Here is a 72,089-nt window from a genome sequence, read left to right as displayed (position 1 = left end):
CCCCAATTTCATGCATCAGAGAATGGCTGCAGAAGAGATCTTTCCAGGACAAGTGCCAAAAAAGGTCCTTCAAGTGACCTTTTCATAATTTAACCAGTCGGGGTCACACTTTCCGTACATAACGCTATTAGATCATCCGTTAGATGACAAGCCGGATATGTATTTTTTATTCCCAGACCAATTTTTTTTCCAAATTAAGTACAACACCAGACTTTTTCATCGTGGGATTTTTTTTTATATTAATTAAATTTAAACCGTGATGTTAACTCGATTTAATTTCAAATGGCTGCCTGAACTCACACCCAGGACTTCGTTGATGCCAACTCAGTCCTCTGAGCTCTGAGCCACTGGGCCACCTCAACAACCTGCATCTGAAACGGGGTTCCCCACCAATCACGTTGCATGACAGCGAATTTTATCCACACCATTCGGGATACTACTACAGCATCCCGCAATATTTTCTGTGGAGCCTACAGCATAAAAGAACATTCTTAACAACCAATCGGTTTTGACCGATGTCTTTCTTTCTCGCGGGGCTTCAAATAAAAGGACAACAACCATTGGAACCTCATTTGCCAGTAGCAAAATATGATTAAAAAAAATGTGACTTTTATCTGGCAACAAAACTGACACCTTTTTTTTTTTTACAAGGAGTCATGTTTGCATTGACCACAATACTTGCAGTCGGAATGCAAAAAAAACCACAACTCTGATAATGTATGCACTGTCCTTGAAGTTGATTGGTCCACACCCGAGACAGCGCCTTTTGGCGTCATCTGGTCCAACACCATGTGAGACTAGGCTCTAAGAAAAGCTGTCTCGGGTGTGGACCAATCCATTTCAAGGACAGTGCATACATTATCAGAGTTGTGTTTTTTGTTTGCATTCCGACTGCACGTATTGTGGTCAATGCAAACATGACTCCTTGTAAAAAAATGTGTCAGTTTTGTTGCCAGAAAAAAGGGTAAAAAAACAATTATCAAAAGGACAACAAGTTTGTTAAATGTCCCCGCCGCCACTGTCCACCCGGCAGTGTTGACGGGAACGCCGGCCACTCGATCGGCTGGTCACGTGTGGTTGGGTAGAGTGTGGGGCTCTCAACTCATCCAAGACGTGTGGCCAAGCATGGACGAGGAGGGCCAAATGCCCTCTCGTGGAGGCCCTTCAGCCAACAGTGGCGTGAACAAGATTGATCGAGGCTGCACCTTTATATTTTATAATCTGAATAGTCGCACCAATAATGCACCGTACTGTATTTAATACAGCCTGTGTAACACGTCTTTTTTAGAATATTGGATTCTGATCATTGGCAACTTCACATCACCATTGATGACTGCACACCCTATCTCGTGTTCTGAAAACATAAATTATGGATACGGAAAGTAGAACTAACATTTTTTATGATCGAGGATTAGTCTAAGCGAACTCGTCTAGGCTAAACACTTATGCGATTGGCCGAACATCCGCCAATACTTTAATTAGAGCATCCTCTTAGAAGAACAGAGCACTGCGTGACGTCGACCAATAATGGGGAGTGAACAGCTTGGAAGGAAAATTACAGTGAACCGGAGAAAATCTATCTGTTCACGCCAGTCTCTTCAATTATGTGAACTTAGATGAAATCACGGGAACTGCATCTGACACGGAAGCCCTTGACTTGCTCATCCACGTGACATTCATAGGCCCGCGGTGCACACTCAGGCGTGGAATGGAATTACCCATTATCCATGAGAACACTCAGGCGGTACATCAGATCATTAGTGCAGGAGACCGTCCAGCCGTAATTAGGGAGGTGACATTCGCCCCACGGGAGCCCTCTGAAGCCTCGGGGCTGTATTCATCAATTGGCCCCTAGGCCCCAGTAGGGCATCCCTATGTATGCAAGCACCGCAGTAAATCTAGCAAAATGCCAAATTAAACATTTACGATTTCATTCATTTTATAAAGCATTTGAAGCACAGTTTTTGACGTAAAAAAACCTCCCATTAAATGCGTTGCTAAGAAACGAGTACTTTTAATCTCGCTATTTAACTTTTATGCATTACCCCAAATGACCGACACAGAACGTGGAGGAAGCCTTTATCCACCAGCGGACACACAAAGTGTCGGCAAATCATTATCTATCATCATCATCATGTGGTAATACAAATTCTGAAGTGATTGGTATACAATCTACGAATTTCGCTCGCAAGACTTATGCCAGGTGAGCCTGGGCTTTTTGAATGACATGAAGATTGGTGCCTCACAATTGATGCAGGTTGTTTCAAGTTACCTCCACAGGCCGATACCGCTCTTCTTAGTCACAATCATGCTCTATACACATGTGTACTGCGTCTATTACTCAATAATATTCCTAGCCACAATACTTTACAATCGCCGTGGAAGGGTTTTTCAACATTCGCATTGTGCCAGGTGAAAAGCAGTGTTGCCCTTGGATGGTGAAAATTACAATCACGGACTGACAATACCACTGGGCTATGATGGGTCCAAATACACAAACAATTGATGGCGTGCAAGGAATGCGAAACAAAGGAGTGGGTATGAATAAGAAGAATAGGTCTTACCCTTTCTGGCAAGTAAAATAAGTGTTAAGATGTTCAAACACCAAATAGAAACTTTTTTGCAAAGAATCAAGTCTGCATTAATCACACGTACTTGTGGTGAACATCCAAACAAAACATGCTCTGATAACATTGTGTAACAATTTATTTTGTTTGTTCCCGGGTAGTAAGTGTTATTTCCTCATTGCTTGATTCCTCAAAAGTACAGAAAATGGCTATCATTCTCCACAAACTTTGCTTTTGTGACCAGGACATAGATTTTTAGAAATTTACCTATTTTCTAGAACATTCCAGATAGATTCAGTGCTGAGTAAACTTGGAGTAACTTCTAGAATATTCTAGAACTTTCCAGTAATATAAATAATTATATAAATACGCGGGCCTTAAGCCCACCAGTTCAGTTTAGTTCCAGCTGCCTAAGTGGATACATATCTGCATTTTTCTGAGATGGCACCAAAAGGCTGCAAGCATCCGGCAGACGCATTTTTCTATGTCTGCGGCCAATTTATCAAGACAAGAGCGAAAAAGTACTCTGTGGAAGCATCTGCTAAGATGTGTGAGGCCTACAAGGCATATTTAGGCATGCCTGTCGGGGATCAAGACAAACCTTGGGCACCTCATTTCACCTACGAGCAATGCAAAACAAACTCTGGAAGGTAAGATGAAATTTGTTAAAATTTTTAAAATTGTAAAAGTTTTAAATTTTAAAATGTTTTACAATTTTCAATGTTATTTTCAAAAATCTATCATATATACATTTTTTTGTGAGAATCTCTTACACATTAGTCATGGGTGAATAAATGTATTTTTGTAGGATAGTACAGAGGGGAAAAGAGAGGCATGAAGTTCGCTATCCCAAGAATTTGGTGGGAACCCACTGACCACTCAAGCAACTGCTACTTCTGCATGGTGGACCCTTCCAAACGTCGGACTGGCAAGAATGCACCTGCCATCACGTATCCGGACCTTCCTTCATCCATCGCCCCGGTGCCACACTGCCATGAGCTCCCCGTACCCACTCCTCCGGAGAGAAAGCAGCCGTCTTTAGAAGAGAGCAGCAAGTCAGAGAGCGAAGGAAGACGTCGTAGATCCAGATGACAATTTCAGAGGTGGAGTTGAGGAGAGAAACCCATACTACCCCAACCAAAAATACCTCAACGACTTTATTAGAGATCTCGGTCGCACCAAGTCCAATGCTGAGCTTTTGACGTCTAGGCTCAAGCAGTGGAACTTGTTGGATGAAAATGTGCAAGTCACAGATCAGAGGAAGAGTCACCAACCTTTTTGCAACTTCTTCACCCGTCAAGATGGGCTCTGCTTCTGCCACAATGTGACCAGTCTGTTCTAGGCAATCGGAATCGCCTGTAACCAGAATGAGTGGCGCCTCTTCATTGACAGCTCATCCAGGGGCCTCAAAGCCGTGCTGCTCCATAATGGTAACAAGTACCCGTCTCTTGCCCTGGCTCACTCGGTGCACCTCAAAGAGAATTACAATAGCATCAAGACCTTGCTGAATGCCTTGAGGTATGATGAGTACGGCTGAGAGGTCATGCTTATACCTGTTAAATTGGTCCTTCGGAAAAGTTTTCCAGACAAATCCCCGGTATGGAGATCGTCCCTTTGAGACAGCATGCCCACGATAAGTGCTGTAGATTGTCGAGTTAAAATCGTCTGAAATACGTTTAGTAGCAATGAATGTTGAGTGAAATGTAGTTGAATAACTTTTAAGCAGTTTTCAATGGTACTTGAAGCACATCGAATCACAGAATGCTTAACGTGTGAAACGGTTACAATATAAACTGACATCGCGATGGTCATCATGTTGTGAAATGTGACAAATTATGGTGAAAAAAACACTCCGTCACGACAACCGAAATGTATAGATACATGGGCACAATAATACACATTCAGGAAAACATCAGACAATGTATAGATACATCGGCATCATGATACGCATTCAGGAAAACATCGGGCAAGATTCACCACTCATGGTCGGTGCCTTCTTGGCTTGCTGCTGTTGCTGGTAAGACAACTCTGATGAGCATTGCTTGTGTGGCAATCGAAAAGTCGCGAGAATTGTATTGTTTTATATTTTCATTATTTTATTGTTTCCCTTCTACGTGACTTTACCGAAAGAACCAAGAATATGAAGCTCTGTTCTCGTTGAGAGTTCCTGCCAAACACGAGCTGTCGGCTTCACACCCGCCTCGGGAATTACTGGCTGGCACTGCCTGCAACACTCTGGGAATTGTTAACAAGATGCTCACAGCACGCAGATTCAACAGTGCCATACCTTGGAGCTGGCAGGAAGCTGGACGAGGGAGTTACAGCGGGGCACAGAATGGTGACGCAAAAGACAAAGATCCCCCGTACAGCCTTAACAGACTCTTGCAGAAAGTGCTGTTAGCGAGCACCTATGAAGGCCGGCATGGCATACAAGGGGGTGGGGTGGCCAACACCACGCCCGGTTGCCTTTGTCTCCCCATTGGCGATGTTTACACACGGCACAAGGTACTCATTTGTGGGTGAGTCGACTTAGGGGAGGCCCGTGACTGGGTTCAGATAAAAGTCGGTGGCAGCCCCAACAGTCTGGAACGATATCCCTCTGCACATTCGCAGCATCACCTCAATCGCCTCCTTCAAGAGACACTTAAAAACGCACCTCTACAATCACGCGCTTTTGAGCGACTCTGAGCTTGGCTCCGCGCCTCTGACTTGCGGCCACTACGTCTGCAAATTTGCGCGCGTTACAAATTGAACTATTATTATTATGTTAGTCGCGAGCGGCAATCGAACTCGGGTAGCTGGGTTCGTAGCGCAGTGCGCTACCCGCTACACTACCGCTTCCCTACCACACACACACAGTGGACATCACGTGTGCTGCACACACATAGCCCACCCTCAAACATTGCTTGTCAGCAGAACCGGCCCTAGACCTTTGGGGGTCCTAAGCAAAATTTGGTTGGAGGCCCCTTTGATGTATGATTTTTTTCACCCACTCGCTAGCAGTGACTCTAGGGGGCCCTCTGCTGGCCACGGGGCCCTTTGCAATTGCAAGGGTCGCTTAGTGGCTGGGCCGGCTCTGCTTGTCAGACTCATGCTCTTAATAAGTGTTGCCCTCGATGTGGTGGGAGTGCGGATGTGCTACATTGAGGATTAGGGAACGAGTGTTATGGTATGCTCATTTTTTTATTGCACAGTAATCCTTCATGTCCCAGCCACGTGGCAGAGTGCAGCAGCGAGAGCGTGTGGCTCGTAGTTGGAAAGTTCTGAGTTCTAACTCTGGCCAGCGGTCAAACTCGGCCATGCATCATTTTGTGGTCAAGCAAATCAGTGCCACTTGGTGGGAAATGAACAGTTGTTGTCCTATGTGGACAACTGGCCCTCCACTGTTATGATGTCATTTTCACAGCTGGCTCTGCAATGCCAACATAGATAGGCACTGACACATTCACACGAGCTGGGGGAGGAGCGTTGCTTTGATTCATTCCAGGCTGTCTTCCTACAGCGCGGTAGTTGTGCTCCTGAAGAACACCGCGTGATGGAAAAATCGCTAGTACCACTTACATGTGTTTTGCTTTTATTTAACTCACTCTGTCTGTTGTTTTTGTTGTTGTCGTTGTTGTATCCTCAAATCTATAACTCAAGTTTAGCCCACTTCCCAATGTGGTATCGACTGCAAACTTTGTATACGTATGTCATACTGATGACAATACTATATTCTATCACAAAAAATATATATTTTTAAACATTCTTTTTTATAGGTTATGTTTCGGTTTTTGGTCTAATTGTCCACGCTCAACTGACGTTGCCTGTAAATCACCACGATCTCTTACGTTATGGCAAGCTTCGGGGCCACTTCCGTTGAGTTCTTACATTACTAGTACGGTACATTTTATTAAAGCGTGTTTAAAAAAAGTTTTTTTTAATGACTTATTTCGCTATGGCAGAACACCAGAATATTGTATTCGTGTTCGATATGTATGTATGGGTTTTACAAGTTTAGGCTAATTCAGTTCTGGCACCCGGAGATTGTTGGGTTGATAAAGACGGATAATGTATAAAATGTTGTAGAGGCGCTTTGGTGCAGCAAGATGTCTTCTTAAGCAACAGGAGCCAAGCTTGAATTGGTTTCACATTGACTGTGAGCAGTCACAGCTATGTGAACTTCTGTTCGATTCATCTTAATGGTTCTTTCGGTAAAGTCACGTAAATGGAAATAATAAAATAATAAAAATAAAACATAATAAAATAATTCTCACGACGTTTCGGCCACAACGCAAGCAGCCGACAGAGTCTTCTCGACAGACCTGACAGAGTCTTCCCGAAAGACCTGTTCTTCGCCTGAGGACGGCTGCTTGCGTTGTGGCCGAAACGTCGTGAGACTTATTTTACTATGTTTTATTTTTATCATTTTATTATTTCTATTCTACGTGACTTTACCCAAAGAACCAAGAAGAAAAAAACTAAGCGTTTGTGTTTCAAATACACCTTTGTACCGGCGCGATGAGATGTCCTGCACGGGAGGCGCGGCATGTGTCATCAATCATGACGAGGATGACGATGACGACACACTTAGCATGTCAGATACATTTGGGCCCGATTGGTCGGCCACAAGTGGAGACTCCAACATTGCATCATGACGCTTTGGTGGCATCGCCACGGGTCGCCCCGAACTTGGAATTGGCTGCCCTGCGCGGGGCGAATTGGAACCGAAATGTGCTGACATCATAAATGTGGCACCCAAACTGGCACCCAAACTGACGTTACTTCACTGCCAACTCAACATTACTCACCGCCATCTAAACTGGAGACTGCTCCCTTCATGAACATTTAAAGCCGGTTCGTGGACGTCTTGTTTGTGATTTGGTAGGAATGTTGTTGTGAATGATGCTGTTCCAGCCTCCGATTTATAGCACTTCCCACAGTAACATGCAGCGATCCTCTGTGGGAATTGTATCGAGCAGTGGCTGTGGTAATGGGACGGTATGTCCCTTCGGAACCCGAGTAGTGGAAAATACTGCTGGATATAGACTGACTGCTCTCTCTAACTATAACATGTTGCACGTATGTTTATCATCACGCTTGTTTACCCAAAACAGCCTCACCGCATCTCGAGACCAATTTTTATGGAACCCGCCAGGGTTTCGCACGAGGGATGGGAGTGGGGCGATGCTGCTAGTTTGAAAACTAACTTCTTTTAGAACTACTTTTTTTTCCTATAGTTTGTCGTCCTTGTCCCGCACATCCGCTGAGCACGGCTGGCTACGTAGGGGTGCGAAAGAAGTTGAACGTACATTGCAGATCAAATACAACTTTCAGAAACATCGTGATCTGATGAAGTTGGTGGTAATCGCCAGCGGAACGCCACGGTATTCAAATAGTAAATGTTGTGGGGTTACTCTCCAACACAGCGGTGTGCTCAAGTCGTCACGAATTGCCACTTTTTAAAATCCTTTATATTAAGTTCGCTTGCTTGCTTGCTTGTGTGCTTGCGTGCTTGCTTGCTTGCTTACGGCCGTGCAAATCTTTCGGTCGTTTTTTAACCCACTTCCCGTAATCCAATCGAGCTTAATATTTTGCACACAGACTCGTTGTGTGTGACAATTAATGTTCGTGAAAATTTTTGTTCCAAAATTTTACACTGTTTAGGGAAAACAAATTAAATATTTAATTACCAATTGCTTAATACTGGCAGACAATCATCTGACCCATAGGTGGCAGCCATGTCAAGCCAGAGGACGAGAGGACTCTAGCCACCACGCATATAAAGGATTTATAGTGAAAAACTTTGTTTTTACGGGTTATACTTATTTTTTGTCTGTGACAAACCTTACTAATAGGCTGTGTCGGGTGGTAGCGGGTTAACGACACATTTAGATTTACGCGATCTGACCCACCCCCCCCCAAAAAAAATACCCTTTATTATTCACAGCGAACGTAAAAGATCCCGTGACGTTTTTAGCAAGAGTTGGACCGTCGTGTGCCGGCGTCAGTGGCTCCCCTCATTTTTACAAATTCGAGAATTCTCCGCCAATGACTACGGAAAGTTGTCCTTCCACACACAGCACTCGTTACGCGTGCAACTGACAATCCTGCGTCATTGTTTCTTGAATTGTTTCCATGTTTCACGAAATAAACTTGAAAACTGAACGTGAGTAATTTGCAGGTATTCCTTTCAGCATTGGGATGTTTGTCCCAGTAGCAGTTACGAGTTTTATTTATTTATTTTCGCTATGGCAGGAAAGCGGAATATTTTATTCGTGTTAAATATGTATGTATGGGTTTTACAAGTTTAGGCTAATCCACTTAAGGCACCCGGAGATTGTCTGGTTGTTTCCAGGTTTAATTTAGCAGGAACCCCCACCGGATTGCCATTCTGGATTCGCAAAGATTAGCATTAGAATAGAGGCGGTTGCTGTATAAAACTGTGCACAACATCCACTCACAGTAAACAGCCATCTGAATGATAATCCTGCCTCGGGGCATTAGCCCACAAAGCAAAGGCTTGCGTTTGGCTACGTTGGGCGCGAAAGAGGTTCAGTATACATACATACAAAAGAGTAGAAGGTTAAACTATTTTAATTGCTCCACATATTCAGTTGCGAAACACAAGTGAGTCTCCCGTTATGCTCACCCCTCATGTGCCACTCTGTCCACCCGTCATGTCAAGATGATTGGTGGCTCATCCTGTTATCTGCAGCTTGGCCCTGGCTAATGTTAATACGTTCACGGATGCAAGCAAAAATGTGGACACGCACTATATATATATACCAGATAAGAAAGGCTCTTCTAGTTCACAGATAAGAGATACTCATTAAATGCAGACTTGCATCTGTCCTTGTTCACACATCACAGGAGTTTCGGTTAAGTTTGGCTACATTTCCCCTGGGTTTTGCACAACTCATGAGCTTACACAGATCTTGTTGAGCTTAGACAGATTTGCTGAGGTTGTGGTTCAGTAAGAGCAGACCGTGGAGGCGAAGGTGGTGATTGTGCAACCGTTTTGGGATCTGGCAGAAGAAATTAAGTGACGGCGACACGCAGAGCCACACCAACAACATTGATCCTGACGACCTCTTGGCCTGACGATGAGGTGAATCTCGACTCACGATGATGTGAATCTCGACTGACGATGAGATGAGTCTTTACTGACGATAACGTGAATGTTCACTGACGATGAGTTGAATGTTTACTGACATGAGATGAATCTTTGCTGACGATGAGATTAATCTCGACTGACGATTAAGTGAATGTTTACTGACGATGAGGTGAATCTTTACGGACGGTGACGATGTTGATAGATGATGATTACGACGGCGATAACAACGATCATCAGTCGATCTCCGAATCGATTTCCCGCCCCTCGACATCCTTCCTTCTCAAAGCTTCTACTCGACATTCCTGTTTCGCCAATGTCCATTTGTCCGACCCATATGCCACAGCGAGATAAAACACAAACACACACACTCATTGCAACCTCAATGCTTGATGGCAAACCGGTGCTGTTGTTGCCTTTCAAGGTGAAGTTTAGTTATCCAAAAGGGCCTCTTAGAACCTGTTTCTCGCTCGCCTCGTTAGTTCATCATTTTGTCTTTATCTCGCTCGGGTTCAAGTAACTGCTGCCCTGGGCACAACAGCATGTGCCGTGTGTGCGTGTGTGTGTGTGCGCGCCGTGTGTGTGTGTGTGTGTGCGCGCCGTGTGTGTGTGTGCGGTAGTGTAGCGGGGAGCGCGCTGCGCTATGAACCTGGCGACCTGGGTTCGATTCCCGCTCACGGCCAACACCAGTGACGATTATCTGAACCGGTCCTGGGCCTCCCCTAGGTCGACTCAACCTGAAATGAGTACCTGGTGCGGTGTGTAAACATCACCACTGGGGAGACAAAGGCGGTCGGGCGTGGTGCTACCCACCCACCCCCTCGTGTACCGTTCCGGCTGTCATAGGGGCTCGCTAACAGCACTTTCCCCTACAGTCTGTTAAGGCTATACGGGGGAACTTTGTCTTTGTGTGCGCCGTGTGTGTGGTTTATTTTCTCCGTCTCCCACCGGCGTCTCTCTGACACTTGGAGGATGGAGCCGTGCGAGCGGCTCCCACTGTGGCTCTGCCTCTCGTCACGTGCGATAGGATCATTGTCGGGACGATGCTGCAGCTATTGCACCTCGCCGTTTGCTCGTAGGCACGGCGCAATTCCTCGACTTGACATTTTATAAAAACCGCTGCTGGCTCCGAGTGGGGATTACCACTGGAGGACAGTCTACACCTCTCCACGGCAATACTTTGTTCACTGAAGTCTACATTCATAGAATCCGATGAACAGGCTGAGGACAAAGCTAGGCGAGACGGGAGTAGCGTCACACAATAATTCGGAATTGAGGACGGTTTCGGTTGAAATTAAGCGCTGGTTATGAGCGTAACTTTCATCGTGAGATAGGTACGTATATGGACACAGCACAGGGTGCTACAGATGTCTGGTGATCCCCAAAATGTATCGACCCACAACCATTTGTGTTCCCTTTGCATATTCATTTCTGTTTTAAATAAACTTTACTATAAAAAAGAACACCCTTACATTTTAGAGAATTAAACGGGTGTCAAGAGACATCTGGACCAACCCTGTAGAACACAGTCATTTGCATTGAGAGTGCATCCCAGCAGCGAGATTTTGGTGATGCTGGGCGTGTGGATGGATGGGGCACGTCTCCCTTGTTGTTTGGTGTCCCGAGGGAAAATAAAGATACCGAAGTACGGCCCTGCTTCAGGATGTAACGATGTAAATCAATTACAAGCTTGCCATACTGAAGACGTATTCGTTATCTCACCACGTCACGTCCGACCCACTCCAATAATTATCAAGTCGAAATAACGCAGCTGCAACTCTGGCTGTCAAATCAGCCTTCATAGCATTAGCCGCAATCCAATGAGAAAAAGAAAAACCTGTTCCAAAACCGGTTAACATTTTCCCTGCACGCGTATTAACGTCGATGAAAAAACTTAACTTATTTACCTTTTCACACTGTGTAACGGTGAGCACGCTGGACTTGGGAGTGTGGTGTGGTAAAGTAGGGGCCACAGCTGATGGTGCATCGGCCGGTCATCTCAAGTCAGCCAGCCCACGGCACCTGCTGGCTCTGTCCCCCCGTGACCTCCCGTCGACGAGCCTTCGACACTCTCACGTGGTTCTAAAAGTGCACCTGGCCTGGCACAGGCGCCGTGGTGGCGTCGCCGTCACTCGGTGGCGAAGGGTGGCTGTGTTGGTACTGGTGTGGTGAACTGTGGATACGCTGTCTTTGTACCCCCCCCCCCGCCACCACCGCTTTCAACGGCTGTAAGAGTCGACAAAACAGCCTCTGGCGCTCCCTCTCCTGGAGACTCTTCCGCCAGCAGCGACCTCAGCGAGCAATCGCAGGGCTCCGCCTTCATCCTTTCAAGCCGCGAGACGACGGCACTTTACCAAGCGGCTGCTATAAAGATTCCACTTGAAACGGTTACCGGTTCCAGACATTCAGAGACGGTATTTGATTCAGAATCAGAATTTTTTTTATTTACACCGGAGGAATCCGATGAACCGTGAAGCTCTTTTTCACTGATGTCCCGTAGGGGCGAGTAAGAACGTTACAACAATCAACAATACAAACACATCTGCCGTGCAGTATAATGATATTCATTGCTTAAAACAAGGACTTTAATCCAATTACTCTCGAGCGAGACACAATTTACCGCTGTCATAATTAACACACAGGGTAAAGTAGTGGTGCAGTGGCAAGCCGACCGCTCTATGGACCTGGCGACTGGAGTTCCATTCCCGGTCAAAGAAGCAGCCTTTGATATATTAACCAGTTCTAGCTCCCTCCCCGACTTCCACCCATCACTAGCCAGCATGATGAAGAATGTTCAAACAATCCCTACAACGGACACTGCGAAGATGATCAAGGGATATATTTCATGCGAATGTTTTGTGTATGTGTGGATTAATAATTCTCTTTTAAAGACACGCATGCCGTGGTCGCGTTTTCTACGGGGGCACATTCCCAGCTCTTTCAAATCCCCTCTCAAACGAACTAATCAGATTCACATTTCTGGTGAGAACGGTTGTACAGAACCCCTAAGCAGTGGCAATTATTGATTCTGGGAGATTTCACTGGGATTGCTTCCCTTGATTGGTTATTATCTTAAACTACCAATTTAATAAATAATTCTGCGTTCATGACCAGACAGTTAACGCATATTTAGTTTTTTCTCACAATCGGTGTGATGAAATATTAAGGAAAATTATCCATTTATCATCGGGTAGATGTATTTTTTTACATTTCCATTGACCCAGCTTGCCTGTCTCTTCGTGATAACCTTAATTATTGATATTGCACTTGTAACCATAGGGTTATTTCAATATTTGTGTATAATTAGCATGTTTATATCACACCGTGTAATGTTTTACCAATAACTGCTTTTGTCTATAAAGTATTGATTGTTTTATTCAATTTCTAAATTTAATTGATTCGACACTGTGCGCCTTAAGAGCTCCTGTGATATACGAGCTTGTAATAGGTAGAGGCAGAGGATTGAACATTTTTAGCTCATCGAGATACCGCAGGATTTTACATACATTTGCAGAAGTAAAGAATACAATTTTGACGGCAGATATTCAAGAATCATAACGGAGTGGCAGCCAAGGGACGGAACGCGTCCACTGCACGGAGATGGAGCGATTAAATCAGCTCGTGCGTGCAGGTGCTACGTGGATTATTCCATCGCAGGATCCGCTTTTGGGAAATGTCTTCATCCAACAGTGGATTGACCAAGGCTGTTACTGATGATGAAAACGAAGATTGTCCAACGAACATCAACATGCATGTCCACATTGAAAGAACAATTCGTCCAATAAAACAAACACCTCTGCGCGAGCCCCATTAATCTAAAACGCGCGGTTGTTTTCATTCACGCAGATAAGAATTTTCAAAAACGTGGTTATCCAAATGCCCCCCCCTGGCCACTTCTCGCTGGCAAGCAAACGAGCGCGCGTGTCGATGTACGGCACTGCTAGGCAACCTCGTACCCAATCGCATCCACCCCGTGCGACGTGAGCCATTCTTCTCAATATTCACCCGGGCTCGAGGGTGGGGGCCACGCCACCACCCGACGGGGGTTCCAGCCCCTCCCCCTCCACGCGCGTTTTCTTCTCGCGCGCCGCGCGCCGCGCTCCGACACGAGCGAGTCACAGACGCCGTGGCCACGAGGATTCGTGCGCTGGATGGGGCCAACGTCACTCTGGCGGGCGACTCAGCTCCGCCGCTCGGAAGCAGCATGTTGACCGAACGTCCCAATTCCACCGCGTCGTCGGGAGACGCATTCGAGGTGTTTGACGCAAGCACCGTGGTCATTCCCTTCATCTACGTGGTGGTGTGCATGGTAGGCTTGCTCGGGAACTCGCTCGTCATCTACGTGATATTCCGCTACGCCAAGATGAAGACGGCCACCAACATCTACATCCTCAACCTGGCCATAGCCGACGAGCTCTTCATGCTCAGCGTGCCCTTCCTGGCCACGTCCGCGGCCATGCACCACTGGCCCTTCGGCTCGCTGCTCTGCCGCCTCGTGCTCAGCGTAGACGGCATCAACATGTTCACGAGCATCTTCTGCCTCACGGTGCTTAGCGTGGACCGCTACATCGCCGTGGTGCACCCCATCAAGGCGGCGCGCTACCGGCGGCCGAGCATCGCCAAGATGACCAACGTGTGCGTGTGGGCCCTCTCGCTGCTCGTCATCTTGCCCATCATCATCTTCGCGAACACGGAGCCGAGCAGGGAGGAAGGCTCCGACAGCGTCATCTGCAACCTGCTGTGGCCGCACACTGACCTGCCATGGTCGGTGGCGTTCGTCCTCTACACGTTCATCGTGGGCTTCCTGCTGCCCGTAGTGGCCATCTGCGTGTGCTACCTGCTCATCATCTTCAAGATGCGAGCGGTGGCGCTCAAAGCGGGCTGGCAGCAGCGCCGGCGCTCCGAGCGCAAGATCACGCGCATGGTGCTCATGGTGGTGGCCGTGTTCGTGCTCTGCTGGATGCCCTTCTACACCATCCACCTGCTCTTCGTGTTCGGCGTGTCGCCACACCCCACCGTCATGCAGCTCTCCGTCATCCTCAGCTACGCCAACAGCTGCGCCAACCCCATCCTCTACGGCTTCCTCTCGGACAACTTTAAGCGCTCCTTTCAGAGGATCCTGTGCTTGCGCTGGATAGACGGGGGTCTCGAGGAGCCCGTCGACTATTACGCGTCGGCGCTGAAGAGTCGCGCGTTCGCCGCGCAGAGTCGCAGCAACCAGCTCAACAACTTTCGGCCGAACAACGCCACCGCGGGCAGCGTCTACCGTAACGGCACGTGCGGTGGCGTGTCGCGCACCACCACCCTCTAAGAGGAGTCGCGCTGCCTCGCACACCGCCCTGTTCTCCGCGTTGTAAGACGCTGCCGGAAAGTAAGACGCACCACCCAACCCCCCCCCCTACCTCCTCCCACCCCGCCACCAAAAGTTGTGCCCGGTGTCAATGAAGTTATACAAATCTGGTTACACACACACACATATCTACCGGATTGTAAGACGCACCCCTCCCCCCACACCACCCCACACATTTCGCTTTAAAACACAGCGGGGGAGAGGGGGGGGGGGCAGAATCGTGCGTCTTATAATCCGGCGGATACGGTACTAACAATGACGTGATTGCTGCTACCGTTGTATCAACGTGTCGTTTACATGCTTACACATCGGCGTGTCGTTCCCGTATTTATTGACGTATTTATTAATTATGTATCTAAACCACTGCTCATGTTCGCATGTGGGATATATTCGAGGGTTTCTGTTGTTGTTGTTTTGCTTTAATAAACTATGAGTTGACGAATTTGTCAGATTCAACCACAGGGCAGTCGAGTTTGAAATGCCGCTACGCGTCGTGCAGACGACGCGAGTTCCGCTTCGGTTTGACTCGACGGCGAGACGTCTCGTGGCGATGCAATACTCCGTCAAAACCACGCCGTCCGTTTCACGTTGGCCGCCCCCCTTGGGGTTCGTCGCTTGCCCCATGAATTATTGTCACAGTGTGAGATGTTGGCTACGCTGAACGAGCTGTGAACATCGCCGGTCCGTGTGGATTGTGACGCGCATCGCCAAAGCGTGAGCCATTTTTTACTCGCAATCTGTATAAACGCGTATGATTTACGTCTGTCACCGCACGTACATTCTAATTCTAATAAGGCGACTACGACTAGACGGTACGACTGTGGACAATGTTGCTAAATGAGTGTGGGCAGACTCTGGTTCACGACTGTAGCCTAATTCACAGACTGACATCGCTACGAGCACAAAAGAAACGTGGGTTTCTTTTTTTGCGTCATTAAAGTGTCCCAGGTAATGTGCACATTGGTCAATGTTCAGTAAGGTACAACAATGCAACGTTTCGGTTCAAGGAAAAATACGGCATTCGGTTCACATAATTCCGCGTTGAGGTTGTGTGTAGAACAGCTGACAGTTGTTTTCTCCCCAGCCCCGTCAATTGCATACTGGGATTTGTTCATAAACGCTGATGTCAACTGATATGCTGGGCCAGTTATAAATGACTCGGGTTTAATTTGTGTTGTTGTTGTTGTGGGTTTCATCTGTTTTAGTACCTCGATGTTTTTTTTTACATTGCAGCGTACTAATTCACAGGACTGATACAAATTCAAGATGCAAACCACTCAAGACACACACCACCATTGGAACCTCTTTTGCCAGTAGAAAAATATGATAATTGCTTTTTACCCTTTCATCTGGCAACAAAACTGACACCTTTTTTACAAGGAGTTATGTTTGCATTGACCACAATACCTGCGGTCGGAATGCAAAGGAGGTTCCAATGGTGTAAATGCTTACCCCGAGCTCTCATACTCTGATGGTGCATTGTCTTTGAGTTGTGCGCCTTTTGGCGTCATCTGGTCCAACACCGTGTGAGACGAGGCTCAAAGAAAAGCTGTCTCGGGTGTGGACCAATCAATTTCAAGGACAGTGCATACATTATCAGAGTTGTGTTTTTTTATTTGCATTCCGACCGCAGGTATTGTGGTCAATGCAAAAATGACTCCTTGTAAAAAAGGTGTCATCTTCTTGGTTCTTTCGGTAAAGTCACGTAAAAGGGAAGCAATAAAATAATAAAAATAAAACATAATAAAATAAAATAATTCTCACGTCCTGAGGACGGCTGCTTGCGTTGTGGCCGAAACGTCGTGAGAATTATTTTATTTTATTATGTTTTATTTTTATTATTTTATTGCTTCCCTTCTACGTGACTTTACCGAAAGAACCAAGAAGATGGATCCCTGCAGTCACGAAAGCTTTAAATCGAAAAAGGTGTCAGTTTTGCTGCCAGATAAAAGGGTAAAAAAAACAATTATCAAGACACACACCGTTACATTGGATGCAGTCGGAACTTCCGGGCTACAAAACTTGACCGTTGTCTCGAGCACTGCTGTACTTCTTAACATGCGGGTAAATTGTATTGCGTGTAAAACACGAACGGCACGGTCACGTGACCCAGTGGCCATTTAAATGTTAACGATGCAACTCCGAGAGGAAAATGATGAAAGCCCGAAAGGATGACCACGTTGAGGACACAGTACAGTGCTGTTCATTCCGTGGTTGTTGGAGGTGCTTGAAGCGACATTGCAGGGATGTCGTGACCTGTTAAGGTCATAATGCTGTGTGACGCTTTAAGATTTACTAATTCAAGTAGAAAATCATTAGCGCTCACAACCGTATCAAAATCTTCGTTGTGAAGACACACATTGCTTCTCACTATTATGTTATAGCACGGTCAAAAGCTCGCGCCCTGTATTCACATTCACGTGTGTGTGTGAAGAGGTTTGAGTCAAGATGTTTGAGCTAAGATACAACCGCCCCTGATTAAGCCGCTTACGAAATATCTATCATTTTAAAATGCCCCGTGTTAGTCTCAAGCCGCCACTAGACAATGTCACAATGTGTGCTGGTGCGGCATTGTTGTGGCAGAGGCTGCACACGGGCAGTTTGATTTCCTACTATGTAGGCACTGGCTATCATCATCATGATCATTTCGTATCCAGTGAATGTAAGAAAGGAATGAAATGTCACCGCTGTGTTCATAGGTTGGGACGACGTTGCCTTCATCCGAAACACAACGTTACTGCCTGACACAAAACTACAGTCTCTACTGGCTGACATGGCAGTATGGTACAGCAAATATCTCTCCTAGCTGTATAACTCGGTTCAAACGCCTTGACGATATTGTTTAGGTGTACATGGGAATGTCTGAAATGACCAAATTTCACTTGCAAATAAATGTATCTGTCGGTGAATTGTGTTGCAGGAGTGCACTCGATAATAAAAATTGTGTATCGGTTAACTTTTTTCCCGCGAGTCTTAATTTCCTTCGGGTGCCAAACGCAAGAAACCAAAGCTTGTGCGTGTAGCATGCTCTGCTAAGACGTCCGTGATTCATCGGAAGCCCTATCAACCGGTATGAATTTAAATTACCCGTTGGGTTTCGTGCAGAGACACGCAACAAAGGACATTGTTAGACAATATCCACTTGCGAAATGGCATTGTGGCATTGGTCTGCACGACGAACACTAGTGACACTGAGCTTCTGCACAACGGACGATTGTGCCATCAATAATTATTTAAGCAGGTCAGAAACTTTTACAAAAACGTTGCAAGGCACGCTCACGTAACCGTCGCTAAATAACGTGGTCACTCTGTTGTCTGCGCCACCCCTACGTTTGATGTGCCTGAATATAAATGTGTCGTTAAACCCGCCATCACCCGACACAGCCAATTAGTAAGGTTTGTCACGTAACCAGAACGTGCCAATTCGTTACTAGTTCAGAACAACGGTGTGTTGGGAGATGATGTGGGTTTACTCTCCAACACACCGGTGTGCTGAACTAGTAACACATTTTCACGTTTTGTTTACGTGACAAACCTTACTAATTGGCTGTGTCGGGTGGTCGCGGATTTAACGACGCATTTATATTGACGCGATCTAACCTAAAAACAACCTTTTATGGATACTATTGCTCGCGAAAGCCCACTGCTGCTGAGAGTTAAACTTTGACACCGTCTCCACAGCAGGTGGCGCGCTGCCTACAACACGCAGAGCTGCCCTCGTAAGAGCCATGGCTAAAGTGTGGTCAGGTGTGGCTAAAGTGTGGTGGAGCAACTCGCTTGACCGAAAATCACGAGGAAGCCTTCGTCCAGCAGTGGATTGACAAAGGGCAGTGAAATTTGTGTTATTTCCTATAAAAAAAATGCGGCAACTGTTTCACTACAACTTTCAACGAGTGAACGTTGAACGGCACAGATGATGACCGTATGAATTGTTTCAAGTCAGATACGTTTGTTATTTCTGTCGATTGATAAAGCCGTCTCAAGGAGCATGGCCTCAATGTTGGCTCTTGTGAGAGAGTGGCCGGGGGTGTAGGACCAGGCTATGCGTGAGATGTGCGATGATGCCAGGTGACATGCAAGGCACGACGGGGAGGACCGATCACAACGGTCCCAATCACAATCTCTTGCGTTAAAAAAAAATCACCTTTTGTGTGATTTCTCTTCTCAAAGAGCAGAACGGCGCACGTCAACACCTTGGCGACAAACGCGATGCAAACCCACAATGTCATGCCGAACGAGGAGCTAAGGAGACAACGTGACGCCACGATGTGTATCACTGCGGCTGTTTGTGGATGTGATATTTGACTTCTCACAACATGTACTCCGTCCACATTTATGGCTTTTTTTTCATATGCACATCCTGCATTCTTTGTGCAGCTTCGTGTCAATAAACTGCTCCCGCAAAACAAGAGGACATTGTCACACGTTGTTTCTTTCAAAACTGCATCCATTGTTCCTGACAATACTCTATCAACCATCCAATACGAGCCTGTTGTTGCTTGGATACACATTGTAAACGAAACAATGCTTTTTAAACCCATTTACAGCGGAATGCTTTTCGACAATAATCATTTCACTTTGTGATATTTTTGGAAAACAAAAACATATTCAAATGCTTTGGTTTGAATGTCGATATACTCCAAGATGCATCATACCGCCTGAATTGGTGGAGATGACAGGTGGGGCAGTTTCGTGTCTCATCCCATCTCCAATTAGCGCGGGTGGCTACGTACGGTGCGAAAGAAGTTCAGCATACATACATACAGAAATATGTCTGAGTAACACTGGATTAGCGGGTTGTAAATCACTGAATGTGGCTCACAGTCGAAGCCTCCTTTGTTCCACAACGGGCTGTCGCAGAAGGTCATCACGAAACGTCCTTTTGTAACGAACAGAAGTGTCGCTGGATCTCAATTGTGACGGCAATTTAAGCCAAAGTTGCCGATGTTGCACGGAGCACGCGTGGAGAGATACAATGCGTGCTTGGAATCGCATCGAGAGAGATAACAATCAACACGTGCGTTAGAGCACACACGCACACGCACACACACACACGCACACGCACACACACACACGCACACACACACGGACACACAGACGCACACACGCATGTTGACGACCGCATTCTACCCGTGAATAGAAGTAAAGAGGCTTGAGCAGGACACGTGACGGCTTGAAGGGTTCATGACTAATGGTCAAGAATAATAACGGAGTGGCAGCCAAGGAATGGAATGGATCCATGCTGACCCACCCATGGAGATGGAGCGATTAAATCAGCTCGTGTGCCGGTGCTAGATGGATTGTTACAGCAGAGAACTGTGAGAGATGAGCTAGAGATGTATTAAAAGCACGCCTTGAATACCAAGTGAAGTTAAATTCAGCAATTAAAAGTTTTCTCTCTCTCCATTTTGCTACGGCAAATATACAGCATTAACACTCATTCAAGACCAGTACACACAAACAAAAACCCCAACAACTTTAAATTCAATCAGTCATATCTATCCATCACATCATATGTGTCCACCTACTGTTATCCCCCTCATGTTCGAAGCAAAAGAGAACGATATCAACCGATTCATTTCAGGGTTATGAACTAACACATCCGCTGTGTGACGTGTCCTCTATCCCGGTGCCTCTGAAAAGAGCGTATGACTAAACAAATAAATTAACGTTTGCACTCTGCTAAGATCATATATATTTAAAATCCCGTGACAGCTACGACAGCACACAATGCCATTTCTCACCAAACTTTGAAGTCAGGTTTGAATAAAGTTGGCATGATGCGCTCAGTCAACTATTAGAGAAGTCTAGATTTGAAGCTTTCGTGACTGCAAGGATTCATATTCTTAAGTTTTTTCGGTAAAGTCACGTAGGTAAAACATTTAAATTAATAAAAGTAAAATTAAAATTAAATAAAAATCACGACGTTTCGGAGGCAACACAAGCCTCCGTCTTCAGGTGGTACCGTCACAGCCACGACAGCTGTATCAAGTAAATGAGAGATTGAAGGAGCTACCACTCCGTTTATATAATGGTTGGAGAAGATGGTGGGGTATAGCCGGGTGAGCCATTCGGCTCTTGAATCGGGTGCATCAGCAACAAACAAAAAACATGGACAAGAAAACATCTTAAAGTGACGGCAACGCACTGCACGAGATGCCTCCCCAACCCCGCGTTGGCTGCACCTACGCGTGTCGAACATCTTTCTCCACCACGCGTAGCCGACCGTGCTCATCGGTGGTGCTGCAGGCGGGGAAGGCCGTGATCTCACCCCGCGGTGTGGCCTGCGTCACCTGCGTTGTGTTGCTGATCAAGATGCCGCCACTCACCAGCACGGTTGAGAAACGCCGTCACGTGCAGGGTAGTGCAAACGAACATCGTTACGATGGCTTTCTACTGGTAGGAACCCACTGGTTCCACCAGCCCACACGGGATTATTGTGTCCGTCCGTCCGTCGTGCAGGGAGGGGCTGGGTGGGGAGGGGAGGGGTGGGGCTGGGTGTCGAGGGGCTGGTCACCCCGTGGTGCCCTTATAAAACTCAACGTTTAACCTATTCACGCCGGCTTGTGCCCGCCCTCACAGGCGGGCTTATTTGCGGAATACACCACGCCGTCGTTGACCCTGGCCATTGACCGAGCAACCCAACGTTTCTACCAGCTCCCTCCGCAGGAATGTGTTCATTTATTTTTCTTTAATAAAAGAGAGCAGCAGAATTACGAGGTGTTTTTTTCACTACAGCTCTCGCCAGCCTTGCTCTGATGAATCCGTGCGGCGTCAGGCAATCGAGCGATCAGAACCAGCTGCGAAGACGTCGTATTTGGGGGGGGGGGAGGGGGGGCTTCTACCATCTCAGGCCGCTCGGAGTCTGCGCGGAGAGCAACCGGTTGTGCCCTTTGCCCCTCGACAAGAAGCTGCGTCGGCAGGGTGCGAGACGCGGGGCCCGGGGCACTCACGGCGGCGGCAGCAGCGTGTGCGTTGCTCACTGTCACCACGGTCTGAGCTCCACACTTTGGGGGGGTGGGGGGGGGCACGGCGCATTTGCAGTTGCGGCACCTAAACTCTGCAACTCGTTTAGCCACCTTCGAGGTCCGGACTTCAAATCTCGACTCAAAACGTCTCTGTTGAAAATGGCTTTCTCTCTCTCTCGAGTTATTTTCTAACATCTTTCCCACTTCTCCTTGCCTTGGTTGATGTGAAACTATTTCCGCCTTTTCACGCATCGCGCCTTGAGATCGACTATTCACCCGAGCTCCGTACATTGAAATCATTATTAATATTACTACATACATTTAAATCATCATTAATATTACTGCATACATTGAAATCATCATTAATATTACTACATACATTTAAATCATCATTAATATTACTACATACATTTAAATCATCATTAATATTACTACATACATTTAAACCATCATTAATATTACTACATACATTTAAATCATCATTAATATTACTACATACATTTAAATCATCATCATTCCAGCACAGAGTCCCTTGCCCAGATGATGCGCGTCTCGGCGGAGTCGTCCGTCTCGCCGCGTCCCCGAAGCACGCGCACGTGTGTGTGTGTGTCTGCGTGCTTAATGCCACCTGTGCAGTGGCTATCGCCTCTGTTAGCGTCGCGAGCACCGCTTAAGCGGACGCCACTTGGCTCCCTCTCCCACGCCACCCCCTCCCACCCCGCACAATGCATGCATTGTATGCACAGTGCTCGTGCTAATGAGCACGCGGCACTGCAGGGGAATTGTAGTGGAGCCATTCCTGGTGATATCGACGGTTATTTAATGCACAGTGGAGATTCTTACAGGAACAAGGGACCCCCCCTCGTATGGCCCTAACATAATGTTGAGGCAAGTGCTGTTAGTGAGCACCTATGAAGGCCGCCACGACACACGAAGGGGTGGCCAGCACCACGCCCGACCGCCTTTGCCTCGCCAGTGGCGATGTTTACGCATCGCACCAGGTACTCTTTTGAGGCTGAGTCGATCTAGGGGATGCCCAGGTCCGATTTAGATCGTCACTGGTGTTGGCCGTGAGCGGAAAACGAACTCGGCTGGTTGGATTTGTAGCGCAGCGCGCTTAACGTTGCACTACCGCTCCCCACAAGTATTCTTACAGACAAAGAGACAAAGACAAAGATCCCCTGTATAGCCTTAACAGACTGTAGGGACAAGTGCTGTTAGCGAGCACCTATGAAGGCCGGAACGGTACACGAGGGGGTGGGTGGCCAGCACCACGCCCGACCGCCTTTCTTACAGACACACACTCCTACACGCATATCTTTGGTGTCAAATTATGAATCACCAAATAAAGTGAATTACAATATTGCTGACTGCGATGGGTTATGACAGATATTAAATGGTTATGACCTCAACAAAACGTCGCCCAAGACGGTCACGACCTCGCCACAGAATAGTCACGAGTTATGTCCCACTACCCAAGAACTAAAATGGATCACCAGACTCAACAACGGATGAAGAAGTGTGACGACGCTACTCGCAATGACAACGGTGGGGATGATCCCGATGATTGAGGTAGAAGCATAATATCAGACGACGATGGTGATGAGAGATGGGTGAAAATAATCGATGATGTCGCATGTACGTTGGTGATGGATGATAGAGGGGGATACTGTGAGCGATGACTTTGGAAACAACTGATAGATGATGATGATGGCCATGATGGATTGATGATGATGATGGCCATGATAGATTGATGATGATGATGGCCATGATGGATGATGAAGATGACGATGATAATGATGATGATGTCCATGATGATGATGATGGCCATGATGGGAGATGAAGATGATAATGATGATGATGGATGATGATGATGATGGACATGATGATGATGGCCATGATGGAGGATAATGATGATGATGAAAATTTAAATTTTGTGACAATGCCACCACAGCTGCAAAACAAAGTACAGCACACACCAAATAATCCATGTTCAGAATTCTGTCACCCGTGATGATCACACATGAGAGTAAGCGTGCTGTGTCTGACGCTAAATTAATCCTATTATCTGTGATTATTTCAGACAATAGTCACGGATAAGTGTTTTAACTGTGAGTACAATTAAAAACTCCACTCGTCTGCAAATGTTCACAATCACCAAGGGATATTTTCAGTTCGTTATGAAAGAATACTTGTTTTATTATAATTGTAAGACAGACAGTCCACAAGAAACGCCAGCGAGAGATAATAGCTAGCAGCATCATGGGAGGACAGGCATGAGCTATGCGGTGATGTCGAGTGTAAAGGTGGCTATCGTGCTTGATGTATATAATTGCTCTAAAATTGAGACAAAATGCTTCCATTGCTCCGAGGTTACAATAACACGCCTTCCCTGATGAAAATGTCTAAAGATGTATCTTTCACTTGGCAATCCAGCCCGTTGCAAAGTCGTCCGCCTCAACTCCGAGTGCCGATAGACGCTGTCTACGTTTCGTTACGGCGCGCTGCATCGCTGACTGAAGGACAGCCCGTCCCGTCGTCTCGTGTTACCGCACCTAATGAGATGCACCTAGACCCGACGCTGCACTCTGCTTACGTAGATCGGCTGATAGGCGCCCCTGCACCATTGTGTAAAAAAATTATCATTGTGTACTCCACATTCGCTTTGACGCTCACCGACTTTGACAGACACGCAGAAGCAATCTCACTCAGCAAATGCAGACCCAATGCTCTTTTTTTTTTCAAAACCACTGTGCGTCTGTCGCGCGCGTGTGTGTGTGCGCGCGTGCGTTACGACGGCTGTGTCCCGCGAGCATGGTTTGTGGCAGGCACAGCGCAATCAGTTGGCGAGGGGGTGGAGAGGGGGGGCTGTATCGTTGTGGGTGGAGGAGGCTGAGGTCTGGCACCCGCTAATGGCTGTTTGGGGGGGGAGGGTCTGGGCTGGCAATCTCCGTCTGTAGGTGGGGAGGAGGGGGCTCAGCTGGGACACGGCAGAGCGTCTGACGAGGCGCCACTCACTCACGACGCACCGCGTGTGCCTGGGGCAGTGTGGGCGGTTGCTGCCCGTTCTGCAAGTCCTTCCCAGTGTTCCGGGCAGTCTTCCCAGCTGCTGAGTTGGATGTGGGTTGCGTTGACGATGACCGGGCGACTGGCACGGTGGCTGGCTATCTCGCTTGATGTATACTTGTTCAAATTGGGATCACTACTTCCATATGCTGCGTGGTGACACTGACACCTCGCGCCTGATGAGAACGTTTCGAGATTCTCCTTCATCGCTGCTGCTCAAATTTATGTCGATAGCGACCGAAGAAGGATAAGGGGACGCCAGTGCAATTCGTCAGGAACTTGCTGATGGCGGTTGTTTTTGTTGTTGTTGCACAATGCACAGAGGCTGCAGTGCCTTGTCATGGGGGTCTTCTCATCAGCGGGGGATGGATCACGATGGTTGCCGCAGCTGTCCGTGGAGGTTGGAGGGCTCCAGCATGGCTGTGGCATCGCTAGGGGGCACCCCAGCGCTGTGCCTGGGAGACAGGTGGCAAGAACAAAGCATCAAACTCAGACTCGACAGCTCGGGGCAAAAATGGGTTGTGTTCAAAGGAACACAATCCATTATGATTGTGTTGCTTTGAAGTACAGCTCTCTGACCCGTTCGGAGACAACTGTACATCCTGCCTTCAACATCGGTCTCTCTTAACACTAAAGTGAAGCTCTCAACTCCCAGGAAAGAGTTGTCGTGAGCTGCCAAACACCCACTCCAATAGAGTAGTCCATCTGTAAAAGCCCCTTCTTTACACTCTGAAAAGTTCTCCACGATTCCACATTGTCACAACCTGCAGTTTTCGTTCAATTTGCTTCCTTGTTAATGGCCATGTTTCTGACCGCACAATCTGATATACTTCAACCTCGCCACTGGCGGCGAGGAGCACTTACACTCTCAAATCCGCATTGTGATGGCAGCCAGCACGGGCCTGCACCGCTCACAGCATCTTCATCAGCATCATGCACCGCAACCACCGGCACGAGGCACACGTGGCCACTGGTTGCGCTCTCGCACTGCACGTAAATCCCCGAGCAGAGGTCGCAACCGGGTACCCGATACCCGTACCCTACCCGATACCCGGCTACCCGTACCCGGCCGGGTACGGGTACCCGCTTGCGACCCTGGTGCGGCCGGGTACGGGTACGGGTAGACCGTGAGTCACTGGTGAGTAACTGTTTGTCACTCATTTCCCAACGTCTTGTCTCTTCTTACAATTCAAGTTCCTAGAATCAACCCACCCGCGCCAGCAACATGGCTTCATCCCAGAGGTCGCAATCAGGTACCCTGGTCCCAATAGGCCATGACGCATGGTAAGTGTTACTGCGTCTGCAAAGTGTGTTGTCAGATTTTGTGGATTCTAAATGTCTACTCTGAACATTTAGGGTCCCGACTGGCCTTGGTAAGTGCGACGACGGAGCATCTCGTCACTGTTTGTGTGTCATCACCAACGCAACATCAGCTCATAGACTGGGAAGGTAGAGGGGGTGCCACCGATGGAGAGGCAGGACGTGGGTACATTTTGTTTGAAACGTTTGTTGTACTTTCTGATGTGTTCTGGAAAATGGTATGACGTGAATTCCTTTTAGGAGGTCGTTGTTATTCGGGCCCACGTTTTAAGTTTTATTTTTGCTCCAATGCTCATTACATTTCCTGAATGTCATTTGGCCTTCACGGTGTTCTCCGTGCTTGCGGTAGGGCTAAGTGAGAATGCAATGTTTTGGAAGCCGCTCGTAATAGTCTATGCGAGCCCGAGATGTAGTGCCAGTGCGTGGAATGAATGGCAATGCGACAATGTGCATTGCCTGGCTTACAAGGATGCTGTTGGATTGCAGCAGTCGGTTGCTTCCCACGACTCTTGCTCGCAGTGCAGCGATTCTCAAAGCGGTGGGGCGCGTTGACATTCATTTCTGTCACAGCGATGTTACTCGACGAATTCTGCATTAAATACCCTGTTCTATGCATTTGTGTTGAACTTACTCTTTGGTTCTTTCGGTAAAGTCACGTAGATGAAAAATAAAAATAAAAAATTTAATCACGACGTTTCGGAGGCAACACAAACTTCCGTCATCAGGTGGAACAGCCACAGCAAAATTACTGTAGTGAATTGTTGAACTTCTTTCGCACCGTACGTAGTCATCCGTGCTAATCGGAGGTGCGGGGCACAGGACAACAAACTGAACACAAAAAGCAGTTCTTCAAGAAACGAGCTTTCAATCTGGATTTAAAAGTGCATAAAACTAAATTCAATACATTAAAAGCTGTGGACGGACTGAGGGAGCCAGGGAAAACAGCGAATGACTTCTAAGAAAAACATTCTTGCATACCCTGGTGGGGAGCGGTAGGTTGAGGGGCAACTGCCTTTAGATACAAGCACACTACTTCAGAGATGAGCACATCTGGCCTCACTCCCAAGGGGTGTGCTTTTATCCAGCTTCTGCCTCACTCCTGGCCCCATGGGGCTCTCCATCACAGCGGAGTTCTGGAGCCGTTGTGTCTAAAGAGAGGAGCGATATTATTATCCTGCTGCACTTCTCCGTCGTGGTAATCGTGGCTTCTTCAGTGGTTCCAGATTTGAAGCTTTCGTGACTGCAAGGATTCATACTCTTAGGTTTTTTCGGTAAAGTCACGTAGGTAAAAAATAAAAATAAAATTAATAAAACTAAAATTTAAAAAATCACGACGTTTCGGAGGCAACACAAGCTTCCGTCTTCAGGTGGAACCGTCACAGCAATCTTGCTGTGACGGCTGTGACGGTTCTACCTGAAGACGGGAGCATGTGTTGCCTCCGAAACGTCGTGATTTTTTAAATTTTACTTTTATTAATTTTAATTTTATTTTTTACCTACGTGACTTTACCGAAAAAAACCTAAGAGTATTCTTCAGTGGTGCTTAAGATGTCTCGGACCGAAGTCTCCCACCTCACTGGACGTGGAAGACCTCGTCCGAGTGAGAGGGTCTCCTAGCGGATGCACCGCTCTTGAATTGAACGAACTCCGGGCAGACGAAAGGTTGAAGGGGATCGCCTCGCCCGTGTGGCATTGTGCGGCACCCACGTAAGGACGTTGAGTAGCATGCCATTTCGATTTAAAGCTGTCGTGACTGCAGGGATTCATCTTCTTGGTTCTTTCGGTAACTTCAGACTCTGTCTTCTCGACAGACCTGTTCTTCAACTGAGGACTGCTGCTTGCGTTGTGGCCGAAACGTCGTGAGAATTATTTTATTGGTTTATTTTTATTATTTTATTATTTCCATTCTACGTGACTTTACCGAAAGAACCAAGTAGCATGCCATTATTTCCAGACGGAAAATTTCCATCGCGCGTGTGTTTTTTTGCTCGGATGTAATGGCGTCAGTAAAATGTTTCTGCCATTACCAGCGAAACATGTACAATGATGCGAGGCATTAAAATATTGTTTAAAAAAAAAAACTTTCACATTTATTGACCGCGCCCCCGAACGCTCTGGAGTCGACACAATGCGTATCACCCGTGGAGAAGCCAATAGTGGATAGACTCACTCACGCCATTTGAATAAAATAATGGTGATACATCTAAAGCTCGTTTTACCAAAACCTAGGTTTTAATAAACATACGCACATCGAAGATGTTAATGTATATATGTTCTTCGTTGCTAAAATAGAATAAAAAATAGCACTTTTTTCGTATGTCACTGTGAAATCTGATAATTTGAAAAAGGGAATCAAGATTATATCTTACCACGAAAAAACACTCCTTTAACACCCCTGCCGGCGTGAGCTCGGGGAATTATGGACATTGAATGCCGAGTCACAAGTGCTGAGAGGATTGTGGGGAGCCAATGCCGCATGTATTAAATATTGATACCATTTACAGTGCATGTATGTATGTTGAACTTCTTTCGCACCGTACGTCGCCAACCGCGCTAATCGGATGCGCGGGGGAAGGACAACAAACTAAACACAAAGAGCAGTTTTAAATAAATGAGTTTTCAATCTAGATTTAAGACTGCATAGCTCCAGGGGCTTCCTAATATCACAAGGAAGAGCGTTCCAGACGGGCGCAGATGCAATGCCCAAGCCCACCCACTTAATAGCTTGGAGGTTGCCGTTCACCTGTGTGCATTCTCTAACGCTTCTCTTTCGCTCAACGTAATTCTCGAAGCAAGCATTTTTCGGCGCTTCGTATATGCACGTTTTCAACGAATGACCAAGTTTTTTGACCCATACGTCACAATAAGTAGTATGATGCGCCGATGTAATATGTTCTTCTTTGAGCAGATTGTTACGTGAATTTTTTTCAACATTTCAAGTTCAGCTTGACAACAACTGGTCAAATCTGCTGTATGTTGCCTCTCTTTATTTCGTGATGTGTTGTTCCCGTCCGCCTTCAACGGATGCCGCAAGTGCACACGTGGTATTCTTTCCCGTTGCGTCACTCCCAACAGACATCTCCACTTGTTTAGCGAACTCGTTGTTCGTGACCTTGTTTTTTTAAATCCTTTATATTAAGTTCACTTGCTTGCTTGCTTGCGCGCTTACGACCGTGCAAATCTTTCGGTCGTTTTTTAACCCACTTCCCGTGATCCAATCGAGCTGACATTTTGCACACAGACTCGTTGTGCGTGACAATTTATTTGAGTGAATTTTTTTTCCAAAATTGTCCACTTTTTAGGAAAAAAAATGTCATATTTAATTTAAAATACCAATGTGATAAAAATGAAACTCTTACTCAAGACAAACAGAAATGAATAATAAAATAAAACCGATGCCACGCATATAAAGGATTTATAGTTAAAAACTTTGTTTTTACAGGTTAATTTTTGCTGAATTTTATCCCGAGCCCAACCTCGCAGCCTCCTTTCAAAAAGTGTTTTGGTAGCAAATTCCTGTGGTCCATTCCCACTGATCGTTTCAATGACTGTCATCAGCGAACCTGGGACGGTGCGTATTTCCCCATCAATATTTATGTCTTCGTTTCTCAAATCCAACTTGCACATAATATATTGTTGCCGTGAAAAGATTTTGATGGAAGCATGTAACATTTGGCCGATTTGCCTTTTCATCTGTAATTATTGATCCATGCAACCTTCTGTTTTTGAGAACGCTATTTATTATTTAAAGAGCCATGCATAACCGTCACTCCGCTAATTTGAAGATACAACAAAATACAATATATTTTTGTGCGAAATGGAAACTAAAACTGCAAATGATCGGTCTACGCCTGAATATAGCACTCCTCTATAGCTGGTTGTGCATCATTTTGAAACATTTTGATGGGATCCAATCAGAATCTGTCTCGCTTATTGATGATCCAACCTCCGTCTGCCTCCCCGTCTCTCTGTTGCTTCTCCGTTACCTCTCTGTGGTTAATGTTCTTATGATGTCTCTCGCGCAATGGTTCCACTCGTTTGTCGACCTGCTCGTCAGAGAGATTACATCTCGCCATGCAGTGTTTTCTATTTTTTTATGTCAACATTCCGTACAAATCAACGTTGTCTCATTCTCCAACCTGTGCACTGCCAGCCTCTTCAGCCACTCCGCTCTTACGCATGTACCGATGACACCATCGATCCGTCTACTCCATTCGATTGTTGTTGTGCAAGATACGACGCTTAGAAGCACGTGCTTAATAAGAATATACGTAACGCAAATCTAAGCCAACAAGCTAAATTCACATTTATTCTAAAGGTTTTTGGAAACACTGTACAAGCGAGGTAACAATGAAAAGCGATGCAACGGTAAAAAACGAGACAAAGAAGATTCGATTCTTCTATTATCGAGGCAAGTTGTGAAACGTCAACTAATCGTTACGTGCTTTATCAATTGCCATTTTTAAAAGTCTCTTTTCAATTCGGTATCGCTCTCACGACTGCGTTACTTAAAGTGACAACAATAACGGACATTTTCTACAACATCAAACATACGAATTGGCTTTTCCATTCTATTGTAGAAATGGAATATAAAATTGCATCCATCGTACTTACAAAACATGGAACATTCCACGAAGTGAACACTGCACCAAAAACACGTGTGACGCTTGACTAAAGTACCGAGGGAAAATGTCGTAATTCACACTTTCGCTGTGCCTGGATGAAGCAAAATACCACGTGGCAATGTTCTACATTGCACGAATGAGCCTACGACTTAAATACACCATGTCTCTGCAATAATATGACCGGTGAAGCATTGCAGAGTGCAAACCACTTTAATGTGTAGCCTGTGTGTAACTTCTTTCGAATTGTCTAAGTAATCATTAACACTCTCTGAGGCTCAAGTACCATTGGACGGCACGCCGAAGGGGAAATTTAGATCAACAACACCCAACAGATTGTACGCTCCTTTGTAATAATGGACAGGGTGCTTCAAGTACTGACTGTAGGTCAAGGTAACCTCATCGTGACCCAGCGCAAGTGTGTTTGCCATTACCCACCGATGTTTACAGTTTTGTCAATCCAATCAATCAATACACCTCCTCGCATCGTGCCGGTCATGGGGCTTGTTCGGCCCTTTTTCCTTCCGCTGGTGAGTTTGGGAGTCGAACTCACTTGGCCAGGTTCAGAACGCAGCACGCTAACCACGGTGCCACCGATTTTCCTCTTCAATTGAAGGGCTTGACGAATGAGCGATGTGGATCTGCAAGCGCTGTCCATTAACGAACACATGTCATTGTGCTCTCTCACTTTCTCTCACATCTCTCGACTTTCGTGAACATGCTTGGTATTTCAAAGTACACAGAAAACGGTGGACAAAATGTTTTTTGTTCATCAAAGATTCGCAATTTCTAAAGACATACGCATTTATAAAGGGCGTTCGTTTTCATCTGGATTTAATTGAATTTCATTTTTTTGTAATGGGCATCACTGCCATAAGTACGCACGGAAGCAATGGCTGTCCACAGCGCAAGTGTCGGGTTTTTAAGGTCGGTTTTATTTCGAGTATAGCGACAGTACATGGGAAAGATCCTCTCCTCGTTCACACGTTCCTGCCGTCACCGCCACCTCCATCCAGCATCGCGCTGCGGCTCTGCGGAGCGACCCACGCGTCCCTCCCTCCTCCCACGTGACCAGCGGCACAGCGACGCAGCCACCTCACGTGGTGTCAATGCGGTCGCACTGATTGTCATACTCAGAGCTGCCAGACTGAAACCACAATTTCATTAAGAGCAACAACAAAAAATAGAACAACTCTACTACTGCATTATACCAGGCAAAATTAAACACGTTAAGTGTCGACAATATTAAACACAAATGAGAAACATAAATTCTTATAAAGCAAGCAGTTATTTGTAATTACTAATTCGGAAGCTTAATTTGCACGTGCTCACTGTAAAGTGTAACATGCAATGTGGCTCGTGATTTTACATATTCCAAAGGAGTCATCACCTTGAACCGGTCAGACAACAGAATAACGACCACACGTCACGCCGATGTACCAGCCTCCCTTACCAATGCAACATGATGACGCTCACAATAAAGCAATAATTTATACGCAGTAACAGAATGTACAATTATGATGGCCACAAGTGTTCAGACGAAGTGTCTAACAGAGCTGTGAATTCCAGTTTAAGTGTGCACGTTTTATCACCGCGTTTATTTATTTTCATTTGAAGGAAGGCATCAGTAACACTGCGAAGGTTTTCGCGGTTGTGCGCTGTAACCCTCCGCACGTGTTGTCCTGCACCTTTGTCCGACGTTTCGCGCTGACATCGTGCTCCAACAACAACGTGGGTACAACCCCGGAACACACACCCGGGGGGCTAAATGAAGGGTTAACTCCAACAGGTAATTTTCGATTTAAGCTTTCGTGACTGCAGGGATTCATCTTCTTGGTTCTTTCGGTAAAGTCACGTAGAAGGGAACGTCGTGAGAATTATTTTATTATGTTTTATTTTTATTATTTTATTACTTCCCTTCTACGTGACTTTACCGAAAGAACCAAGAAGATCCAAAAGGTAAGTGCATTCGTTTGTGGGGGTCTTCCCCATGTTGTGTAATACCCCCAACGTCCACGCATGCGTTCAAAGCGTTGACAATGAGAGCGGTTGACGTCGACGAGCCAAATGCACTGACGTCATCCAACATAACCCAACCCCACGCCGACACACACCCAGTGTGGCGTCACGACGAATCGTCACGTGGTGTGACATCACGGGAGGGGTTCCCGCGAAACCATTACCAGGTCACTTGGCATGCAACGATGCATCGACGACAACATCCGATTCGTACAATGAAACCAAGCGTTAGGAATCAATTGCATACGTGTTATGCAAATTAAATTCCGGTATACCTGTACAGTCAGCACACCCGTCATTGACACTGCCTTAAAAGGAAACATATATATACGAGTAGACGTTATGGGCAATGGGCCCTCTCTTCATAGGACATAGAAATAAAGAAAAAACAAGTACACACCAGACAACATGAAAGGGATGGCACAAGCAAGACGAAACATTGTTGATTCGTGACTTGAATCGTGACGATGGAATCGCTGGCACAAGGACACATCTGTAATGTGCAGATAAATGTCGAGCGAGGACTTATATCACAGCCCCTATTCTACAACACGGTGGCAGGGGCGGCCCCAAACTCGCTGCAGCAACTGGCGCCCGAAGGCGAACCCTGCAACCGGCACCCCACCCCTCAACCCCCAAGGGCAAGATCTAGGGCTCTAGGCTGAGGTTTTTTGGTAAACTGAGAAATATTTGTCCTCACTTTTTCCGTTAAATGTTTTTTAAGCGTATTCATTTTTTTAAACAGAGGCATAATAATCATTCGGTTTGTCCGTCTGTCCGACCAACACGTTCTCAAAAATGAATTATAATTCATATTCCCTCAGTACGCGCACGGGAATTTAAATAATGGCAACTTCGTTATTTTATTTTTTCCTCGAATTTGGCGCCCCCCACTTAACTTGGCGCCCTAGGCGACCCGCCTAGTTCGCCTAGACCAGGGGTCGGCAACCTACGGCTCCGGAGCCGCATGCGGCTCTTACGGGCTGCTTCTTGACGATATGTACGTATGTACAGTATGTACTCAGATGCATTGCGGCTCTTGAAATACTGAATTTTGTACCGAATTGGAAAGAAATGGCTCTTCTTGTTATTTTGGTTGCCGACCCCTGGCCTAGACGGACGAGCCCGCCTTTGTATGCATGGATGACATTTCTGCCTACCCCGATGAAGCGGTATTACTTTGCAATCGATTGCGGTAGGCTCACTTATTCGCACAGTCGGGGCGAAATAAATGTTTTGAGCGGAGGTAATTTGTTGATGGAGGTTTGGAATGAAGGTTAAGTCGTCACCTTAGAAACGCGTAGAGAGCCACATGATGATGATGGGCGTTGTCAAATCGTTTCTCAGACCGATTCTTATTCAACGACAAGAAGCGAATGTTGCTCACTATACCCCAAGTAGAACGTGACAGCTGGCAAGCAAGTCCGCAATCAGTATCAGACACAACTTACAAAAACAGACAAAAGTGTAAGCACTCACTTAAACACTTCACATCATATTGAGTGGTAAAAAAAACTATGAAAACTTGTTTCCGTTCCCATTGACTACCGAACCAAGGCCCAAGGCTTCTCGTATTATAAACAATAGCTAATCATACAAATGCTTTATCGACAGTAAAAATCCTGAAAAAACTACGGTTATCGGCTAGATACACTACAATGTTGCACATCTGGCCATGCAAGCTGTAGACATTTTAATCGTTTAATGTCAACACTTTACTCTGAATTGTGGAAACAAAGTTGACCATAACTTGTATATAAGATTCCCTTTTTAAAGCTTGGCTTTTGTAAAAGTGGCTGTACAAAGGGAACTATTGTGCATATATCTACCATGGTGCTGTACAACCTTCCGATGTATATTCGGGTTGCACCACGTGTTTGCTCAGCACGATGTCCGACTTCTCATTCCCCTACGCGGAGATGTTTGTTTTAGTCGTTCCATTGGTGCTTGAAGAAGCTGCCAGCGCGTGGAGAAGAACGTCAGACAAAATGGCGAGCAACACGAGCTACGACCCGAAAACACATCCGACGGCTGTGACGAAGATTGATCAATTGAGCGTGTTAGCTAATCAGATGGCAGCTTATTTTGCGTGAATGTACGCCGTGATTGTCCAATTAACTGAGGACTTTCTTTACAAGCTTTCATAGACTTATTTTACAGAATTAAAATAAAGTAGCTTATTAAAGTAGCTTATAGTTATAATTCTTTCTCGCCGAGTGCTTAACGAGAAGGGTTCCAAGATAGACTCCAGATCAGTGGATGACTCAAGGCACAGTCTTTCGTGGTAGATAAAAATAAATACCACTTTGTGGGAAGTCAACAGTGGTTGTCCTGTGTCGCCCCACTGACCTTCGTCACTAGAATACGATGTTTTTTTTCACTGGCTTAGGCCTACCAATGGAGACAAGCGAGGCCCAATTCTCATTAGAGAATAAAGCCAGAGATTTGACCTCGCGTGGAACACAATTAAAGTAATCGGATATTTAGCAAGCAGTTGAGAAATCAATGACTTCAAGCTCAGTGAATTTGCAAATGCCAATGGCATAATTATGCTACACCTAAATTACACGTGTTTAAAGGTTTGAAATAACAGAAGGATGGAGGCCATGCCTTGCAATGTCATACGGCAAGTTAGAGTTCTCTATTGAATGGCTGAGGCCATATTATGAACCGTTTTGCAGGCTCGTTTGCATTGTCAAATCTTCATTGTTTGCCGAGGTCTCATTCACATCTGCGGAGGAATCGAGCGGCCCACCGGCGGGTCCTTCAGTCTTGGTGAGTGGGACCTCGGCTTGAGCGCTGGTAGGCGCCGAACCCGGGCCACTCTGAGTGGGACGCTTACGGCCGCCACGCTTCGCGAAGCACAGGAACGTGGTGACCGTGACGATGAGCAGGCCGGCGAAAATGATAGCCACGAGAAGCCAGGGCTTCGAGTTTCGCTCCTCCGTCGCTCGCGCCGAGCCAGTCCCCTGTGGACGGCGATCACGCTCGTACGTCACTGCAGGCCAAGTCGACGTCTCGCCACCTGTGGTGTGTTTGTCGGCATTAATTTCAGAGGTGACGGTAGCCACAGTCACGTAGGCGGACCTGCGGCTAGGCCTAACCGGGTACGTGGCCGTGTGGGTAGGCCTAACCGGGTACGCGGTCGTGTGGGTAGGCCTATCTGGGTACTCGGCCGGGGGCGTCATTTCCGTAAGGCCGAGCTCCGTCGTCTCATTCTCGTCCTCCGACAACTCGTTCGAGTCGGCGTACTCTGTCGCAGCCAACTCCGCCTCGTCCTCGTCTTCTACAGCCGTCGCCGCAAAGATGGCGAAACCTTCCTTCGGAACACAACCGACGCCATCTTTCAACAGCGAGAAGCCTTCCTCGCACGAGCACTGGAAAGTGCCGGGCGCGTTGAAACAAGCCTGGGCGCACGGGCTCGACTCGCACTCGTCCACGTCGGTGCAGTTGGCGCCGTTTTCGTGCAGTGCGTAGCCCGGGCCACAGTAGCACTCCGGTTCGCCCCGCTGCGTAAGTCTACACGCGTACTCGCACAGCTCCGCGCCGAGCGAGCACGGGTCGTAGTGCACGCAGTCGCGCTTGTTGCTCGCGTCCAGGGTGAAGCCGTCAGCGCAGTAGCACGCGTACGAGCCCTGGCGTGTTCTCGCAGAACTGCTCGCATGGGAAGCCCTCGCACTCGTCGATGTCGGCGCAGGTGTGGCCCTCCAGCATCTCGAAGCCGCGCTCGCACGCACAGTGGTAGCTGCCCTCCGTGTTGATGCACCTGCTGCTCGCATGGCTGCTCCCCTGTCGCCGCACTCGTCGATGTCGACGCAGCTGCGCTCGTCCTCGTCGTCCAGAAGGTAGCCCTGGATACACTCGCAGCGATGGGCCCCCCCATCCCCCTCCTCCTCCTGGACGCACCGGTGCTCGCAGCCACCAGTTGTCCACATCGCAGCCTGCCTTGTCCTCCGCGTCCTCCTCTGATGAAACCGGCAGGCTCACCAGTTCCTCCGCATCGTCGTCGTCCTCAGAATCCTCGGAGGCGTCGAGCTCGCACGGGGGATCCAAGAACGCTCCGGTCCAACCAAATTCTTGATCCACGAGCTCGCACGTAACCTGAACGACCTTGTCGCTCCCCGCGCACGCGACCGACCCAGTGCTGCCCTCCGGGTACACGCCGAAGTCCTGGTCCGTGACTCCGAAGGGCACCTGGTAGGTGATGGAGGCGCCTGCGTGCAGATGGAATGGCTCGCACATGCCCCTGTACGTGTACTTGCACACAAACATGGCCGGAGCGTTGCAGTTGCCGTCTTCCCACTTGAGGCTGGGACTGCCGTCGGTTATCTCGGCCTGGGTGTAGCCAGCGGTTACGCACCTCTCAACAGTGCATGGACCGCCAGGCTCCTTGGCCCAGTTGGAGTAGGACGTTTCCTCGTCCCGGTAGAGCCAGTAAAATCCCCGCAGTGGCTTTTTGGGCGCGTAGCACTGACGCCTGTTGCGGCGGAGGCCGATCCACAGCTTTCTGGCGGGCGCGGCGCCAAGCTCGGCCTCCCGATGCGAGTGGAAGTTGACGAGCAGCTCCTGCAGAAGAGATGTCTCCTCGGTTGTCTTCATCGTCGTCAGCATTCCTCCACGGCCCTGGCACGCTTTGTGCGCTGCGAGGAACGCGACCCTTTCCAGGTGTAGCGAGTAGCAGGTCTGACCGTAGCAAAGAGAGTGAGCGATGTGTGGGCCTTGGGGTTGCTGTGCTGATGCAAGTGAAAGTAGCGATAGTATGACGACGAGCATTATGAAGCCGGCCGCTGTTTTGTTGAGCGAGTTGTTTCGTTGCAGAGTTGTGCCGCTACACCGCATCGTTTCGCTGCACGAGCGCATCGTTATGAGTACTCAGCCAGTTGTATTTTTCACTGAGGAATTTGGTGCGATTGTGTTAGAAATATTTTCCCATTCACGTCCTTTTGCCGTCTTCGAGCTTATGTTTCAAAGGAAGTCCAGACGGAAGATTTTCTGAACTTTGAGAAACATTCCCCGGATCTGGAAACCTTGACTGGCAGCCTGACACACACACACACGTACACAAAATCATTCTTGATTAGCTGGCACAGACTCACAGAAAATGCAATTAGTTAGAACTTAGACCAATACGGTATAGCAGGGATGATTATCTGTTCCCTACCTCGAGCTAAATAATATTTAACGTTTGAGGTAAATGTTACTTACCAACATTATTTGATCTAAGAAATGGGTTTAAGGAAAGCTGCTAGATGAACCAGGAGAACCTGAGAGGCAGTGGAAATGCAACGGTGGTCATACAGCTGCAAGGCCGAACATGAGCAATTTGAGTAGAACGTCTCATGCCGCTCTCAGATAGCAGAACGAGACGTTGTGGTAGTGGTGGTGGAGAGGGCCTTTGTTAAATTTGTACGGATACAGAACTTGCATGACTTTGGATTCAACCTAAATGATTCATAGTGGGTTTACAACACCAACCAAATCCAAACATACATATATCATAATTGAAATGTAAATACATAAATATACATGGGACACGGCAGAAAGAGCGAATAAATATACATAGATTAAGATAAATGGACGAGGCAGAAAGAGCTAACAGTAGGAGAGTGTATTTAAGAAGACTTCTTCACAATTCTGGCTAATCACGTTGTGGGATTACTCTCCAACACACCAATTTTGCTGAAGTAAATTATTTGCACGTTTTGTTTACGTGACAAACCTTACTAATTCACCATGTGGGATGGTGGCAGGTTTAAGGACGCATTTATACTTACGTGATCTAACCCAGAAAAACCTTTATTATGGAAAATATTGTTCGCTAAAGCCTACTACTACCACGTGGTTAAACTGAGTAAGCGAATGTGAAGCGGTGCCAGAAGATGGCGAATGAGAGGAAAACCTTACGCTGCCCTCTGTGCCAAAATAAACATGGTAGGGTTGTTGATAGCGAAATCCCAACCCGTCATCCACTCAGAGTAGAGAGCCGAGTCGTTTTTTGGAGATATTTCCAGATGTCTTCACATATAAGTTTGGTAGAATTAACTGGAGCAGAACTTGAGATGCACCTTAGAGACTCGGCCAAACCCAATAAGACCATATCCATATCTGGAGGTGCCTACCTTGGTTAAGTGGGAAATAAAACAGGGTGAAACAAGTTATAATGGATATTTGTGGGAGATAGAGGAAGCTGATTCCAACTATTCCAGCGTCATTGTTCTGGTGAGAAAGCCAGATTTCTCTAATCGCTTCCGTGCCAGTCTACAGTAGTCAAACCGGGTCATACATTTTGATGCAAAACTCAAGATGTGTCAGAATAGGTTTGGCCAAAAGGCGTCCTCTGTTCTAACACCATTTGAGACGAGGCTCAAAAGAAAGCGGTATCTGGTGTGGACCAATCAGTTTCAAGGACAATGCATATATTATCAGAGTATGTTTTTTGTTTGCAAGTATTGTGGTTAACGCAGACATGATTCCTTGTTAAAGGTTTCAGTTTGGTGTTTTAACAACTTAACACCTGTTGCCAGATACAAAGGGAAAAAACTATTTTCATATTTTGGCACTGACAAAAGAGGTCCCATGATCAAGATGTATCGATTGCGTTTTTGGGAAATGACCAAAACTTCCACCAACTAGAGCTGAGCAGACCGACCAAACGCCGCTTAAGGGAATGCGATTTGGAGTAGCTGGTGCTCTGGCTGCCTGTAACCAGATGATGTTGAGACTCTTTTGAATGGGACTTCCCATTACCATTATTTTGCACGCGGTATGATTTACGCACGATTTGAACCACGTTTTAAACATGACCTCACAGCAAGGGCTAGAATTCAAGGAAACTCAACTCCTGATGCATATTGTTGGGGAGAGACCAATATGAGCTGACGGGGATAAAATGCCAAGTATCTTCCAAAATAGTGCACCTTCTGCCAAGAGCTATGGCCATTCACAGACTTGGCTGGCTATCATGGAAAGCTCATCCCACGCTGTGCAGATGCGGTCACTTCCTTCACTTGATCACTACAGACCAACTGAACAAAGATGAATGGACTGCATAAGCAAATTCAGCGTTTGAAAAGTTGAAGGCTGGTAAGGAAATCAAGTCGATCATTGAGTAACCAAATGAGGAAGATTATGTTTTATTATTGTTATTATTTTCGAGATGCACTCGTCTTGCGGAGCGATGCTTCAGACGCTCGCATAAGTGCTGTGTCGATGCAAGAACGCGAAATGGGGAAGCAGAAAATAAATACTCGGTAAAGTTCGCCAGAAGGAAAGTTACTTCCTCGCAAAATACTGTACGCTGCAATCGAGAAGGATTTTTTTTCTACTTGGCGTGGGTTGTGCAAACATTCCCAACGAGAAAGAATATAACCCTGAAACCTATCACAAACCGTTTAAGTTCTCTAAATAGGTTACAGATGGAGAATAACAGGGTGATACGCTGGTCATCAGCTCTGCAGCCGTACGACCGCAAGCCTTCTGTTCATCCCAAAGGCGGCTACAGCCCTGTGTGTAGACGTCTCAGGAGTGTCGTGTAATGGTTAGCAGACTGGAATTGCAATCTAGAGAGATCGCTGGTTCTGCCTCCTGGCGCGGCAGCTCAGACAATGGTCCAAGTGTCTATCTGTCCACCAAGCAGTCAATATGGGCCAAAGTGCGGTGGGGTAAAGTGTGGATAATTCCAACTCTTTCAAAGCAGCAATAAACTATGTTTTTGTTTTTACCAGGTAAAGCTCACTAAGCTATATAGCTATTTTTCAGACGCACCCTGGCCTACAAATGATAGCTCAATGAAATGGCTTATCACGTGGCAATTTAGAGCAGTCAAATGGTGTAAACGCATGTTTCAAAAATGTGGTGGAGAAAAATCCATTGCGACCACGTGGAGAACGTGCAAATTTCAAATATACAGCAGCAGGCGTCAGGGTTGGGATCGAACCCACGACCTCCTGTACACCAGGCGAGGTAGTTAACATCTCGCCACCGACAAGTGTGGAAGAAGATCACAAATACTCTCTAAGAGTGACTCTACAGCAGTGTTGTTCACGAAATTTCAGGGGGACGGGGCACTTTCGCCAATAAGACATCACCAGCGTGAGGGCCGCCACACGTTTGAAACAATTGTTGGGGTTCAACAGCAGCACGATGATGGGTTTTATTTCACATCTGCGTATTGTCACGGGCCGCAACGTCAAGGGCCGCAAGTGGCCCGCGGGCCTTGCAATGAAGAACACCGCCTCCACAGCGCCCTGTGGTCGTTCCGCCGGCAGTGGCGTGAGCAAGCACTTGCGGGGCTGCTCCTTCACCCCACCTGCACTTGCACGGCAGTGGCCAGTAGGCGGCGTAGGGATCGGAACTCTTTCACTTTTGCTCACGAGTCGACATTTTATCGTCGTTGTGCGGGATGGAATTTTCCGTCACTTCACTCCCGTGGAGAGATGGGGGGGGGGGGGCGATGTGATGCCAACCCAGGCAGGTTTACCAAGCTGTGGCCACTGGTAACGCTTCGCGGCTTGCCAACTGGGAAGCTGAGTCCACGAACAACCGTGACGTCGTTTCTTTATGTGTGTCTTTGGATTATTGAAACGTGAAATGAAAAGGGTCTGTATGATTAATTATACGCATGTAATTGAACAAACGTATCAGTGCCACTGACAATTATGATGATTAAATGTGCTTGGGCAGTTACTCGTCACCATACGGGGTCATAGTTGTCAACCACTTGTCAGTGCCCTACCTTGTTACAGACCAATCCAGACCTTATTGGTCACCCCGTGCCCTTATAAATCTCAACGTTCATCCTACAAAGTCCCATCACAAGAGAGAAACACAAATACATAGACAAAAACATTTTTTGCCCGTATTGAAACGGCTGTACGCCGTATGGATCTGAAAACTGAATTTCCCTGCACAAGAATGCGGGGTAAACCGTACGGGTTGACAGCTGTGGAGACCGGTGCTGTGGTCAACACGCCTGATCCTCCTCACAGTGCTTGCAATAGAAGTGCAACGGAACATCGTTGGCGAAATTGGCCCAAACAAAAGGCCCTTGCCCATCTATTGAGCGTGTTGTTGTTGCTGTTGGGTGCGCGCCTTTGTTGTGATAGGGGGAATTAGAGAGAGAGAGTGGCTGAGAGTGAGCGAGAATGAACGAGTGAATATTCATTTGGTCCGGGGAGGTGGGCAACCAAAATAACAAGCGGAGGCTTTTTATTCGAATTCGGTAACAAAAAAAGCCCTTCCAATTTTCAAGAGCCCACAATGCATTGTGGCGGTGAACACGAGACGGCGGTGGCCTCGAACGGACAACGCGACGAAGCGGCTCCTTGCAGAGCCGCGCGCCATTCCGGAGCCGCATGCTGCCGAGCCCTGGATGTCGCTCCAACCTCTCGCTTCTTTTGAGTCAAAGAACAATAATCGCTGCTCGCTCATCGCCCCGTACGCTTGCAACCAACGGGCGACATTGACCAATGACAACATTTATCAATTGAAAAGCATCGATCCTTCACGTGCTTTATTTGACGCGTGTATGATGAATGGTCGGATGTAATCGACGAGCCGATTGCATAGTTACTGCCTACGAAGTAGTACCGTACTTCACGAATTTGGATGGTTATAAGCGGGAGGTAAAAGATACGTAATGCGTACGATGCAATGTGGAAATATGATGCCCGTTATATGAACCACATTTTTAAGAGTAGAGAGGTCAAATTTAGATGTTTGAGGCAGGAACTACATCTGTGCTCTTGGCACGAGCCAGAGAGCTGGACTTTTAACAAAGCAACTCTGAATATTGGTAGATCCAGCGGATCAGGCGTGGCCCCAGCTCCTCTCGGATTTGGGTGGGTGGGGGGTAACAGCTGTTCTGGCGAGTACCATGGCAGTGGTGCACGCTCAGCAGAGTCGGTGATCGTGAGTGGTCTAAGGGCCAAATGGTGGTGCTGGACCCCCCCGTGCTCCGCTCTGGTGCTGGTCCTGCAGGGGAGAGGCCTTTGAATGGTGGTGCATGCAGAGGGTGCCTTTGAATGGTGGTGCATACAGAGGATGCCTTTGAATAGTGGTGCATGCAGAGGGTGCCTTTGAATAGTGGTGCATGCAGAGGGTGCCTTTGAGTAGTGGTGCATACAGAGGATGCCTTTGAATAGTAGTGCATACAGAGGAGGCCTTTGAGTGGTGGTGCATACAGAGGGTGCCTTTGAATGGTGGTGCATGCAGAGGGGCCTTTGAATAGTGGTGCATGCAGAGGGTGCCTTTGAATAGTGGTGCATGCAGAGGATGTCTTTGAATAGTGGTGCATGCAGAGCAGAGGGTGCCTTTGAATGGTGGTGCAAGCAGAGGAGGCCTTTGAATAGTGGTGCATACAGAGGATGCCTTTGAATAGTGGTGCATACAGAGGAGGCCTTTGAATAGTGGTGCATACAGAGGGTGCCTTTGAATAGTGGTGCATGCAGAGGGTGCCTTTGAATAGTGGAGCATACAGAGGGTGCCTTTGAATAGAGGTGCATGCAGAGGGTGCCTTTGAATAGTGGTGCATACAGAGGATGCCTTTGAATAGTGGTGCATACAGAGGAGGCCTTTGAATAGTGGTGCATGCAAAGGGTGCCTTTGAATAGTGGTGCATACAGAGGGTGCCTTTGAAAAGTGGTGCATGCAGAGGGTGCCTTTGAATAGTGGTGCATACAGAGGATGCCTTTGAATAGTGGTGCATACAGAGGAGGCCTTTGAATAGTGGTGCATGCAGAGGGTGCCTTTGAATAGTGGTGCATACAGAGGGTGCCTTTGAATAGTGGTGCATGCAGAGGGTGCCTTTGAATAGTGGTGCATAGAGAGGGTGCCTTTGAATAGTGGTGCATACAGAGGGTGCCTTTGAATAGTGGTGCATACAGAGGGTGCCTTTGAATAGTGGTGCATGCAGAGCAGAGGGTGTCTTTGAATAGGTGGTGCATACAGAGGGTGCCTTTGAATAGTGGTGCATGCAGAGGAGGCCTTTGAATAGTGGTGCATGCAGATTATGGTTTTGAATAGTGGTGCATACAGAGGGTGCCTTTGAATAGTGGTGCATGCAGAGGATGCCTTTGAATAGTGGTGCATACAGAGGATGCCGTTGAATAGTGGTGCATACAGAGGATGCCTTTGAATAGTGGTGCATGCAGAGGGTGCCTTTGAACAGTGGTGCATGCAGATTATGTTTTTGAATAGTGGTGCATGCAGAGGGTGCCTTTGAATAGTGGTGCATGCAGATTATGCCTTTGAATAGTGGTGCATGCAGAGGGTGCCTTTGAATAGTGGTGCATGCAGAGCAGAGGGTGCCTTTGAATAGTGGTGCATGCAGAGGAGGCCTTTGAATAGTGGTGCATACAGAGGATGCCTTTGAATAGTGGTGCATACAGAGGAGGCCTTTGAATAGTGGTGCATGCAGAGGGTGCCTTTGAACAGTGGTGCATGCAGATTATGTTTTTGAATAGTGGTGCATACAGAGGGTGCCTTTGAATAGTGGTGCATGCAGATTATGCATTTGAATAGTGGTGCATGCAGAGGGTGCCTTTGAATAGTGGTGCATGCAGAGGGTGCCTTTGAATCGTGGTGCATATAGAAGGTACTCGGAAGTCATTCGCAGGATCAGGCAAAGCAGCCGAGCAGCTCACGTGGGAGGACTGTGGCGAGGGGAAACGGCGGTCGACGAGACGGAGGGGAGGGGGGTGAACGCGAGGGGGGCACTGCAGTCGACGAGAAGGGGGGGGGGGGACTCGTAAAGAGCGGCGATTGTGATGAAGAGGGTGGGTGTCTAATGTGCAACAGCTGCACAATATTGAAGACGTCGGTTGTGTAGCGCCAAGGGTATTGGCCGTGATCACCTCTCGACCTTGCGTTCATTGAGTGTGATGTAGTATTGGTGAGCGGTGAGTGTGATAGAGAATTGGTCAGCAGTGAGTGTGATGGAGTATTGGTGAGCGGTGAGTGTGATGGAGTATTGGTGAGCGGTGAGTGTGATGGAGTATTGGTGAGTGGTGAGTGTGATGGAGTATTGGTGAGCGGTGAGTGTGATGGAGTATTGGTGAGCGGTGAGTGTGATAGAGAATTGGTGAGTTGTGAGTGTGATGGAGTATTGGTGAGCGGTGAGTGTGATGGAGTATTGGTGAGCGGTGAGTGTGATGGAGTATTGGTGAGCGGTGAGTGTGATAGAGAATTGGTGAGTTGTGAGTGTGATGGAGTATTGGTGAGCGGTGAGTGTGATGGAGTATTGGTGAGCGGTGAGTGTGATGGAGTATTGGTGAGCAGTGAGTGTGATGGAGTATTGGGAGCGGTGAGTGTGATGGAGTATTGGTGAGCAGTGAGTGTGATGGAGTATTGGTCAGCAGTGAGTGTGATGGAGGATTGGTGAGCAGTGAGTGTGATGGAGTATTGGTCAGCAGTGAATGTGATGGAGTATTGGTGAGCAGTGAGTGTGATAGAGAATTGGTCAGCAGTGAGTGTGATGGAGGATTGGTGAGCAGTGAGTGTGATGGAGTATTGGTGAGCGGTGAGTGTGATAGAGAATTGGTGAGGAGTGAGTGTGATAGAGAATTGGTGAGCAGTGAGTGTGATGGAGTATTGGTGAGCAGTGAGTGTGATAGAGAATTGGTGAGCAGTGAGTGCGATGGAGTATTGGTCAGCAGTGAGTGTGATAGAGAATTGGTGAGCAGTGAGTGTGATGGAGGATTGGTGAGCAGTGAGTGTGATGGAGGATTGGTGAGCAGTGAGTGTGATGGAGGATTGGTGAGCAGTGAGTGTGATGGAGGATTGGTGAGCAGTGAGTGTGATGGAGGATTGGTGAGCAGTGAGTGTGATGGAGTATTGGTGAGCAGTGAGTGTGATAGAGAATTGGTCAGCAGTGAGTGTGATGGAGGATTGGTGAGCAGTGAGTGTGATGGAGTATTGGTGAGCAGTGAGTGTGATAGAGAATTGGTGAGCAGTGGGTGTGATGGAGTATTGGTGAGGAGTGAGTGTGATGGAGTATTGGTGAGCAGTGAGTGTGATAGAGAATTGGTGAGGAGTGAGTGTGATAGAGAATTGGTGAGCAGTGAGTGTGATGGAGTATTGGTGAGCAGTGAGTGTGATGGAGTATTGGTGAGCGGTGGGTGTGATAGAGAATTGGTGATCAGTGAGTGTGATGGAGTATTGGTGAGGAGTGAGTGTGATGGAGTATTGGTGAGCAGTGAGTGTGATAGAGAATTGGTGAGTAGTGAGTGTGATAGACAATTGGTGAGCAGTGAGTGTGATGGAGTATTGGTGAGCAGTGAGTGTGATAGAGAATTGGTGAGCGGTGAGTTTGATGGAGTATTGGTGAGCAGTGAGTGTGATGGAGTATTGGTGAGCGGTGAGTGTGATGGAGTATTGGTGAGCAGTGAGTGTGATAGAGAATTGGTGAGCAGTGAGTGTGATAGAGAATTGGTGAGCAGTGAGTGTGATGGAGTATTGGTGAGCAGTGAGTGTGATAGAGAATTGGTGAGTGGTGAGTGTGATGGAGTATTGGTGAGCAGTGAGTGTGATAGAGAATTGGTGAGCAGTGAGTGTGATGGAGTATTGGTGAGCAGTGAGTGTGATAGAGAATTGGTGAGCAGTGAGTGTGATAGAGAATTGGTGAGCAGTGAGTGTGATGGAATATTGGTGAGCAGTGAGTGTGATGGAGTATTGGTGAGCGGTGAGTGTGATGGAGTATTGGTGAGTGGTGAGTGTGATGGAGTATTGGTGAGCAGTGAGTGTGATGAAGTATTGGTGAGGAGTGAGTGTGATAGAGAATTGGTCAGGAGTGAGTGTGATGGAGTATTGGTGAGTGGTGAGTGTGATGGAGTATTGGTGAGTGGTGAGTGTGATGGAGTATTGGTGAGCAGTGAGTGTGATAGAGAATTGGTCAGCAGTGAGTGTGATAGAGTATTGGTGAGCGGTGAGTGTGATGGAGTATTGGTGAGCGGTGAGTGTGATGGAGTATTGGTGAGCAGTGAGTGTGATAGAGAATTGGTGAGCGGTGAGTGTGATAGAGAATTGGTGAGGAGTGAGTGTGATGGAGTATTGGTGAGGAGTGAGTGTGATGGAGTATTGGTGAGCAGTGAGTGTGATGGAGTATTGGTGAGCAGTGAGTGTGATGGAGTATTGGTGAGTGGTGAGTGTGATGGAGTATTGGTGAGTGGTGAGTGTGATGGAGTATTGGTGAGCAGTGAGTGTGATAGAGAATTGGTCAGCAGTGAGTGTGATAGAGTATTGGTGAGCGGTGAGTGTGATGGAGTATTGGTGAGCGGTGAGTGTGATGGAGTATTGGTGAGCAGTGAGTGTGATAGAGAATTGGTGAGCGGTGAGTGTGATAGAGAATTGGTGAGGAGTGAGTGTGATGGAGTATTGGTGAGGAGTGAGTGTGATGGAGTATTGGTGAGCAGTGAGTGTGATGGAGTATTGGTGAGCAGTGAGTGTGATAGAGAATTGGTGAGTGGTGAGTGTGATGGAGTATTGGTGAGCAGTGAGTGTGATAGAGAATTGGTGAGGAGTGAGTGTGATAGAGAATTGGTGAGCGCTGCGCCTTGAGTGTTGTCAGTGATGAATGCACACTGGCCTGAGGTTGCGGCGGAATGTGAGCGTTGCTTGGGGAGTGGTGAGTGGTGTGGTGGTGGTGAGGGAGGGAGTGGTGAGTGGTGTGGTAGTGGTGAGGGAGGGAGTGGTGTGGTGGTGGTGAGGAAGGGAGTGGTGTGCTGGTGGTGAGGAAGGGAGTGGTGAGTGGTGTGGTGGTGGTGGTGAGGGAGGGAGTGGTGAGTGGTTCGATGGTGAGGAGGGAGGGGCTGGTTTAGTGGTGGTGGTGAGGGAGGGAGTGGTGAGTGGTGGTGGTGAGGGAAAGAGTGGTTAGTGGTGAGTGGTGGTGGTGAGGGAGTGGTGAGTGGTTTCGTGGTGGTGGTGAGGGAGTGGTGAGTAGTTTGGTGGTGGTGAGTAGGGAGGAAGTGGTGAGTAGTTTGGTGGTGGTGAGGGAGGGAGTGGTGAGCGCTTGCTTAGCGAGGTTCATGGTTCGAGCCCAGCGGCCGCCCTGGTTAATACTGCGGGCGACATAATTCGAAAGAGAGTAGGCCATGTGTGCCCGTCCAAACATGAAATATTACTCCCACATTACCTCGACCACCTCCTGGCAGACGATAAACCGGTCTGCGAATTCATAGCACATTCCTGATATGCCTTGCCACCATAAGAATGGCACCAATACCAAACGGGATAAATTAATTATTATTAATAAAAGATGGAGTGGAAGACATAGGCTTTTCAAACAAATCCAAAGTGTGGTGGTTCACGCCTGCAACCCATTGTCTTGCAATGGGCAATGGTGCGCGTGCGACATCCATATGCAGGGTAGAGGGCTGGACGTATGAAATAATCGTTCAGGTTGACCTAAAGTGAGCGGGGTTTGAATGCTTTGCCGCGTATGTAGGAGGGTGGAGCAGCGGTGCCGTGGGTTAGCGCACTGCGCTGTCAACGCTGCAACCGCTGTTAGAATCTCTGCTCACGGCTAACGTCAGTGGCGAGCGATATTTATACCGGTCACGGACCTCCCCTTCACACACCCGCACACATCAGCGTGGGTGGAGTTTAACCAAACAACGGACCCCATCTGAGACGGCGTGGGGAGGCATTCATCCAGCAGTGGATTGACAAAAGGCTCAGAAAAACATGTTTTCCAAACCCCCGTCCCCACCACGAAACTACTTGGAGTCTTAGCCAACTGGGTGTGTCTGTGGTCAGAGCGCATGACTCACGATTGGAAGGTTGTGGTCAATGGGCAACCAAGACCCTCATCCGTCCTAAGATTGCTAAATGTGTTTGTCTTACATATATGTTTATATGTATGTGTGTTGAACTTCTTTAGTCGCTGTGCGCAGCCAACCGTGCTCATCAGAGGTATGGCCGAAGGCCAAAGAACTAAACACAAAAAGCAGTTCTGAAGAAATCAGTTGTCAATTTGGATTGAAAGGTGCACAGCGCACAGGAGCTTCCTAACATCTGGCAGGCCCCTGTCGCAGGAATGTCGAGGTGCCCTTCCTGGCACAAGCACCACCCAGAGGGGACGGGCACCATCGCACGCTAATTGGAACTGATGTAAACGCTCGGTCAGATTCTCATTCTTGACAGAAAGCAGCCCAAACACATCGCCCAGACGGTTTGCCCCATTGTTGTTGTTGCTGGTGGTGGTGGTGGAGACGTGGAACATTTTTCGCTAAAAATAAAAACGGGATGTACAAAAATGAAGACTCGACAAGAAGACAACCTGGCCCTTTGACTTTTGACTGCAGCCCCAAGATGCAAAAAGGTTTACTTGGGAACTAATACAATATTTAAATTGTAGAAATATACTATAGACTTTGTAAGAGTGCAGCCCTGCAATGCCACTGCTGGCAGAAGGGTCTCCACTACACAGAGCTCTGGAGAGGCCCCTCTGGAGATTATTTGGCCTACTCTTCCATCCTGCCTAAACGTCTAGGAAGCGGTCAAAGTTTTCCAACGCTTTACCCCACCACACGTGATCTGACAATAGCCGGACTGTGTTGTAAATATTCACACTGCTGGTTGGACAGAGATGGTTCGGATTTCTAGAAACTTGCTCAGTTGCTTTAAGGGACTTACCGGGCGAGTCAAGCAAAGCTCTGGATTGCAACAATACAACCTTCCAAAGTGGAGTCAATGATTATCATTTAATACTCTTTGGTTCTTTCGGTAAAGCCACGTAGGTATGAAATAAATTAAATCACGACGTTTCAATTGCAACACAAGCAATCATTATCAGGTGAGAAAACCACAGCAAGAAAATTGTTTTTGCTGATGATGATTGCTTGTGTTGCAATCGAAACGTCCTGATTTATTTGATTTCATACCTACGTGACTTTACCGAAAGAACCAAAGAGTATGGATTCCTGCAGTCACGAAAGCTTCAAATCAAGCTTGATTATCATTTTGTTTAAAGAAAGGTTTATAAGCTTTACTTTTTGTTTTTTTCGGTAAGGTCACGTAGGTAAAAAACTAAATAAATTAAAATGAAAACAATTAAATTAAATCACGATGTTTCGGGCGCAACACAAGCGTCCGTCTTCAGGTGTTTTTTTTTACCTACGTGACTTTACCGAAGAAACCAAAAACTATGGATCCTTGCAGTCACGAAAACTTCAAATCTCGTTTTATAAGCTTCCAAGAAGTTTCGCTGGCTTATAGCTGAAGTGTGCTGACGTGTGCATGCTGCACTGATTACGGAGTTTTTTTGCTTTTTTTTCCTGCCAGGAAATTTTAAAGCAAATAATTACCACGACGGCTCTCTTGGAAGAAAAAAACCTCCAGAATTTTCGTCGGTTGGATAACGCGAAAGTAAATAAAAACCGCAACCATCCGTCACTGTTGTCAATTGAGACACTGGAGCAATAAACATTAAGACATGTCTTACATGACATGTTTACATTTAACAAAAACACTTGTAACAAAAACTCACATCGCTAAGTACTGAAATATATATGTGATGGTGAGTTTCTGCTTCGCCCTAACAGGGTAACGTTAAGTTTAAGCAATCACTCTCAATGAGACGCGTACCCCAAACTTGCATTCACCACACCTAGAGAGTTAACAAAAACTCCACAGAAAACTTTCAAAAAAACTTCACATGCACTAATCTGTCACAAAAACCCCCAAAACATTTACAAATCCACGAGATACCCGCGCACAATTACATCCCCATCATCGATTTTAAAATAAAAAAGAGAAAAAAATTCAATTAAAAAATATCAGATCATACACGCTCGAAAGAGCGAAAGCCATCAACTGACCAGCAGCCCGTTGCAGTGAGAAGCAGTCCCCCGCTCAGCGCCAACTCGCCTCTGAGCTGCCCTGGACTCGACGCGGCGTCACATAGAGGCACGCTCGGGGTGGGTCACGTGGCCCTCCACAGGCGAGGCGCGCGCCCGTGGCCCCATTGGCTCAGCCCGCAGAGTTTTGTCGCAGACTTTTAAAAGAAACGAACCCCCACTCCCCTACACGAACTCTCACTCCCCTGCACGAACCCCCACTCTCCTACAACGAACTCCCCTACACCAACTCTCGTGCACGAACTCTCGTGCACGAACTCCCCTGTACGAACTCCCCTGCACGAACTCTCGTGCACGAACTCCCCTGCACGAACTCCCCTACACGAACTCCCCTGCACAAACTCCCCTACACCAACTCTCCTGCACGAACTCTCGTGCACGAACTCCCCTGTACGAACTCCCCTGCACGAACTCTCGTGCACGAACTCCCCTGCACGAACTCCCCTGTACGAACTCCCCTGCACGAACTCTCGTGCACGAACTCCCCTGCACGAACTCCCCTACACGAACTCCCCTGCACGAACTCCCCTACACCAACTCTCCTGCACGAACTCTCGTGCACGAACTCCCCTGTACGAACTCCCCTGCACGAACTCTCGTGCACGAACTCCCCTGCACGAACTCCCCTGCACGAACTCCCCTACACCAACTCTCCTGCACGAACTCCCCTACACCAACTCCCCTACATGAACTCCCACTCTCCTACAACGAACTCCCACTCTCCTGCACGAACTCCCCTGCACGAACTCTCCTGCACGAACTCCCCTGCACGAACTCCCCTACACGAACTCCCACTCTCCTACAACGAACTCCCACTCTCCTGCACGAACTCCCCTGCACGAACTCTCCTGCACGAACTCCCCTGCACGAACTTTCCTACACGAACTCCCACTCTCCTACACGAACTCCCACTCTCCTGCACGAACTCCCCTGCACGAACTCTCGTGCACAAACTCCCCTACACGAACTCTCGTGCACGAACTCTCGTGCACGAACTCCCCTACACGAACTCCCCTGCACGAACTCCCCTGCACGAACTCTCGTGCACGAACTCCCACTCCCCTACACGAACCCCCACATTTTTATGCAGAGCTCGGAAAGGGCAATAACACAGCGAATATCCCTTTTACCAAAAAAAAGTTTATACAATATTTGGCGATGCTGCGTTGGCAGTGGTGCACAAGCAACAATACATTTAAACCCAACGCGATCGTCAATAATTGTGGTTTCACGAGAAACTATATATAATAGGCGACGTTACGGGCAATGGCCCATCTTTACAGCACATGAACAACGTAGCGTGCCTATATAACTACTGTACAGGCGGTATTGTACTCCATACGAATGGCATATGGCAAATGAATAGATCTGAGCGAGTAATGTCCAACACTTGAACCACACACACACACTCAAGTAATCAACAGTGGACCAGACACATTGCGTTGCTTTAATGCAGCGATGCACAAAACTGTCAAGGGTTGCGACTCACCCACGCACTGGATTGTGACTTAGGGGAGCATTGCCCAACCTCCGGACGGTGTTGAGGTTGGCCCGTGGTGCGGCCAGACTCGGCAGGCAGCTGGGGGGGGGGGTGAGTGGGGTAAGTTGGGGGGGGTAGGGGTATGGTTAGCCAGACCCACGCGAAACTGGGTTGGGGGTTCCGGCCAGACGGAGAGGGGAGTTGAGTGGGGGAAGGGGCGAAAATGCCGAGGGGAAACCAAGCAGATGTCGAGGACGAGGGCTCCGCATCTCTGAGCCCAGGACATCTCTCTCCATCGCCCGTCACAAGCTCGCAATGCCCGTACGGCACGGAAATGTTGTCGTTTAACGGGTACAACTCCCAACTTTACGATGCATTACGATTTGTGGACAGGAACATCACTGGTGTCAATCCACTTTTGGACGGAGGGCCTCCACATGCCATGCGCGTCGTGGCGGTTGTTTGAGCATACTTCACCAAGCTGAGAAGTGCGGATTGGTGAAGGTGGAGAGCATAGACGTGGGAACACAGTACGGTACAACAACGGGTATTACCGCATTTCCCTCTGCCGCCGACCGCGTAGCTTCCTGGCACCAACGCCACCCTGAATTGTCACGGCAGTCACCCATCGAAGCACTTTCCAGTCTCGGGTCTTGCTTAGCTTCTGAGATCTGATGAGGCCCCCTTCCATGCCAGCTCGCCACGTTTGGACGTCACCTGCCATAACTCGGACGGACGCTTGGTGTGCCTTCGCTACGCCCTATTGATACCCGCTCAGTCGGTTCTCCATTACCAGCACATTCTGCTATTGTCTGGTTTCGTTCAAGGTTTTTTTTTCTCTCTCTCTCTCTCTTGGTTCAGTCTCCCAGTGTGAAACCTGAGATGTTTGTTTCTTTCTATCTCTATACTCCCCACCCCGCCTTTGATGCTGGGAGCTATGATGGGTGAGTAATTAATAATAAAACATCTCAGTGGGGGGTGGGGGGATTAGATGAAAGTCAGTCCCCTCCGGCACCTGAGTTTATTAATGAGCGGTAATCAATAGAGGTTTAATCCGATTGATGAGTTATATTTTTCACACGCACCCTTCAATCTCAATCACACGTTGAAGTTATGATATATGGGAAGCTCTCTCTCTCTCACCGGTGATGGAAATATGTAGATGTAACCTCCCTTAATCGAGGTACATTTGTCTTCATGTTGGACAGGGGAGTTTGAATTGAGCTGTACGGCTACGATGTTGGTCCGAGTCGGGAGGAGGGCGGTGGGAGTTCCCGTTGCGCCCGTAAAGTTCTCTAGCGCCAGGAAGTCGTTTCCATCCCGAGTCACTTGGTGAACACGAGCAGACTGGGGGCATTGTAGGCAGCACGCATTCATCTCGCCGTGCTCTCTACAATGTTTGGAATAATTCCACCACGACGACAAAGTGTAAATTGTTCCAGCCCGATCGGTCGACGGCATGTATCCCTCGGGCATTGCATAGCCTTGCAACGTTCCCACAGGCACTTCAATGCAACTCCAATGAACCCGACAGCCTGGCATAGCGCCGCTTGCCCGAGGTGAGCACACTTACCGACTGATCCTCTTGGAGGAACGCCGGGATAGGAACGCTGAAGTATTTTGCTCACGTTTTACAAATCATTCAAAAGTTTCCAGAATCCGTGTGGCTGCTTTGACCTTCCGCAAAAAAAACCCCATTTTTAAAAATACCTCCAGATCCAAAGTGCCCCAAGGGCCCCCAGACGCGGTCTCGCAGGAGTCGCCCGGCTGACCCGATTGTTGACGCAGGGTCCGCACAACTCTTAAAATATATCTACAGCTTAGGCCCTCCTAAAAGAGCCGTGAGCCAGCGAGGCCAAATATGGAGGCTCCGTGGCCCCCAATGATGCCCGCTCGTACGTACGTATGTTGAACTTCCTTTGCACCGTACGTAGCCAACCTCAGAGCGCACGGGGACACACAAACGTGACGGCTACTGAGACGAGACAAAAGAGGCAGAGGAAGACGGCGGATTAAATGGCTGAGATGAAATTAAAGAATTCGAAGGGCCACGTCTGAACAGGAACAGTTGAGTGAAAGGGAAGGAATGGGAGAGAATGGAGGAGGGTATTTGACCCGTCAAGGAAAGTTTAATTTACAGACTGACAACAGCAGCAAGTCACCGGGGGAATTGATCCCATCCCCGTGACGCTCTCCCGGGCTCCCGGTGCTACACGCAGTTTCACTCACGAATTAATCGAAGCTAATTTGCAATCAGCGATATCTCAGAATCGGTGTGCGATAAATGACCCCCCCCCTCCCCCACCGCCGGAATGACAACTGAAAGAGCAGTCTTAGAAATTAAAAAAATATATATAGATATAGGGAAATGCCGTCCCACATCAAATTACACACCTATCTCCCAATTGGCCGCTTCCCCCCCCCCAAATACTGTCTAAATGTATGCACATGCATGCTGGTCATGGCCAGATGTGCACCGTTTTCCTCACGACCATAGTGCCACGCTTGAACTTGATCAATGCCACCGCTCACTCTTCGCCAGAGCTGGGAATGCGCGGCGCCGGTGCCTGCGTGCGGTCATCGCGCGCAGACGAGATGGAACTCGTAAGGCGATGAGAATGTTAATAAAATGGAGGATTAATGTCGTATTCAGTCCCCATGCACTTCAATCCCGCCGTCAGTCCTCACCCCCCCCCCCCCCCCCGACATAAACTAAACATTTCGATTTAAAGCTTTCGTGACTGCAGGGATTCTTCTTCTTGGTTCTTTCGGTAAAGTCACGTAGAAGGGAAATAATAAAATAATAAAAATAAACATAATAAAATAATTCTCACGACGTTTCGGCCACAACGCAAGCAGCCGTCCTCAGGTGAAGAACAGGTCTGTCGGAAAGACAGCGTCTGAATGAACACCACCAGGCTTGGCAGCGTATATTGAAGCTGGGTTGGAGGGGGGGAATTTGCATATCAATAGGAATTTAGCATATTTATGGGAAATTCCTCTTGATATGCAAATTGCTTTGTCAAGGCGCTCTTCCCCTTCCAACCCAGCTTAAATATACGCTGCAAAGCCTGGTGGTGCTCATTCAGACGCTGTCTTTCCGACAGACCTGTTCTTCACCTGAGGACGGCTGCTTGCGTTGTGGCCGAAACGTCGTGAGAATTATTAGATTATGTTTGATTTTTATTATTTTATTATTTCCCTTCTACGTGACTTTACCGAAAGAACCAAGAAGATAAACTAAACCATTTTTTTTATTTGATCAGGTAAGGCCCACTGAGTTGTAAAGCTCTTCTCCAGACACAAGTGATCGCTCAACGAAGCGGATTATCGTGATCGTGGACATTTCTAGCAGTAGCCAAATTCTCGTGAACGCATTTGTCTAAATGTGGCGTCAAAATAACGGAGGACCAGGAGACAGATCCACGCGACCACGGGGAGAGAGAGAGAGACACGCAAACTCCAAATATACAGCAGCAGGCGTCAGGGTCGAGATGGAACCCAGACCTCCTGTATATCAAAGCGAGGTAGTTAACATCTCGCAACCGTGATGATGATGAGAGAGAGACACGAAAATTCCATATTTACAGCAGGCGTCAGGGTCGAGATGGAACCCAGACCTCCTGTATACCAGGCGAGGTAGTTAACATCTCGCAACCGTGATGATGATAGAGAGAGACACGCAAATTGCAAATATACAGCAGCAGGCGTCAGGGTCGAGATGGAACCCACGGCCTCCTGTATACCAGGCGAGGTAGTTGACATCTCGCAACCGTAATGATGGTAGAGAGAGACACGCAAATTGCAAATATACAGCAGGCGTCAGGGTCGAGATGGAACCCACGGCCTCCTGTATACCAGGCGAGGTAGTTGACATCTCGCAACCGTGATGATGATGAGAGAGAGACACGCAAACTCCAAATATACAGCAGGCGTCAGGGTCGAGATCGAACCCACGGCCTCCTGTATACCAGGCGAGGTAGTTGACATCTCGCAACCGTGATGATGATGAGAGAGAGACACGCAAACTCCAAATATACAGCAGGCGTCAGGGTCGAGATCGAACCCAGGCCTCCTGTATACCAGGCGAGGTAGTTAACATCTCGCAACCGTGATGATGATAGAGAGACACGCAAATTCCAAATTTACAGCAGGCGTTATGGTTGGGATCGAACCCACGACCTCCTGTATACCAGGCGAGGTAGTTAACAAACGGGGACGTCACGCTTTACAATTCGCCGTTGATCGTTGCCACGGTTAACGTACGAGTCGGACTGGACTGCCACGTCGCTGAATGTATCGTAACATTATGGTGGTTGTTTGACGTCTTGTTCCTAACTCTATACTATAAAACGTCTGAAAAGACAGCAATTTTAATTAGAAGGTGAAATCTGAAGCTCGCACACACAACGTTAATACCCGTGCATGTATGTACGTGTATATTTTGGTGCTTTTATGCTTGTGTTTATACGTGTGTGTTATTGGTTTTTTTTCTCAACTACTGGAATAATATACGTACTGTACCCATCGCGAGTGCTTTATGAATGACAAACAGATGAAGAGTATGAGCACGTAAGTGCCACTTGCCCACTAAAGAATAGATAGTGGCTACGCATATGTGTAGTCTTTCTCTTCGTTCAGACATCCTGAACAGGCTGTTGAGGTAGACAGAGAGGTCGATGGACAGCGAGACCAAATACAAAACAACCAGCCAGTTCTGCATGTCGACGCCCACTCAATCCCTAGCCCCGTTGACGTCACGGGTGGCCTCCTTGCTCTTTGCGAACTGATATGGAGCTGCAATACCCAAGCCATCGACATACGGAACACGTTTTGCTAGCAGGAGCAATTTAACATTAACTTACTTAGGCAATGATCGGCTGTCCGCCGGAACACCCCCTGAGCTGTTTGAGTTTGGCCGAGATAATTTCCCGCTCGCACAGTGGAAGACCAACAGGGGCATCTTGAAAGGATTATCTGATGGCTGCTGGATAGATCATCTCCACAGGAGGTCCTCGTATCAAGGACTCACGTTTCCTGTTCAACCAGCGACTCCTTCGTTCAGCGTCTGGTCAATGCCGAGACCCGTCGTGAGCCAAATGATGTCACGAAAGCGACTGAACAGGAGCGACAGAACGATTGACTCCTCTATTAGTGGGTGAAATATAAAAATTAGATTCCTAAAACGTGGCTCTTTTTTCTCCTGCACGTCGTCACGCAATGTGTAATCTATCGTGGAATGTATCTGTAGAATCTTCAGCGGCATTAAATGATCGTGTCAAGTCGAGCGTCCGCGTAGCAGCATCCCCGATCCAGCGTCTACCCCTAGGGTCCCACCTGGCAAAGCCCCAGGCGAGCTTCCTCCGTCATATCCCCGACGACTCGAGCGTAGCCGTCGATGTGATGGAGCCCCGAGGCTCTGGGCGACCCCTCCGTACGTAGCCAACCGTGCTAATCGGAGGTCCTCGCGCTGAGAACCTCTGATTAGCCACGTGCCAGTGGCATAGGAGTTATTCCCGCATTGTGAAGGCAGCGAGCCTCATCTTACCTTTCCTGCAGTAGCCCATGTTAAACACAAAGTCATCTCGTCAGTACCCAAAGATTCCGTGAAGAGACCTGGCAAAAAGAGGTTAAGTCGTGCCCACAATGATGCCTTGAGAAACTCCGTCTCAGCCACATAGAGAAAGCCAGGGACGCACAATAACTTTGACAACATGGAGCTTCATCCTTCTGATAACAGCAGTGCCAAAACACTGTGATAAAGTAAATATAGGCCAGTTCCAGTAATTTTGAGATTTCTGACTCCATACCTCTGTTGCTCTGGATAACCCTACCAAGATCAATGAACCCACATCCATCATGGCATGCTCAACAGACATGCACACAGTCTGCCCAATACCACTCAAAGAGCCATGAAAAGCCTGGATCTTAGTTTTAACCTAGGGGCACCTGCAACCTCGGTGGCTCTCTCTGCGTGTCCAGGATATCAACTCTAGGAGTTATAGTGACTCCATGAAAATCGCAGCATAATCAGCAAAGTCAAGGGCGGTGACCTTCACATCACCAATATGTGCGCCACGCAGGCCGCTGTCTGCCACCCGACCGAACGCCCAGTCCATTGCAAGGACTGAAAAGTCTCGAGGCAAAGTAACACATCCCTCCCTCTCACCCGATCACTTAGCGGTAAACATTCAGGGGTGGAGCCACCGGTCTGAACGGCACTCTCCGCTCCCCAAGCCAACATGGCAGCCCATAGGCTCAAGAGCCTCGCGATGCACCGAAACAAACACCGCGCCAGCTCTTTCTGATCAACAAAGTGCCGCACGCAGCTTCTGCCAAGACCTCCCGGAGGACACTCAACAGGGACACGGAGCCATACGTCGGGCAACCAGAAGCCCTCTGATTTCTGGAAAGGGATCACAGAGCGAGATGAAGACTATGAGCGTGCGCTCCCATCTGGATTCACATATATATATAATTATTCCATGCACAATTAAATTTATGTATTACTAACTGGGCCCGTTGGGCTGCACATAAACACAACCGTTTCCTTACATTTTGGCCGAGGTCGATGTGGCCTATTTTCTCTCCTATCAGTCGTTCCCATGTAAGAACAATTGTGACTCCCCCCCAACCCCCCACCCCCCACAGTCTTTGAAGCGATTCAGATACACAAAGCCCAACAGAAAATTGGATGTACAGTGTGGTCCAGATGTCATCTGACTCCAATTCTTTCAAACTTACATTTTTTTGAAGTTAAGGGTTTTTTTTTTAACAGAAATTAACATCTTGACTTAAAGCTTTCGTGACTGCAGGAATACATATTCTATGGGTCTTTCGGTAAAGCCACGTAGATAGAAAAATAATGGAAATATCACGACGTTTCTGATCGCAACACAAGCAATCAGTCTTCAGGTGAAAGAGGACGATTAAATGAACATGCCAAGGTATAAAAATTTTAGGGGTCAATTAATTGATGTGTCACGAGACATCTGGACCACTCTGTACAATATGTAGCACTAAAAGAGAATAGATCACATCCCACTCACCATACACTACCAACTAACCATGCTCAATCCACTGCACTTACACTCACTGACTCTGCCCTCTTAATTCAGGCGCCGTCTGAACTCTTTCCGATGCGCTTGCTATGATACCAAGCCAGTTTAAAACGTCTTTTTTAAGTGTAATACATTTTCCTGGAAAGATTGGCCATTCCCAAACGTTTTGCTTATGGCAAGTTTATTAGACACCCATGCAATATATGACGAATTCAGACAATTAGTGAGTAGAAAGCTAATTATAAAGCCACTTTGCGTGAAGGCTGTACTGTAATAACGAATAGCTGATTACATACTGATGTCATATCAACATATCAATTTGAATCTGATCCTTAATTGATTGGAAAAAGAAACCCTAATAAATATTGCAGATGAGCACACAAGTCCGAATTAGGATATTATGACTGTATATATGTGTGTGTATGCATGAGTAGGGGAGCGGTAGCGTCGCTGTGCTATGAACCTGGCAACCCGGGTTCAATTCCCGCTTACGGCCAATACCAGTGACGATTATCTGAACCGGTCCTGGGCCTCTCCTAGGTCGATTCAGCCTCAAATGAGTACCTGGTGCGACGTGTAAACATCGTCACTTGAGAGACAAAGGCGGCCGGGCGTGGTGTTGGCCACCCACCCCCTCGTGTGCCGTATCGGCCTTTATAGGTGCTCGCTAATAGCACTTGCCCCTACAGTCTGTTAAGGCTATACGGGGGTTCTTTGTACACATGATTGATTATATATAATATGATTGTGTATACTTAACACATGGCTTATATACAGTGATTATCTACAATACCCCCTCAATTTTTCCAACATCAAACTTCTTAACTGCCATATTTTTCACTTGGCATTGTTTTAAACGCACAAAACGTTTTTTAAAATATATACTTACAAAATAAACACAGAATCAACGTCCACTCCTAGTGTGATTATTTTCCGTCAAGATTGTGATGTACCATGAACACACACATGACACGGAATTCCGCACGGATTATGTGGAACGACTCCGCTCTGCGATTGGTTGGTTCCATTTGTGATAGGCGACTGCGCAGTGACATCATGACCCCCGCCCCCTGTGATTGGCTCACACGTTTGGAGCACACAAGCCCCCAACCACATCCAATCCACTGGACCAGGAGGACAACGCTTCTGGATTTCGACCGCATGGACTGGAGCCTGACCAATGTTCCAGTCATCCTCCCAGCAGCGGCTTTTGGCTGGCCATGGAACAAAGACGGTCACTGCATCGCGTGCTTTCAGATGCGCTTCTGCGGCCGTCTGGAAAGTTATTCTTTCCGATATTAGGAAGCCACTGGAGGTATGCACTTTTAAATGTAGAATGAAAACTCGTATCTTTAGAATCGCTTTCCATATTCAGTTTGGTGTCCTTCCCCCGCACCTCTGATTAGCATGGTTGGCTATACTGTATACGGTGCTACATAAGTTATACATAATAGATATAAATTAGCTTAATCTGTGAGCAGAGATTAGGGCATGAAGTCATGGCACTGTAGCAGAATTGCCTTGTCCCAGTCAGAACATGGGGATTGACTGGCATTGGTACAGTGAATACATACTCAACTCATTCTGCACTTTGGAATGGTGCCAAAACGTAAACCTTGAATCATAAAAACTTTGCTTCGAGGAAAGTTTCCACCAATGGAACCTCCCGCAAAGCCAAAAAAAATCCATCCATCGGTCCCATACACATAAATGCACATCCAGTAATTACCCTAGAGATAATTATCTGATAGATAATTAGTGAAATTTGATTGAAATTGCTAATTCCGATATTCCACAATTCCACCTAATTCGTTTCGTTACGTCCGGATTTCTCTTGCAGTAGAGGCATTGGATCGCTCCAGCATCTCTCCTGTTTACTAAGTGATATCTACATTTCGATTTAAAGCTTTTGTGACTGCAGGGATTCACATCTTCTTGGTTCTTTCTTTTTACCGAAAGAACCAAGAAGATATCTACATTTATTATAATAGATGTTGGTATTCCCAACAACAAAAAATAAGCCTTCTAGTATAAACCACATGTGGTTATATTCTTAGGGGTGTGGGTTAGCTGTGTTACCCATAGTCTGGTGAGAGACGCTGACAAATGCACGTGTTGCGAAGTGGTTGGTCTCGCTAGGTCTGGGACTCTGGGACTGGGAGCGAAGCACATGGAATCGGATAACCTTTCTTTGAATTCTGTCCATGAGAACATAAGTGATTACACTGTGAGACTATGCCACGTGTGAACTATGCTGCTGATGTTTTACTTCTCAAATCCGCCGCTATGCATTGCTGTACAATGATATATCGAGACATTATCAGAAACGGAGATCTCCAGAGCAATGTGTTTCCATGTGTCCTGTATTTAAAGCTTGTATGAATTTAATTTTCACTATGCCAAGCATTGTCTGAAGGCAGTCAAGCTAAGCTACCCATACCGCTTGTTTTTGGCACAGACGTACTGTATTCAGTACTAAAGCAGTGGCTCGTATATTATTTTGTCAGCGCTGTGTTAAGCCACGGCTTGATAAATGTCTTCCCCCTGCCATGTCAATTGTGATTTGTTGTTTAATCATGCTATATACCACGTGTATCGGTACAGCTTGATGAAGATAGGGCCCAAATTCGGATCGGATACCACCCTTGCCTGGGAGTTGATTCATATTGCCGGCAATTAATCACCAATTATTATCAAGCTAAAGGTTCAGCCCTGCAATGTCTTGCTCGCACCACTGCCGGAAGAAGAGCCTCCGACATAGCGAGCTTTAGAGAGACACTCAAGAGGGTACCTCGGCCTACTCTTCCACGCTGACCAGACACCTTGGGAGAGGTGGGAGGACCCACGCGTTGCCCCCAGCCGCACGCGACCTGCCGGTCGACTCACCGTGCGCTACCCATTTACACTGCTGGGGGGGCCAGGGGCACAGTGGATTCAGCAAAATTACCCCCCCCCCCACACCACACCCTGCACCCCCCTCTTGTTTCAACGTCTGCGTCGAGAGATCGAATCCAACCGTTGCGTTACAAGGGCGGGGCTCGCGACCGTTACACCGCGGCGCAGTTCGTCGCCACACCGCCGACACGCAGAATGAATGTCGGTGGCATCACCGGGCCCGCCTCGGACGAGACGCTGAGACGCTGAGACGCATAAACGGGATTGTTGTAAGAGTGCAACTTTTTTCAGAAGTTGTACGTTTCAACACCGCGGCAGTTTGCTGTTGTGCACCTTGTAGCTGTCAAATCAGTAGGTGACGGATAGCGTGCAGAGTGAGATCTATAAGTGTGCAAGGGATCATTCCTCGTCGTTGCTTTGTCATTCAGTACACAGCCATTCTCTCTCTCTCCAAACCCTCCACCACCACCACTCAACCTCAATATAAGCAGAGAACTGCAAATTATTTCCATATGTGCGTGCAGCTGTTGATATCTTGCCGACATGAATTCAAGACACACACACGCGCGTGCGCGCGCATACTACAGTGCACGCTCATGCATGATATTTCTACATGTGAACATCAAGCGAATCGTTGTCGGACTGTTCTACAAACACTGCATCTCCTCGAACGTCTGGCCATTGTAGTTGCTGTCAATTTGAAATGTATGCACACGTGCGGCTTAAAGAGCGCAAGCTTGTTGCCATACAGCTGTGACAGCAAGTCGCAATGTCCGAGTGCGGTAAAGACAGAAGACACTGCCACCAAGCAGGGTTGTAATGTGACAAGAGCTTGATGCAATCACGTGACGAGACAAGATGTAGGCCTGTACGTCTGGAGACTAGTGGAAGCTGTCCCGTTGACATTTTTGGATGAATGCTTTGTTTATTAAGACAAGCCTGAGGCCGTGAACTAAGATCGTACGTGAACTGTAGTGAGCATAGTCGCGAATCGTCATCATAATCACCATCGTGAGCCATGATCTACCCACTGCTGGATGAAGGCCTTCCCAAGTTACCGCTGTCCCTCATGCAATGCAATAATCCACACGTTATTATTGTAAGGGGTAGGATGTGCCATTGAATAAGGCCATATTTAGCAAATGTGCTCATGCAAATATTGCCGACCAAATGTCTTGAACATAAATATGCTGAAAACCAACACTGTGAAGATCCCTCTCTCTCTCTGTGTCATGTCTCTTCTCAATGACGACGGCGATCGCGGCCTTTCATCGACTTCTCGATCAGCAAAAGCAAGGAAATATAAATTTAGACAAAATACACTCTCACCAAAGCTATTCGCAGCCATGTATCTATGTATGTATGTTGAACTTCTTCCGCACCGTACGTAGCCAACCACGATAAACGGAGGTACGTTGGAGAAATAAAGGCATACAAACAGGAAGTGTTTGTCCATCTCGGATTCATATACTGTATTAACAGATACGTCTGTGTAGGTGGAGCTCAAGTTAAAAGCAAATAAAACGAATGTTGCACGGAATGAGATCTATGATAAAAAATAAAATAAACATTATTTTACGGGACATATCAGCAAAACACAATATGGGGACACGATCTATGGCAGTTAGTGAAGTCAATCCAGAATTTAAAAAGATTAATTTATTTGGTGAGTGACCCATTTGTAATCAGCGTGTACTCGCCGCACTGACATTTGGATTGGCATAGAGCATCGGGAAAAAAAAATCCGAGAAGCAGACGGAAGAGTATGGAGATGTGCACGCTGGTGGAACGCACTGTTCAGAAGAAGAAAACAAATTAGAGTCATGTTCACTGTTCACAAAGGTAATTGGGCTTTGGGCAGGACACAACACGGGAAGGGATGACAACAGATGGACAAGACTGGTGAGGGAATGGCAGCCAAAGGAGAGAGCGCACGGTGGAGGACAGCCACCGTGCAGGTGGATCACTGAGGTCAGCTCACGTGTGGGGGAGTGCGAGGTGGATTGGGGCATCGCAGGACTGCGAGGGATGGTGACGCTGTGAGGAGGCCTTAGCGCAGCGGTGAATAGAGCACGTGTGTGTGTGTGGCAGTCTCTCCCGTTGTCCAAAGCCTCAAGCGCACAGGGCCCCACGGTGTGTTGAGATGGCTTTGATCTCAGCAGAGGGAACGGCGCTGCCTTGAATCGGAAACGTGCGGATAGAGTTTTCTGTTATTTGTAAAAATGAATGAAAATCTTGTATCTCCATCATACAGGTTGTTTTGGGTTAGATCGCGTAAATATATAAATGTGTCGTTAAAACCCGCCACCACCCGACACAGCCAACTAGTAAGGGTTGTCACGTAAACAGAACGTGCCAATTCGTCACTAGTACAGCACACCGGTGTGTTGGAGAGCCAAGCCACAACATTTACAATCTGAGTACGACGTTTCGCCAGTAATTACAACTAGCTTCATCAGGCCACAACCAGATTTGCATGTGCTGCAAGCTTCTTCAGAAACTGAACTGAATTGAGTTGATGAACTGAACTTTTTTCAGTTCCTGCACATGGAGAGAAACGTCGGACACCGTGCTGAACAACACGCAGCTTGACCCGAACACACAACCTGAATAAAAAACCTGAACACAAAACCTGAACACGCAACAGGGAGCTCCGCAGCTGAAGCGCGACAAACGGTGCAAGAGGATGTCCTGTTCATGATCTCTTTTAATCTTTTTTGTGTTTAGTTTTTTTGTCCTACCCCGCACTTCCAATTAGCACGGTTGGTACAGAGTTGAAGAAGTTCAATATACACACAGCTGAATTCAAGATTAGTTGGTGATTCCCCTGAAGGGCATCTGAAGGGCATTGGTGGTGGTTGTGGGGCGTGATGCTGACCTGCCATTCCATTTGTAAGCTGCCAGAAAAATCTGTTCTCGCACTTTTGCACGTTGTGACTCACAGATTTAAGAAGAAAAAACACAACGCAAAATGTAATTCACTGTGTTTATACGCCATGCAACCCACAACTATTGCCAACAGCAACATTATAAACACACAATCTGAAAGCCAAGCATGCTCAACGCTTTTTCGAGGACATTTTGTGAAAAATGCCTCGTGGGCAATTTCTGCATTGAGCTCGGTGACACACACACATCGCCTGCACGCGTGTGTGTGTGTACGCGCATGTGTGTGCGCACGTGTTCACGCCTCGCTCAATTAAACGAATCTTTCCGTAAGCCTCGGGCATTCATAGATACTGTAGTCATCATCAGCCATGGTCAGTCCACTGCTGGACAAAGTCCTCCCCACGCCGTCACCATCGCTCAGGGTGCTGCGATGACATCGTGCACCCGGCACCTGCACGCGAGCCAGAGCCTCCAACCCTCTGCCAGATCCAGCAGCTGATGGACAAGCAGCTTGCTGCCTCCTCGATGTGCCCTCGCCGTTTCCACCACGTGGTCTTGGGGCCTTTCCTTTAGTCGCCAGAAGATCCCGTTGTTATTATTCTACGAAACGAAAAGATTGTCACCGCAGGATATGTCGAAATGCGCACTCATGGAAACTTGTGCATTGTACATTTCAGTGATATTGAAACTGCTTTTACGTTTAATAAATGCATCACTCTAACTCACTGATGAATACGCTTTGATTTTCTACGGCTAATCCTTCTTTGAGAAAAATTCACCTGACAGATGTTGCTTGCATTTCGACCAAACAGCAATAGTGAAGTTGCCTTGGTGCAAATAACACGCGTTCTATTATTCTCAGCGGAAACTGATGCTTCGTGGCATCTCCTGAACGCAACAATAACAACACGTGTCGTATAAAAAAAAATCCAATTAGACATTTGAGCACGCATTAGAGTATGTCTGCAACTCAAAATCCTTCTTCAGGGCCACAACATCCCTTCTACATCCCCAAAATATAGATGATTGCATTACCCCATCAATTCATAGGTGATAAGATCATTTGGGAACATCAGGAATGGCATTGCAGTCTCAATCCTCCTCTTGCCTATCCAGATTCCCCCTTTATAACCAAAACGTTCCGTAGATATTCCACGAAAGTTATGGAATGTCAATGCCTTTCCATCACTTTCTATTGACATTCCATGGAACGTCATGGAACTCAGTGAGGTCGGCCTCACACCCTGTGGAGATTCCACGGACATGAAAGGCAAAAGACCTGGAAAATAGCATTTCATTTCATTAGTATTTTCCATGGTTATAACCAGTCACGAATTCATACTTGTGATTCAGCGCACATAGTAATAACAAAAATAACGTGCACTCATTCGGTACCTTTCACAGAAGAGTATCAAGACAAAAATTATAAATAAAAAAGGAGCTGGGTGGCAAAATGAGGGCCAGAGAGGCACGAATCCGATCAGAAGAAAGCTGATTTTCTTTTTGTAAAGACTTTTTGTTCGTTAAGAGTTAAAGATATCAACACTGTAGTAGTAGGTTTTTACCCTTTCAACTGGTACAAAAAACTGACACCTTTATACAAGGCATCATGTTTGCAATAACCACAACACAAGTAGTCAAATTGCAAACAAAAAGAAACAACTCTGATGATGATAATGCTATGCACTGTCCTTGAAGTTGATTGGTCCACACCCGAGACAGCTTTTCTTATAGCCTAATCTCCATTGATGTTGGACCAGATGACGCCAAAAAGGCGTACAACTAATATAGATATCAACACTGTTGATTTTCAGGGAGGCTTTGCTGGGTAAACAAGTGTGTTGATAAATATAATAATGAACATAAACCTTCCCATTTCTTGTATTATTATTTAGTCGTCTGGGGGGTTGAAATGGCTCTTGCCTCTTTGAGCCCAGCAAATGGATGGGGTCTTCATACACAAATAATAAGAATAATAATGGTCATGTTCAGCCTCTTGCCAACCAACTGCTCGGCTACGCCAGGGAGTTTGTCAGCACATCACATGTGCTGGAGTAAAGTGTGAGTATTCCCACCTTCTCCGAGATGTCTAGTCAGCGTGGAAGAGTAGGCCAAATACCCATTAGCTGGGCTCTCTGGAGCTCCCTCGAGTGGAAGGAGTGGCATGGTCTAAGCAAGCAATTGCAGTGCTACACATTTCCCTTGACATGTGTTTGTTTTTTACTGGGAAGGTGTTACATTTTAAAACACTGCAGCGACGATGACCTGAAATAGTGTCATCCCAAGATAATATTGCAATATTGGTAGGGGAAATAAATGGCTGTGGTGAAAAGAGCAACACCTACGGTAATTGGTCATTATATGCATACCCTGGCTGTCCCCAATGGCTCTGCTAAATCTGATTTTAGGATTTGGATGATCTGTAAATTATATAGTGACGTTGTGTATACGTATGTGCGGAGCGACGGCACAGTGGTTAATGCATTGTGGTATAAACCCAGTGACCTGAGTGTGATTCCAAACTAAGTGTAATATCAGTGGTGAGTGCTGTCCGAACCGGTCCCGAGTCCCCACAACCATTTGTCCCCATCACAAACCTGTACTGACCAGCATGGTGAAGTATGGTCATTCAACCCCCATTATCATGGACGAGGTGTGGAGAGGTTTATATCCACCAGTGGATTGTATTTGTTTTGGCTGAAACTGCTGTCCCCGCAGATTTGTTGAAACCATGACACCGTTAAATGTCGCACCTAAGCAGTAAGCGTTATGGTTAGGGTGCTACGCTATTAACCTGGACAACGGGGGATCAATTCCAAGCTGTGGCTAACATCAGAGGCAAGTGGTGTCTCCACCTGTCCTCGGTCTTCCATGGGCCACCTCGGCCTTCAAAAAGCACCTGGTGCAGTGTGCGAACATCAGCGCTGGTGGACACCAGTAGACCAACGCTTTAAGCAGCAAGGGTTGGTGGGTCATGAGAGATTGTGAAAGAACACGAGTGGCCGTCCTATAGAAATTCTGGATTTTGTCATGGGATTGTGGAATGTTAGTACATACATCGTTATTAAAACAAAAATATACACCACATCCAACTGTAGAAACCTCAAAAAAATGTTTACAGAATAAATAACTGCCATTATTATTATCAGCATCATTGGCATTATTATCATCATTGGCATAATCATTATGAACGTAGTCGACATCGTCATAATAATTTTGATAATCATTATTACTAATTTTCATGGACGTCACCTACGTTAGAAGCAAATGTATTATCATCATTACCTTCACAGTTTTCACTTTTTACTTTCTCATCATATTTTTCTTCTTTGTGTGTGTGTGCAAGTCCATTCTTGCCCCATTTGACCGTATTCTGAGAGCTGAACTACACTCTCAATTTGGCCGGACTTTCCAGCCAAATTTATGGACCACGGGGTCAAAACCCACGGAATGTCAGAATGGGTCACCACACCCACTCAGCGCTCCCCACCACGGCCACACCTCCACGCATCGATCGACCAGATTCCCCAATTACTTAGCCCAGGCCTAACCCCGCCCATGCCGAGACATTCTGCCGGTACGGAATGTCGTGCGACAGAATGGCCCCGTTCCTCCAACGGTGGGGGAATTGACTCCAGATGAATTACAAATGACGGGAAGAGATCGATTTTCCACAAAAACGGCAGTCGTTCCACCAAAATGAACTAGAATGATGGACAAAGACTCTACATCAATTGGGTCTCTGTCTTATAGACGACTGATTATTGAGTTGCATTCAATACCCCGTTCGTACTTCTAAACATTCTGACCTATATTGCATTGTTGATTGGTAGTAGTGCTGGCATGAGCATACATTTTCTAAATTTAGAGTGAATCCAGCAATCTACACGACAGCATCCAAATGCCCAACACATTATCTACCCTGTATTATAAAAGCCAAAGATCCAGACCTGCACCTTTGGTATTTTGGCCCAACTCTCTTAGGCGTACCTGCATTGTGTTTTACTAATTATAGTAGCTCATCTTACCCCATATAGAGCATCGGAGGGAGATTTGTGTCTGAAATCGGAGCTGATGAGCCAGGAATTCGTAATCACCGACTATTTGTGGTCATAAACGAGGCGGAAAACTCCTAATTTGTATTTTAACGGGTAAGGCCCACTGAGCTACACAGCTCTTTTCCAGAAGCGACCTGGCCACAAATGATAGCTCAACGAAGTGGCTGATCACGTGCAATTACTCTTAAACGCACGTTGATTCTAAATGTGGAGGGAAAAACCGGAGGACCCAGAAAAAAATCCACGCGGCCACGGTGAGAGAGAGAGAGACATGCGAACTCCAAATATACAAGCATGGGGGTTGGGATCGAAGCCACGACCTCGTGTATACCAGGCGAGGGAGTTAACATCTCCTAGCCACCGTGGTGCCCTCACAAGGAAGACGCCTGCGAGATCGTCAGTCCAGCTGGGGAAGACGGCCGTGACGCACGTATTGCTGGAGCCTGCTGGCTCTGTTGCCTCAGAGCAGCAGACTTCGCGTGAGCTGTGACTTATACATTATACAATAAACGTCCGTATTTGTTTACTGCTGGTTTTGTCTGCTCTATTTCATATATTATACAGGGGACCAACGTTGCATGAAAGCTGGTGTAGAGGCACAGTGTTTCACATGGACACAAACCCAGGCAGAATGCTGACTTGCTATTTAGAAACAAGTTGGCGGTATATCGTGTATTTGTTTTACATGTGCCATTCTAAATGTATATACTTGTAGACATATTATTTTACGAATATAAATGGAAGCTTAAAATATGTGGGCCACATTTTCTGGTGTCGGGCTTTCTAAAACGGTTCATTTAGCTTCATATATATAAGAAAACAAACACTGCTTAATTACGCACAACAATGCACATCAAGAGTTTGGCCAATGCCGATTGCTTACTGCTGGCCATACAAATACAGCACCTTTCACAACAATCTTACTCTCAGAACAATTCTGGTCAGTCTTACTTTTACGGCATCTTAGTTGTCATTAAGGTAATTACTGTATTGTATTTAAGATGTGCAAGGCAGAAACAAGTATTGTATAAAATCAGGCTGTTGTGATTTGGTTGAACGTTTATCGTTCCGTAGCTTTTTGACCACCCCGTACAGAAACACAGAGTTCCAAAGCACTGTGCAAAACACTGTGAATTCGAATCACAATTGCGTCGCAGCAGCTCACCTAAGTAGTGTATAAAGACAAAGATCCCCATATAGCCTTAACATACTGTTAGGGCAAGTGCTGTTAGCAAGCAGCACCTATGAAGGCCGGCATGGCATACGGGGGATGGGTGACCAGCACCGCGCCCGACTACCTTTGTCTCCCTCGTGGTGATGTTTACACACCACGCAAGGTACTCATTTTAGGCTGAGTCGACCTAAGCTGAGTCGTCAACTCAGAGTGTAGTGTGGTGCACGTAACATCGAGCTATATGCAGCACACTACACTCTGCTGAACCAGCACACAGCACTGTAGTCGGGCACGGACGTAAGACCCCGGAGTCTCCACACATTCCACTTTGTAGCCAATTTCCAGAGAACTCCCAAATCTGCTTTCAATAATCCTAGACCCGCCCTATCCCCCAGAGGATTGGGGCCGCTATAGGAAAAAGGGGGGGGGGGGTGGCAGTTTGTGCTTGGGAGTTTAAAGCTGTCGAGAAGGGGCTGTGGCCGGGAGGGCAGAGAAATTAGTGTGTGCTGTGGTAAAGAAATTGGTGGGTGCCGTGATAGAGGAATTGGTGGGTGTCGTGGTAGAGGAATTGGTGGTGTGTCGTGGTAGAATAATTGGTGGGTGACGTGGTAGAGGAATTGGTGGTGTGTCGTGGTAGAGGCATTGGTGGGTGTCGTGGTAGAGGAATTGGTGGGTGTCGTGGTAGAATAATTGGTGGGTGTCGTGGTAGAGGAATTGGTGGTGTGTCGTGGTAGAATAATTGGTGGGTGACGTGGTAGAGGAATTGGTGGTGTGTCGTGGTAGAGGCATTGGTGGGTGTCGTGGTAGAGGAATTGGTGGGTGTCGTGGTATAATAATTGGTGGGTGTCGTGGTAGAGGAATTGGTGGTGTGTCGTGGTAGAGGAATTGGTGGGTGACGTGGTAGAGGAATTGGTGGTGTGTCGTGGTAGAGGCATTGGTGGGTGACGTGGTAGAGGAATTGGTGGGTGTCGTGATAGAGGAATTGGTGGGTGTCGTGGTAGAGGAATTGGTGGGTGTCGTGGTAGAGGAATTGGTGGGTGTCGTGGTAGAGGCATTGGTGGGTGACGTGGTAGAGGAATTGGTGGTGTGTCGTGGTAGAGGAATTGGTGGTGTGTCGTGGTAGAGGAATTGGTGGGTGTTGTGGTAGAGGAATTGGTGGGTGTCGTGGTAGAGGGATTGGTGGTGTGTCGTGGTAGAGGAATTGGTGGTGTGTCGTGGTAGAGGAATTGGTGGGTGTCGTGGTAGAGGAATTGGTGGGTGTTGTGGTAGAGGAATTGGTGGGTGTCGTGGTAGAGGAATTGGTGGGTGTCGTGGTAGAGGAATTGGTGGGTGTCGTGGTAGAGGAATTGGTGGGTGTCGTGGTAGAGGAATTGGTGGGTGTCGTGGTAGAGGAATTGGTGGGTGTCGTGGTAGAGGAATTGGTGGGTGTCGTGGTAGAGGAATTGGTGGGTGTCGTGGTAGAGGAATTGGTGGGTGTCGTGGTAGAGGAATTGGTGGGTGTCGTGGTAGAGGAATTGGTGGGTGTCGTGGTAGAGGAATTGGTGGGTGTTGTGGTAGAGGAATTGGGGGTGTGTCGTGGTAGAGGAATTGGTGGGTGACGTGGTAGAGGAATTGGTGGGTGTCGTGGTAGAGGAATTGGTGGGTGACGTGGTAGAGGCATTGGTGGGTGTCGTGG

General features: G+C 47.3%; 1 protein-coding gene and 1 pseudogene across 1 annotated transcript; one reads left to right on the top strand and one right to left on the bottom strand.

The window, feature by feature from the left end:
- Positions 1-13,316: 13,316 nt before the first annotated feature.
- On the top strand, positions 13,317-16,647 carry LOC133341263 (somatostatin receptor type 1-like). The gene has a single exon (XM_061549759.1). The coding sequence runs from the start codon at positions 13,865-13,867 to the stop codon at positions 14,969-14,971; it is 1,107 nt and encodes a 368-aa protein (XP_061405743.1). The 5' UTR covers positions 13,317-13,864; the 3' UTR covers positions 14,972-16,647.
- Positions 16,648-36,083: 19,436 nt separating this feature from the next.
- LOC133341262 (complement component C1q receptor-like) lies at positions 36,084-50,948 on the bottom strand (annotated as a pseudogene).
- Between the last annotated feature and the right edge of the window lie 21,141 nt (positions 50,949-72,089).

The sequence above is a fragment of the Lethenteron reissneri genome, chromosome 11 (assembly GCF_015708825.2).
Source record: "Lethenteron reissneri isolate LAM-NWPU_2019-01 chromosome 11, ASM1570882v1, whole genome shotgun sequence".
In the NCBI taxonomy this organism is placed as follows: Eukaryota; Metazoa; Chordata; class Hyperoartia; order Petromyzontiformes; family Petromyzontidae; genus Lethenteron; species Lethenteron reissneri.
Note: the sequence above shows the minus strand (reverse complement) of the source record. Positions and strands in the feature narration are given on the sequence as shown.

Coding starts and splice junctions, on each gene's coding strand:
- LOC133341263 (XM_061549759.1), top strand. CDS start 13,865: ATGTTGACCGAACGTCCCAATTCCACCGCGTCGTCGGGAGACGCATTC.